Here is a 72,089-nt window from a genome sequence, read left to right on the forward strand (position 1 = left end):
TTATACCCGTGCAAAAAAAATGCACGGGTTGAGGTACATATTTAATGATACTCCCGTACGATATATAGTACGATAATGTAGTGATGCAACTTATTTGTTTTTAGAATTTTACCCGATTAAATAACTACATAATTGTTTAAAGCTTAAGAAACTTTGAATATGAGCAATTAAAAAGTGATTTTATTTGTAATACCCCATTTGTTAACACAAATTAATATCACAAATTCTCACTTTAGACGGACACTCTCCGTCTAAAGTTGTAGATGGATAGAGCGGATAGTGCAAGTGGGTGGAAATAGATACCCCACTTACCCTATCACTTGTATTTTGTAAGAGGGCCACTATTCGTCTACAGCTTTAGACGGATAGTGTCACTGTTTATAATGAGACGGATTGAATAAATATTACCTGAAATGATAACCCAATGATACTGAATTATTTTCACTTAAGACGGAGTTATACGTCTTAACATTTGAGTATATAAGTCAAAGTTATTATTTTTCCTATACACTATGCTTTTGTATTATCTCTACTACATACCCTATTTTTATGGTTAAGAGGACGACATTCGTTTTAATTGAGAATTTGGGAATACTATCGATTTGTATCTTCAAGTGGCCTTCTAAAACAATTAAAAACAATAGCCCAATTATATAGATAAACCCATAACAATAATTGGCTAATAAACCCACTTTAAATACTTGGAAGAGATAATGAGATTAGTTTTCCAATGCAAAATATTAACCCTAGACACCACACTAAATCACCTCTCCATCTCTCAGAGTCTCACCGCCACTCTCATTCACACCCTCCTTTATTTTTATTTTTTTCATTTTACATATTCAAAATTCCTTCTTCCTAGATCTTTCAAGCTTAATCCCTTGTTAAATTCTTGTACATAGTCATTGATTTTCAAAACCTTGCAAACAAAAAATATCAAGTTTAATGATATTAATTTTTTTTGGTTTTGATCAACCCATCAATTAGTAAAGTACATGCATGTGGTTACCTCGTTCGCTCAAACTCGGTAGCACCGTTCACTTGCAGATCAATTTTCCCATTTAATTTTTTCTTTAATGTTTTTTTATTAATAATTATTTTAAATATGTTGTAGATATATGATTAAGGATCCTATGAGAACCCTTTTCCCGTGAGAACCATGAGAACACTCCAGGTTCAAAACCTTTGTACCAAACATACAACAATATTATATTAATGGTTTAGAACTTTTGTACTAAAAATATATGGACATCTGCTAAAAAAAGACCAAACAATGAGTAGTATAAAAATTAATGTGTCATAAATCATATCATAATGTAACATAGAAGAGTGTGGAGCAACAATAACGAGAGATATTATTTTGACATGCGCATTGTATATGTACACATTCATTGCACATTACAATTGGATACCCAAATAATACCAGCCACTTATCATAAGTTTCGTACTTATACCCTTTTAATTTGGTCAAACATTACTCGAAACCAAAATATGTTTCGATCAAAGTATATAGTTTGGTCAATGGAGTTTGACCCACATACTTCTACTAATTTATTGCTCCAAATTCATCTGATATATAAAGTCTTTATATTTGCGATTAGATTTTCCTGTTTGTTCCTTTCCAATCAATGAATTAAGTCATGCTACTCCCTATTAATAAGAATATTCGATTTGAGAGTATTTTTCGTAATTAAGTAAAAGAATCTACAAATAATAAGAGGAATGATTGATATTATTTTATCTGATTCTACCCGTACCTTTGGTACAAAGGTTATGAACCTTTGGTACACAGGTTCTGGACCTTTGGAACAAATGTTCTGAACTTGAGGTTCTCATGGTTCTCATAGGAAGAAGGTTCTCATAGGATCTCAACCCGTAGATATATATACTTTTTTTTTTGAGTTTTATAGATTTGATTTTATTAGGAAACAATTTTTTCAAATTTTATAACCTTGTATGAAGAGTCAAGTTGAGATTCAATCTGTTAATGGAGGATGATATTTCTAATGTTATATTCTTCATATATTAGTATTGTCATTTCTAATTTATTGCATTTGTTTCACCTTTTTAAGCATGATTTTATTTCGTTTTTTTTTTCAAATATTTGTTCATCACTTCATCCATAATAATTGGCTATTTTCTTAATAAAGATTTTCGACCAATTTTAAAGTATTTTTATTTCAAGAAATTTTCACTCTTTTTTAGCATATTTTGAAATATTCCGTATCTTTTTTTTTTTCATTTTAATTTTTTAAATGGCTATTATGAATTTATAAGCAATCACTTTTTGTCCTGGTAGTTTTTGTTCTTTTCTAATCAAATTTGGGGTTTTTATATGCAAATTCATAATTTTATAATAAGAAGTATATATTCTGTAAAACTTTATAATAAGAGGTGAAAAATAATCTGGTGGCATGCTCAATTAATGAAATGAAATGCATAAGGAATGCAATTAAATAACACAAAATAATGTGGGGTGAGAGAGAAATCAGTCCGTCTTGCTTCAGACCGCAAATTCCGTCTGAAACAATAAGACCTCTCACAAGTGTGAAGCACATGGGTGGTGGGACGCCCCATGTGCTTTACCACTCACTCCCCAAATGGGTTTTTAGTGAGAGAAAATGATATCCGTCTTACATTTCAGACGGATATTGCGGTCTAAAATAAGAATTTGTGGAGAGAAATTAATTAGGAAAGAGGAGAGAGAGTAATTAATTAAGAAAGATGAAAGTGGGGTTAATTTATTTTTTTATTTCCTTGAATTCAGCAACCAATGAGATTATAAAGTCTCCAACTTTGACGAACTACCTAAGATTATTTAAATTTTAATTAAGATAGAATTACAGTTTAAAACATCATCCTCTTATATATAAAATACATGAATTGTACGTTCCATCTAAAATTAGTTACAAATATGTACATGTATTTGAGTTATTCACAAATTAAAATTCTACTTATTTACAATAGTTGCATAAAGTGTTTGTGTAGGACATAATGTCTATTTGTATATATATATAAATGCATCTTATAAATACAACTTATAATTCCCCTTTCCCTCGACAACACAAATTGTCTTCGCTATTTAGCTTTCTAATATTATTTGCATCACTATTTAGCTTTCTAATACTATTTGCAGTATAATTGTTAATAGTTTGTTATTTTTTTTGCTTTATCTTTGTTGATTGTTGTGACATGATTTTTCATACGGATTGATTTGTATTTTTTTTCCTACAGATCATTTACGCCATGACTGAATAAGATAGCACAATAATGTGGCGCAATCAAAGACAACAGCCCTACAATGCTACAACAACCTGCTCATCGTAAGTATAAGTATATATATATATATATATATATATATATATATATATATATATATATATATATATATATATATATATATATATTATACATTATTTTTTAGATTTACGTGACCTATGTTTTAGTTGCTCACTTTTAAAAATTTAGCTTGCACCATGTATGTTCTTCAATGTAGCTTATTTACATGCTTATATTTTTTGAATGACAAGTTTCTTACACGTAATTTCTTGATTGCAGGTTATAACTATGTTGACTCGCTTCATGTCGGATGTAGGAATGTTGTATGTTGGAATTTCATAATTATCAATGTGTATTCAAAATTTTGATCTGAGCTTGCATATACCTAATATACATACCCATCATAATTCCTCCCTCGATGCTACTAAAAGAGTTTGAGCTAATGTCAAGATGTACCAATTTTCTCATGTTTGTCATCTAAAGCGAAATCGTGCCGGAATTGAGATGTTGAATAAATTTCTTCCGAGTATGAGGAATCTTAAGGATATCATGTTTACAAAAACATGAGAGAGCAGTCCTTCTAAATTGTTAAGAGAAAGACTCTAATAAGAGACGTAATAATAATAATTGGGTGCTAGAGCTAAGTTGATTATAATCATTATAATTATGATACTATTAATATAATCGTAAGAAATGGCAACGTAAATTCGAGGAGGAGATTATGAATAGTGAAATTCTAGGTCACCGATTATGGGCATTGTCAATCCTGCCCTTCTAACAAAAAAGGTATGGTTTTGTGCACAGACTCAACACTTTATGTTACATGTTTAATCCATGGTTACGGAAAGTCCAATTTTAAATTTGTAGAACTCTTTGGAGCGATATTACAGTTCAATTTTACGAAAACTGTAAAAAAAAACAAAAAAAAAAACTTCAAACGTAAAAAAAAACATACAAACAAATAATAAAAATGAAAAAAGGGGTGTACACAATTATAATAGAACTATAAAAGCAATTAGTATCCTACAAAACTTATACGAAATCAAAAATTATTTCCTATTAGAGATAATTTTACAAGGAATTCTATCTTTTCAAGGATCTATTCTTATAGTTTCTTTTTTTATTAATGTACAATCTCTATCTCTTTAAAAAAAATCACCAGGAAAACATTTGAATCACATACAAAAAGTTGCAAGGTTAAAGAAATGAGAGACCCTATAAAAATTTTAAAAACTTAAAAATATTCATGAAGTGAGAAGAATAATCAACTTTATAAGTTATAACAGAAAATAAAGAATATAAATACCTAAGAGTCTAAGACATCTAAATAAGAAAAACGTAAACAAACAACTGGTATCGAGGCTAATCGAGAGTATTTTGTACATTTAAGTTTGGAATATTGAGTGATATTATTGATAGTTAACAACTAAGGAGAATATATAAAACTTGAAATTAAATAATACTCCCTCCGTCCCGATCAATTGTTGTCCTTTGGTTTTGGCACAAAGACCAAGGAAAGAGGAGATGACCAATAACCAAATGACAAGTGGAACAAAGTGAATGAGAATGATCAAATTACTCATCAAGTCAAGTTCATTCTTAAAATAGAAAGGACAACAAATGACTGAGACACCCCAAAATGAAAAAGGACAACAAATGACCGGGACAGAGGGAGTACTAAAGTGTATTAGGAGAAAATAATTTAATATTTCTGTTTCTATTGAAAGAAATATAGTGTATAGATCAAAATTGATGAACTACAATTCATACCGTGTCAAGAATCCTCTTACCATAAATATGCCCTTTTTTAAGCATATTCCGTCTTCAAAATTTGTATAGAGCTTTAACAATTGCTCTTATACACGTAGAAATGAAGAAAAACGATAAGCTCATGCTCTATTAGAACTTGAGTTATTACAAACATCCCGTATTTTCATACACACCTATTACGTATTTGAGTATTATAATGATTTATATTTCTTAACAACTATCTAAAGTAAGTAATTTACATTTTAATTTGATTTTAAAAATATAAAGGATCATATCGAACACAAAGTATAATTATTTTTGATAAATCTCCCATCTAAATTATACAAGAATTATCATTAAATAATTTACTAACTATGAGCCTATGACTGATTTTGTACGATATCATCCAATTATAACCATCTTATTATTTAGAAGATTTTGCAGTCAAATCATTGATTATTAGTATAAATTAGTTTATTGAGAACATAATTTTACTCACCCGCATTTGGAAAAATTCTTAGTATTTGTAAATATAAGTCGTCTTTGCCGTAGAAACAATATTTGAAACAGTTATTTATTAAGAAAATCTCTCCTACACACACATGCCGCATGCATGAATGCGAAGAAACAATTGTTTTGTACCTTACATATGTAATCATCAGAATTTTGTTGGTCTATATTGTTCTTGGTTGATTCTGCTTTAATTTCAGCTCATTTCAATTCAGTTTAGTTTGGTTCAATTCAGCTTCATTCAGTTGAGTTTAGCTCATCACTTCACAAATCAACTCTTACTTCAACTCTATTCAGTTCAGTTCAATTCAACCACATTTAGTTCAATTAAATTCAGTTTAGCTCCTATCAGTAAAAAAAAAACAAGGCTTTCATGTTGTTTAAAATCATCCGGATATAAAATCATTGTTCATATATATGTCATTATTAGAATTTCCCTAAATTATTGCACTTATATGCTCAAAATCATATTACGAAAAAGCTCAGCCAATCGGTCCGTGCATCGCACGGGCATTAAATCTAGTATATATATAAAAGAGAGTTTTTTCGAGCGATCTGAGAGCGTCCACATCATCAAAAAATAAATTTAGGAAAGTATAATTTTTGATGTAAAAAATAAAGTGAAAAATATTTTAAGGGTTTTTCTACATGGTGACCCTGAACTTTTCGAATCACACATGGTAACCCTACAAAATAGAAAATTTTTTTGGTAACCTTGAAATCCCTTAAATGTAATTAACGTGACCCTGAACTTTAATTCCGTCAAAATGGGGCGTTAAGTGTCATATGTGGCGAATGACATGGCTAATGTTCGCTGATGTGGCTAATGACTAGGCTGTTTATGAATAAATTAAAGAAAAAAAAAACTAATTCATCACAATCATAGCCTCCGCCATAACCATCACTACAATCGCCGCCACCCCACCCTTCACCAACCTTCGTCGAACTACCGTCGGCGCCTCCCCACCCTTCACCGTCCGCAGCTGCCCGTCGAAACACCAATCCCACCGTCGCCCGTCGAAACCCGACACCCTTAATCTTCCCCCCCCCCCCTCCCCCTTGTAATCTCATCTCACTCCTCTAAAAACACTAGATCTGGGTTTTATGGAGAGGGGATGAACTCTGGGTTGCTTCTGGTGTCGCCATGGCGGAGGTCGGCGAGAGGGGGTGCTGACTTGGTGGCCTGAGGTGGTAGCCACGGTGGTGGTGCGAGGTGGTATAGAAGATGGTTTAACTTGCGTCGTTTTTGTTTGTTTACATTATTCCGTCTCGCAATCCCGCCTTGCAATCCCGTCTCACCTACATAATAAATTAATAAAATAATAATGATACTTATAATGTATTAAAAACCCGACTACTTATTAAATCTAACTAATACGACTAACTAATTAATCCCGTCTTGCAATCCATGCCACACGCCACATCAAGACCAAATAGCCACATCACCACTTAACGGTGCAAATTGACGGAATTTTAGTTAAGGGTTACGGAGATACATAATAATGAACTTCAGGGTTACCATTTTTGTTTTCTGATTTGCAGGGTTACCACGTGGGATCTGAAAAAGTTCAGGGTCACCACGTATAATAACCCATCTTTTAATTATTATAATATGTATATTTCCTAAATTATATTGAAGTGATATTTCCAATTTTTATATCAAACTTTTACATTTCATTTGGCAAAAAAATATCGTTAAAAAAATTATGAAAATAATATAATTAGCTTTGTGTTAAAAAATGTTATCATTAGAGTATAAATTTCATATTATTTGCACATATTAAAGATGATGTACTTTTTAATACGTAAAATTGTGTACTTTTTAGTATGTTTTGTCCCACATTGGAAAATAAGTAGGTGTGGTGAATATACTACATATAAATAGTAGAATTGTCCCACATCGAAAGATTAGTATAAAGTGATGTGATCCTATGATTATAAATAAGATGCATATTTGGAACTTATGTATCCACCCAAATTTTTTTGAGTCTCATAAATATTGTTTTAAAGAGCTCTTAAGATTTTCTATCATTATCTACGATATGATATAAAAAATAAAGTGGAAATCGTTGGGAATTACCCGGGAAAGTGTTAAGAACATGAACAAGAAAATCAAAAAATAACTAAACGTTTTATTAATGATAGTCTTCTGACACAATACAAAACTAGAGATTTTACTAATGGTTGTCTTCTGAATGAAGTAATAGAGCTTTAATGAGTCGTTATATGTACGATGTAGAGATCAATATCTAATGATCGAGACTAAGTGGTTTTACCTTCAAAGAAAAATAATATGTATACAATAGTGGTTTTTTAAGAAGAGACATGTATTTCTTGGTATGGTATATCTTTCACATTGAAAAATAATGTAGGCATTATGAACATACTACGTCAAAATAATTAAATTATGTATCTCACATTGAAATATAGTATACGGTAGGGTGATTCTATAAATCTAAATAGGAGGCATCCTTGAAACTTAAGTATTAATCCAAAATTTTTGATATAAAAGATATAGACTTTTTAGTATGTTATATGTCCCACATTGAAAAATAATGTAGGTGTTGTGAATATATTATGTATAAATAATAGAAATGTCCCATATATATACATTTTCTATATTATATTAAAGTGATGTTTATAATTTTGATATAAAAACTTTATATTTCATTTGAAAAAAAATTATATTATGAAAATTATATAATTAGATTGTGACAAAAAAATGCTATCATTAGAGTGTATGTTTTATTGTATTTTTTCATTATTAAATCAGGTTGATGTCAAAATAGGTGCAAAAAAAATGGTGTACTTAGTATGTTATTTGTCCTACATTGAAAAGTAACGTAAGTGTGGTGTATATACTATGTATAAATATTAGAATTGGCCCTCATCGGAAGATTACCATAAGGCATGGTGATCTTATGATTATAAATAGAAGTCATAACCCAAAATCTTTTGATTCCCTTAAGTATTGTCAGAGATAACTCTTAAAAGAGTTTGTATTACTGTCTCTACAATAATGACTTCTAACCTAAGTTAATGTTTGGAAAATCTTTCAGTTATTGTAATATATACTATGTATTTCTTATTTTATATTGAAGTGATGTTTTTAATTTTTATGTAAAAACTTTTAAATTTCATTTGACAAAATAATGTCGGTAAAAAAATTATGAAAATAATATTATTAGATTCATGCTAAGAAATGCTATCATTAGAGTATATATAGATTTCATATAATTTGCACATATTAAAGATGGTGTATTTCATAGTATGTTATATCTCCCACATTGAAAAATAATATAGATGTGATAAATATACTACATATAAAAAATAGAATTTTTCCACATCGAAATATAGCATAAGGTGGGTGATTCTATTAGCATCCTTGGAACTTAGGCATCAACCCAAAATCTTTTGAGTCGCTTAAGTATTGTCTTGGAGAGCTCTTAAAAGTTTATATCATTATATTTTCTACCTATAGATTTTATATGTCCCATATTGAAAAATAATGTAGGTGTGGTAAATATACTATGTTTAAATAATATAATTAGAGTTGTGTTAAAAAATATTCTATCATTAGAGTATAAGTTCTTATCATTTGTACATATTTTAATTATGATATAAAAAATAGAAATCAAACGTTCATGGTAGCATGTGTAATCTATCAAAGTTCAAGGTTACCATAAAAAATTTCCAATATTATAATGATATATTTAATTAAATTTGCATTTAAAAGAGAGATATCCGTACCAATAAAACAATAAAGGGGGTATTATTTTTTAATTGTTATTTTATTGTCACGCCATCAAACTTAACATTCATTTAACAGCCTTTACATTAAGGGGTACCATGGGCAAAAAAATGAAACTTTAAGGGTACCATAGGCAGATTTTTAAAAATAGGGGTAACATGGAAAATCTAACAAAATTAAGGGGTACCACGGGAAATTTCCGTATCTCAATTATGTTAATTTTTTTTTGAAGAAAAACAACGTACAAATATTAATGGAGAGTATTTGATCATATTATTAAATTTAAATATAACTATTAGATATAATGAGTAGCAATTGTCCGTATTCGGTATTCGAGATCTGGTTGGATGTCGAACTAAATGCAAAAAAGATGGTGTAATTCTGAGTATGTTATTTGACCCACATTGAAAAATAACGCAAGTTTGATAAATATATATTACGTATAAAAATTGGAATTGTCCCACATCAGAAAAAAAATCCAATTTTTGTGAATATATTACTTATAAATAGTAGAATTGTCCACATCGAAAGATTAGTATAAGGTGGGGTGATTATATGATTATAAATAAGAGTTAACCCACGTATATATTAATTTTTTTTTTTTAAAGAGATATTTTAGTAATATGTAAACAAATCATTAGACATACAATGTAAACATTAAACGCTTAAAAAGTTTTGTTTTGCATTATAAATAAGCTAATTACCCCGTTGCAACGCACGGGCATTCAAACTAGTATTCTAATAATGAAGCTTTATTTCGTCATGTATGACATTGAATATTTAATCACATTTATTTATATACTCATATATTCAAACATACAACGATACACCAATATTACGACGTTTAAAACTAATTTCTTGCTATATTACTCGTATATGTTTTATCGACCACAATGTGCACCTATGTTTCTATATATGGGCTTTTTCTATATAATAATAACAAAACAGTTATTCAGTAACTTCTTCTATTATCATAACTCTGTCAATCTTGTAACTCTTAGATACTCTAAAGTACACTTACACACATTCTCTGTCACTCTAGACGGTGGCGGACCCAGAGCTTTAAGAATGGGGGTGCACAAAAAAAAAATTAATATACAAAAAATGATTGATTAAAATATAAACTCATTATCGTCATGGGAGTAAACATTATAACAAAGTTTTTTTTTATTCCACAAATAGGGGTACTACAGATTTAAACTTAACCCACGATATTATGTTCTAGAATCTAAAGTCAAGTCTCTAAAATTCTAACTGAAATTTTCCAAATTAATGTTCGACGATAAACCTAAAATTGGGGATATTAATTGAACAATTATTCTTGTGTAAGACCGTGTCTCACATTGTGAGACAGTCCATCTATATAAAAAAACACTCATTTATCATCAATAGTAATAAATAAATGATTTTCTTATCGAAAAGATGGCTTTATTCTAGAATTTGTGTTGCTTGAATTACAGAATAGATATAATTCACAACACAAAATTTTAAATAGACCACAATAAATAAATACAAAAGGTAAAAAATGTTCACAAAACAATTTCATTTAAGAGAACTTAACAAAATGAGTAATCTAAAGCACAAAACAAAACAAAAAAAAAGTAGTTGGAAAAAGGAAAAGAAACCACAATAAATAAATACAAAAGGTAAAAAATGTTCACAAAACAATTTCATCTAAGAGAACTTAACAAAATTAGTAATCTAAAGTACAAAACTTTTAAAAAAAAAAAGTCGTTGGAAAAAGGGAAAGAAATACGTTAAGAAATATATAGTGCATAACTTAAAAAAACAAGGAAAAAAAAAACTAGAAACGGTGTTGAGAGGGATTGAACTAGAGATTTCTTAACCTAAAGATGGGATTTTATCCGCTCTGCCACTTATTTAATATTGACTCTAAGCGCGGGAATGATATATATCGTTTATTAGCTGTTCAGTTTTGAAAAATAAAAAAAAATCCACCAACCAAGGGTGCGCACGTGGGGTGCTGTGCACACCCCTGAGTCCGCCGCTGACTCTAGATACTCTAAAGTACACTTACACATATTCTCTGTCAGTAGAAATGTACATACAAATCATGTTCAGGTTCTTTTATCGTTTTGAGAGTACTATTCAGATTATATATACAAACAAATAATTACGCTTGTTAATTCTTAAAAACTTAAACTGATTCAAGTCTATCTTCTATCTCCTATCTATAAAAGCTAAAATATTTAGTTTTTTTTTCCTGTTGACTCCTGAAATTTAGGGATTGAGAAACAAAGTTGATGATGTAGGGCCCCCATGATCTTTAAACATATTAATTACTCTCTTTCTTCTTTCTTTCTTATTCTAGTATTTTAATTATGAAGCTTTGCTTCGTCAGTACGACATTCAATATTTAATCACATTTATTTATATACTCCTATATTCAAATATTCGACGATATCGCCAATATTACAACCCATACATTCTCTGCACGGGTTTAAAACTAGTTTTTGCTATACTACTCGCATATGTTTTATCAACTACAATGTGCACCCTATGTTTCTATATATGAGCTTTTTTCTATATAATAAACAGCAAAATAGTCGTTCAGTAACTTTTTCTATTGTGGTAACTCTGTCAATCTTGTAACTCTTAGATATCCAAAAGTACACTTACATTACTTCTATTGTGGTAACTCTGTCAATCGTGTAACTCTTAGAGGTTGTTTGGTTACCCATTAAATAACACAGGAATTCTAATTCATGTGAATTGCAAAATGGGTAACTTGTTTGGTTACCTCAATTCACATGAAATAGAATTGCCTAGGAACTCTAATTCCTCCATAATGGAGGAAGTTGCTTACCTAGGTCCCCCTAGGTAAGTGGGAATGCCTACATGAATTGCATTTCCTTTATGCAACCAAACAACTTTTCCTAATTCACATGAATTCTAAAATCATGTGATTTATCACTTCCTAGGCAATGCAACTTCCTACATGCAACCAAACGACCCCTTAAATATCCAAAACTACCTTACACGCATTCTCGGTCACTTTAGATACTCTAAAGTACACTTACACACATTTTCTATTAGTAGAAAAATACATACAAATCGGATTCATGTTCTTTTATCATTTTGAGATTACTATTCAGATTTTATATACAAATAAATAATTACGCAATGTTAATTCTTAAAATCCAAACTGACTCAAGTCTAGGAGTTAATAATGTAGAACTCAACTGTATGCACCATATGTTTTTCCCTACTCAACTACATACTGTGAAAAGGTGAAAAGTAGTGCAATGTATTTTATATCACAAATTCTCATTGATGGCAGCCATATTTGGTCTTCAGCTGAAGACGGGCCAAATGTCGCCATTTTAACTACAAAATGTTACCATTTTAATGACAAACTATTATAGCTTTAAAAATTATTTACCTTAAAATGGTTACATTTTCATCTTAAATGGGTGACATTTTGCCCGTCTTCAGCTGAAGACCAAATATGTCTGCCATCAGCAAGACTTGCTGATTTTATATTTATTCGCTAATTAATTCCGGAATTCAAAAGTCACTAACCAAGCGGAGTGGGAGAGCAACTGATATTTGGACCGCTTTATCGTATAATTTAGCAACCTAAACTTATAAATACGAGTTCAAGATCAGCTTAGATGAGCTCTAGCTTTAACTAAAGGCTAGTTGAGAGTAGACCTGGCAAACAGATCGGACCGTGTCGGGTTCGTGTTTGTGTCACAACTCACATGTAAACGGGTCACAATCCCTCCAACCCAAACCCGACCCAATTAAATCTCGTGTCGACCCACTTACATAAATGGGTCATAAGGTCTCAACCCTAACCCGTTAATTTCGTGTCGGGTTCGTGTCGTGTTTTCGTGTCACGTCCATATTTTGAAAGTTTAAGTATATTTATGTGATGGAGGATCAAGAAAAAATAGGATTAATTTAGTAAACAGGTCATTCGTGTCGGGTTCGTGTTTAGAGAGGTCAACCCTAACCCAACCCAATTAAATATCGTGTCGTGTTCGTGTTGACCCACTTACATAAATGGGTCATTAAGTCTCAACCCAAACCCGTTAATTTCGTGTCGGGTTCGTGTCTTGTTTTCGTGTCGTGTCATTGTTTGTCCGTTGAGAGTTGAGCGCGGTCCGGAAAAGACACAAATTCCCATTTCGATACAGAACAACTTATCCCCCAAATTAATTGGTGGATGTTAAATTATTAACAGGTACTACATAAATAAAAACATTAAATAACAGGAACATAACTAAATTCCTGGCTTGGGACCAGTTCATGCTCGATAGCACTCACATGTAAATGTAATGGACTCAGGATAGTAATTCTAAGAGAGAATCCCGAGGAAGGATGCTCATAGAGAGCTCTATGTAAAACGTTTTGGCCTTTAACTGCTTCTGACGTTGGTCGCGTGTGAGTTCCACGCTGCCTTTCAATAATGTTTGGGGAACATTGCCATCAAAAACTGGCTGCGAAGCCACAGCTAAGTCAACTTCAATGATAAGGTTGGAAGCATTGGGCAAAGAGACTATAGATTTCAACAACGGCAGATCTGCGCCACATTCTACCGCTTCTGGCTGCAATCCATCATCTTCTGAATGGCTATCAAACAGTGTATTCTGAAAGTATTTCTTCTCATATGCAGCTGAATACTCATATGTGCTATAGCGAGCAACAATCTTCCCGTAAACATATCCTGGCAATTCTTCACCATAAAGTTTAACATTCACTAGAGCTGAGTGAGCATGACTGAAGGCACTGTAGTGGACTGCAGCAAAACCTACATCACCTCGAATAACTGAACACAACCGTCTATTATTCCAGGACGAGATCAAGTGAGCGTCCCATGCCGCCTGACCGTCACTAATCTCACCCCCGGTTGTACCGTCCTTAAGATGCACATTTAACGAAAAATAGTCCCCTGTCCTGATACTGCGGGAATGAGGGCCTTTTAAAAGTGCAAGTGCGCCCGCTTGGGGGCAAACTTGGGGGCAGCTCTCATCTTTGCTGTACATGCAAAATTCATTCAGGTCGTTTGCATCAACTGTTCCATAGAAACTGAAATCCCTGGATTCTTTGCTATGAACAGCTACCGAAAACAAATCAATTTTGTGACATTCACCGCTCAACCTTACATGTTTTTGATATCCCACTTTCTTTTCATGGTAAAGCTGTTGATCATATGCATGATTCCAGGTCACTCGCACTCGGACACGCCCATGTTTTCCATAAAGGTCCTTCTTAAAAGTCCACTCGCATTCAGGGTGGAACTCTAACATGCCCGAAGCCAATGGTTCCTCGATGTTCCCAAGTGACAGATTCACTTCAACAGCAAGAGAAGATGAGTAAGCAGGTACAATGACAAGCGATCTTGACAGCGGAATGAAATCACCTGACTTAACACGCACAGCTTTTTCAAGAGACTTCGAAAACAGTGAAACCGAGGGGTTTCTCTCTTCGTTAGTGATATTGCAAAAAGCGGAAACACTTCCAAAAACATCGGCAACAACGCCATCTTCACACTCTCGTCTGTCGTAATGGATCAGATCAAACTTATCAAACTCCTTCAAACGACGATACTCCATTTCTTGCTCATCCTCCTCAGTTAAGAGATCAAACTCATCATCTTTGTTGAAGAATAAGACATCGACAGTTGCTGAAACAGCATACTGTAAAACGGAATATTCAATGCTAGCTAACGTCCACTTCTTGGGCCCGGAAATTTCTGCCTGGTGATTTTCCGCGCATTCGTCATTTTTTTTATCCAAAACAATCTGTCCTTCGGCAACAACCATTTTGTTAGCATTCTTGTCGAAGAGCCGCACATCCAGCACTGTGTAATTTGATGGAAAAATAGGTGAGGAGGGACTCAGCGGTGGACTGTGGGGTTTATTCTCATCTCGGTGGAACAAACTAAATGCCTCAGCATCAACACCAAGTCGGGTATTGATAACCCGGATGTGGCCATAGATCACTAACCTGGGAGACCTTTTGGATTGGTTAGCTCTGTTTATGCTGACGGAGAGCTCGTCAACAAGAGGAGTGGTTAGAATATGACGGTGCCTCGGATATCTTTTCCAATCCATGTCGAAAAACCCTAAAACAGAAGCAACAACAGGAACATCAAGATAAGATAATCAGGCGAGACTGACTCGCTACGACACTAGATACTCTAATTATACATACTCTGTTGCGTAATTGAAGGAATTAAAAGGTTCTGATGTAGAATTCTGATTACAATGTAAGAAAATCCCAAAAAAAAATACAGAAAGATCAGAACTTTAATCGAGAACCACCAATTTTAAGTATATAAAAACGATTGAGATGACAAAGGTAATGAATCAAAACCGTAATTAGTAACACAAGATCAATTCATAAAAAAAGGATAAGAGTAATTGAATAAGTAGAGTACAAGGAGATGATTTAATTTAAGTTTGAAATTAGGGTTTTCAAAAAGTTACCTGAGGAGCTTTACCGATTCAAATAAGTAGAGTACAAGGAGATGATACTTCAATATAAATTCTCACTTGTGACCATCACGGGTTATGTTATTTAACCGATTCAAATAAGGTTAAAAAAAAGGAAAGGAGTTGTGAGACCTCACAAGTTCGTAAATCGTGACCGTGCAAATGATTACCATAATAAGAAGAAATGCAAGAAGTGTCCAAAAAATGTTAATTCAGATTAACCTAAAATAACATCAGGAGAATAATGTTACATCATTATACTAATTATGTACTTCATATAAGTTCCTCTTGCCTAAACAGGAAAAATACTACTTCCTCCACTCCAATCATTTGTTTATCATTGATTAAAATACGTCTCACAAAGACTTAAAAGGGTAAACAACTGATTGAGATGGAGGGAATAATTTTCTGATGGATTAAGACTCAATGCTTTTACTGGAGGCTTGATGTTGAAGTAGGGCTCTTCCTGATTGTTGGGTGTTTATGGTCAGTACATGCCCTTGAAAACGGGATTTGTACGGCATATGCTTGCCCCATATTCTTCATACTCGGCTTTGGTATGGCAAGCCTGCATAGATGAGAAACCACAGTTATGATAAGGTTTCATTTACAATAACCGACAAATAACTATGAAATTGACCTTAAGGAACCGCAAACATGACTACATCTACATGTTATGGTGTTAAAATGACTAATAAACCTGACAAACGGGTCATTTGGATCGAGTCTGCCATTAGCGGGTCATTTAGGGTACCGTTAAGTTCCGGACATCGGTTAAGGTCTGGGAAATGAGGTCATTTTCGAATCATTTTGGATTGGGTCTTTTTCTGACAATGTTATGAATCAGTCATTTAGGGTTGGCTACACACAGGGGGCTGAGCATGTACCTGAATTTATTATACTTTCACATCCTAAACGATGATGTTAATAAAACAAACTGTATATCAAAAGGAAAGATACATACGGGGTAAAACTCCGGAGTTGAAGCAAGGACGGATCCCCCAAACCATACTGCATATCTTTGAATGGGATGGCTGACTACATTGACTTCCACTGGTTGTGACTGCCAGAAAAATAACCCAATTAGCCTCCAAATATCAACTCAAGGATAAAAGTAAAGCTGGCTGTAACAAAACTAAAACTAATCAAATAATTACCTTCACATCTCCACCAAGTCGAGTTTCGGATGCAAGAACTCGAGCATCAACAATCTTTTTTAAATCCCGTTGCAACCTTCGGTGGAAATCCTTGAACATAGTTGAGCCTCCAGACAACACTATATTCTGGTACAAAGCAACAAAATCAATCATGAGCAAAGATCAAAAGTGTAGCAAATAAGAACTGAACTGCCTGAACCTAGCTTACAGTCCCGTGTGAGAGCTCTAGGTTGCCGAAGTTATACAGCAGATTAGACTCATATATCAACATATTGTTTTCTGAAGATCAGAGTACTAGAGTACTACAAGCAACTGGAACCTAAAAATATTTTTTTAAGGAATAGTTATTTGTTTCAAGCAAACTAGCAAAGGCAAGGTTTTCATTTTTAGCTTAAATCAAAGTAAATAGAAATGTCTCACTCTTCCTAACAAAACAATTCTTTACCTTGTATAGTGCTCGTCTCGTGTCAATTGGAGCTGATTGGATGCACTTGTCAATAACAGCAGGTAAAGGAGTCGTAAAATCACTGTTGTATATCTCTGGATTAAAGAAAACCTGCACAAGGCAAATCGTTGATACCTATAGTGTACAGGGGCATAGGCATACAATTGTACACGGAGACAATCAAACTACACACAGTGAAGGTAAAAAATCGGACAAAACAAACTAAACTTTGGAAATAAAGCAAGGATCAGAATAATAGACTGTAGTATATCACAGTGGTGTCAATGTCTGCTTCTGACATTCACTACAAACCAATTAATGGTAGACATTCATCACTATATTTCAGCACAAAAGAACAACGAAAATGGAACAAGACCTTAAATAAGTGCATCAAAAGCTCCCACCTTTTCCCCCGATTCCCGGTCAACAAAAGCCCTCAACAACTGAGCGCCAAATGAAGTTGCGGCATGAGAATAGGAATTGAAAACAGTGGCATTGTAGTGATCAAAACCATCAGATAAATCACATATGCAAGAACACAGATAACATACTCGCATATTATGCTTATCATAAGGATACCAAAAATGCGAAAGAATTGTGATAAGTGATAGGGAACGAGAAGATCTTTAAGTTCAACTATTTTGGATTGCTTTTAAACTCCACAACAATACCGTATATCAATCAGTACAACAATTGGGCTGAATGAACAAGTCCAAAAACAGTGGTGCAAACCATGTTGGACAGCAGATGAAGTTGGCGAAGCAGGCTTAACTCAAAAAAGAAAATCAATCTTGTTAAAGTCAGACTGTCAAAGTTTGATTTGACTGCGAGCAGTATTTAGCGACCTTGTTAAAGAAAGTGAATCTTGGGGACCAAACAGAAACTTAGGAGTTGAAAACATCAGTTGACCAATAAGTAATTCTTAAGTCTCGACAGCAAAAAAAAAAAAAAAAAAAAAAATCAAGCAACAAAAATGGGAAACTTTCTTATAGGTATTAAAATTCATTGCAGATGCAAGTTTTCTGTTGATTGCTGTACAGAACCAAGTTACCAAGTACCAACCATGCATAACAAAAGTGAACAGCGATGTTTAATAAACTCAATGTCTTTTTGCATGTTCACAATGAGACCACACAAAGTCTGAAGATAACTCAACTAGCAAAAGCGACTGCATGTAGCAATCAGACATTATTTGAAAAAACAAATATAACACGTGATGTGAAAATCCTATATGTAAGCCCAACATAGTAAGAGAAGCTATAATAATTAGACAATTGCAAGTAAAAGGCATTGTATAAAACCAAACCTCAGGACCAAGGAACCGTTCATAGCCTATATCACAGGAGTATGGTGCTCCAGTCTTCGGTTTTGTTCCTTTCCATTGCTTGATATACTTAGATGGCTCTTTGTCATGTTTGTTGAATTCCTATATAAGCGACAAAATAATGTATACCGAGTACTATCAGTAATAACTTAATGGATAGTAACTGTACAGAAATTTATTTTCTGTGGATGAACATAAATGGACTAACTTCCTTCTATAATTACATATGAATATTTCCATATTTGTGCATCGTTATAGTAGATGGATATAAGACAGGTAAAGACTAAAGACACAATTTTTTCATAATTCTTCATGGAATCTATACTACAAGTCTATAACAGCATAACCCTATCTTGCCCAGTATTTGGGTATTATTTGGTCACTTTTTCAAGCAATGGAATTGTACAATATTTGATAGTGTGTACTATCGATTGTTAACCAAAAGAGTATACAAGAGTAATGAGGTCTACTGGGCAATTATTAGAAATTACATTTTAGTATTTTATTCTAATCATTTTTGCCAAAGGAATAAATTCAGGCTAATCTTGAACTTCACAACTGTTACATCCTTGGAGTGAAGAAAACCAGAACTGTATACTAAGCGCCTTTTTCGTAAACAGAGTTTACCTTAACAATGTCTGAACCAGTGTAGCAATACATTTCCTTCACTTGTCGAGCTACCTCAAAGGAGTCTTCCGGCGGCACATTCTCACCTCTTTCCTAAAATAGAATTGTTAAGAGGGAAAGGCAGAAATATGGTTACTAAGAAGTACTGTGGAAGTATTAATGTATACAATTAGTCCTCCGGTCATTAGGTAATGGCCAATACCCATAAAGATGCCAACAAATATAGGCACAAATTACAAAGTATGTTCATAAAACGCAACAAAGGTATAATACCCGCATGAGTTGCTGAACAAAAAGGGTGACATCTCTACCGGAGATGGGAATTGACTTGATACTGCTCCCAATGACATAACCCTCTGCAACAGGTACTATATGTGTTGCTCCATCTCCAACATCTACGACAACCCCTGTCATCTCACACTAAAAGAAGCTACCATCAATAAAATCAAAAACTATATAAATCGGAGAAATTTAACGATGACTAGATAAAAATTTAACTGGATCCAAAGCTGCTAATTCAGCATTCAAATATAGTAGAGTGGCTTGAAGATCCCAACCTTGGATGTCGTGTAACCAGCGGCCAGGGCCAGCACAGGCTGCACAGCAATGTAAAGCCCTGGAACGTTAAAAGTCTCAAACATAATTTCACCGGTATACTCACGACTCTCAGGGGGAGTGAGTGGACTTTCTGTCAATAAGAAGTAGTGGTCCTCAGGGTCGCAGCGCAAATAATTAAATATACATTGTTGCCAAAACCTTTCCATAGCATCCCAATTCTCGATCTGCCCATTCTTAATCGGATAATTCAGACTGTAAGAACTACTAGACCTAGATCTTGCCAATGCCTCATCTCCAATGAAAAAGTCCAAATCGGCCATAACACCAGCACTGTATTGAGTTAACCAATTACTTTTATTTGATGTTCTTGGTTGGTTTACAAACGAATCATTAACTGCAACAGCTGTCGGAACTATAAAGCAAGGCTCCACATTCCCAGCAAAACCCATTTTAGTGTACCTGCAGTCATTGATGAAGAGGAGGGCATAAATTCACACAGCCGTAACCTCACTATCGTTGAAGCATTTCTAAGTATTTAAGCAGTCCAAGACAGCCCGAAATTGAAATGCTAATCTTTAATATGCCAGTAATTTAAGCCTCGTAGGCAATGAAGCGTTTCATCAAATAACCTGCAAATATAGCTAAAAATCTAAAAATCTAACGCACTGCCCATATCCTACTCAATGCTACATTGAATTGGCATAACTCGAGTTGAACATTCCAGTCTATTAAAAATCAAAACCTCATCCATTTAGCCAGCATACCTGGGGCTCAACAATTCCAATTCACCCACACAAAAACTAGCATAAAACTACAGTTGACGGCGAGCAATGCATCAAAACTCATTTTCCAGTGAAACATATCGTTGAGCATTAAGCCGGTATACCTAGACTCAACAATTCCTAATCACCCACACATTATATTCCAATTCTAGCATCCACCCAGATCATTATTTCACACAATTCCGCTAAAGAATTACAATTACAGAAAATAATCACAGTTACAGCCGGAACAAGACAACATACACATACCTAGAGCTCAACATTTCAAAATCATCCACATTATTATATCCGAATTCTAACACAAACCCAGATCATAATCATAATTTCATACTATTCAGCTAAAATAATCACTCCCTCCGACCCAATCATTTGTTTATCTTCAATTAAAATACTCCTCTCAAAGAATATAAAACGTAAACAAATGATCAAGGCGGAAGGAGTACAATTACAGATAATAAATGACAATTAAACAGAGATTAAGATAACAGATAACATACCCAGTACCATTGTCGATTACGACGGCGGGTCGAGACAAAGCTGAATCCATGATGAAGAATAAAAAATTAAATCAAAATAAAAAGATAAACAAGAGTAATTATAATTATAGTGATCGATCTATAATGGTAGTTGTTAATTGAAGTAAGTGATCATGGTTGTTCAATGCGTTAACGGCGGTTTGCGATGATGATGATGAAGGGTGAAAAGAGAAAACGGTGTCGTTCTAGGGAAGAAGTGGAAGTTGGTGGTGACCAGAATTAAGAGGTTCGTCTGTTATTGTTTGTTGCTTCTTAGTTAATCAATCATGTTAGTTACTATTGGTGATTTCTTTTCTCGTTGGTGGACGAGGGTACCGTAACCGCTATCGATCACTAAAATTTAAATTCTAAGCATAAGCGACTAGTTAAATGATCCCTTTCAACGGGGTGATAGACCATAAATAACACTCACGAGTTATAAGATTGTTTTTAACAAAACAGAGTTATTTTGTAAATGTCGGTTAGCATAACCAGTAAAGTAATGAGAGACGATACACATAACATGATTCAAATCTTGTCAGCCATATATTTTTCCTTTGCGGCTCCCTGTTAAAGGTGGATTTTAGGCCGAGTTGCTGCGAGTCAAGATAGGTTTTTGAGTGGGCCGAGCTCGCAACACGAGTTGAAGTGTGTCGGGCCAGGGTAGGGTCTAGGTGGAAGCGGGATCGATCCGTGATGGGTACGGGTTATAGCACGATCAGTCGGGATGTGCTATTTTTTTTCTCGTTTTTTCACGGGTCAAGCGGGCTGATTTCTCAAAATTGAAGTCCGGACCCAACAATAGTGTTAAGATGGATCGGGTTGGGATAGGGGTGTGAGCTGGCCAAAATTCAGCCCAAGTGCTAACTGTAAACTGGGCCCAATCACTTGCCGTTCAATTGTTGGGCTCCTCATTAACTTGTTGGTCCTATTGATTTGTAAGCCATATTTGTAAGAAGGGCCCTATTTACTTGTAATAATAAAACCGTTTTATACGATACGTTAAAAATGATATTGTAACTAATTAACAAGAAAAATAACATTTTTTTTATATATGCTAGTTTTTGTGTGGGTGAATTGGAATAATAACATTTTTTTATATATGCTAGTTTTTGTGTGGGTGAATGCTATAGGAAATAGATCAACTTCTAGGTGTGGATTGCGTTTCAGATACACAAAATTCATGCGATTTTGTATGAATATTAATGATCAGAAGTTTTTGCTAATCATCCAAATATCCGTGCGCAACAATTGTTATGTGAATATTATATGCAAGTTTGATATTTTCATATTAGACGGAGTGGTCCTTGAGACTTTGCGCCCAACGATTGTTATGTGAATATGCGATTATCAGTTTATTCGTAATCTAAGATTTAAGCTAAATGTTTTAAGAAAAGATGGAGATGGTGTTGCGCGCGGAGAACCTACTAGTAAAAATTAAAAAGTCCAATGACTTAAAATACAAGCTAGAACATGGCAATGGAAAGAATATAGCAACCCTTACTTTATTACCAGCTTTGTTCCAAAACATATTTGAGAACTTTATTACAAGAATTTGCGACAACTATATGTTGTGCTTGACATCAATCAATTACCCATTATATGCAGTCAATGATTAGTGATTATATGCCGTCAGTCAATGAATTCCTGACTATATAGATTCAATTAGGGGTCGTTTGGTTCGCTGCTTAGGAATGGAATGGATTGGAATGAGAAACCATAGAAGTATGGGGTTCCAACTCCATACCTTTCTAAACTTGTTTGGTTCATTGAAAAAATAAACATGAAGGTATGGAGTTTGAATCCATAGGAAAGAGGTGGGTATGGGATTCCAAGGGGTTGGAATGGAGTTAGAATCCATTGGGTATCTAACTCCATTCCAAAATGCTCCAACCAAACATTGGAATGGATCAAATCCATTCCAATCCATTCCAATGATGCCAACCAAACACCCCCTTAATTTCTGAGACGGTTCATTGGTAGGAAAATACCAGGATCCAGGAAACAAATATTTGATATTACCGTTGGCACCAAGTTAATCTGAACCAACACTGAACTTACACAATTATACTCAAAGAGGGCAAGATTGACATTATAGAGATGAGGCTGATGACCCGCAACAAACAAGGATTCTTGAACAGCTTGCGAGAAGCATAAAGTCGCCATGTAATACAAGTCCAACACAGTATAAGGATCAACCCGGTTACCCCGTGGATTAATAGTGCAACTTCGATTAGTATCGACGATAATTGTGACATTATCTTCAATGCTTTGAAGATTCAGAGAATCAATCCTCTCACAAAGAGAACAGAATTGATCAGATTGAATAATGACCCTTGTGTCTTTAATCACGGAGCATTCAAGTATTCGAGAGAAATGTTATATTGATAGCAGTTCTCAAAGTCTGGATTACTCGTGGTAACAGTTATAAAAAAAAGCCCTAATAACAACAACAATAACAATAATCGTGGTATAATATTAATAACTAACAGTATTTGTGACAAATACTACACAAAATCTCATTGAAGACGGGCACTATCCGTCACAAGCTGAAGACGGATAGTGCTCCTCTCACAAGATGCAAGTGGCAATATGAATGGGTGCTCCATTTTCCCTCCCACTTGCCAACCCACTTGCTTTATTGTGAGAGGTCTTCAGCTTGTGACGGATATTGTCCGTCACAAGCAAGACGCTTTGCAAATACTAAGAAAATCGTGGCAAATTCTAATAAATTGTGGTAATATACAAAATATAAATATATTTTAGCTATATAATTGTGACAAAATACGTACTACACAAATTCTTATTTAAGACCGTCATTATCCGTCTTAAGTTTAAGACGGGTTAAATACATACCAAATCACCCCACTAGTTGCCTAGAAAATGCTAAAACTTTTGTCTTTTACTACCCCACTTGATTGTATTTGACCCGTCTTAACCTTAAGACGGATATATCCGTCTTAAGCAAGACTTGTTGGTCTATTTGTTGTTGTAATACCCCTAATATTAATAAAACCACTAGGAAATTCAATTTCATTCATGGCATGATCCAAAATAAGACCACAAATACTATTATATCTCCAATTGTATAATGAGCATTGTACAACCACTATATATTTTCCGAGCTTATGAGTAATTTTTCCGAGCTTTCTAAAAGTTTTTTATGGTTAAGTGTGTGAGCTCAAAAACTTTACAGCATCGCTCGAGTACTTTAAAATAAAATTCGAAAACTTTATTATATAACTCGAATTTTAAACCATACAACTGGTGGTATAGTTTATTAATTAAAATAATACATAACGTGAATTTAACAAGACAAACAAAAATTGGAAGTATAATTGAAGTGTTAAATGATCAGAATTATATCAAAGAGAGTTCACCCAAATAACACAACCCCTAAAATGACTGATATGGGTCAAAATTTTGACTGATAAAATAAACACAATTAAACCAACTGGAAACGCCCACCCATTAGAAAATCAAATTCAAACCCAATCGAGACCCAATTATAATGTGTAAGACATTGACCATAACTCGTCTAACTTATCTCCGATATTAAACCAAAGTAATTTGGACTTAAACCAACCAAAGTTGATAACTGAGAACAATGACAATCAAAACTAAAACTGTAAATGAAACAAATTGACATACCAGGAACTGAATGGAATGGAAACCTTGAATAAAAGTTACAGAGAATAGTCGTCTCTTCCATATCGTTGTTTCACCTTTGTTACTACTATTTCCTTATCTCAAGTTGGAAGAAGAGGCGCCAATACATCTCTATTTCTTCCTTTACTGCTAAACAAATTAGGATGTTGGTTCGAAAATTCAAAACAATAATCAGCATGACACGGCGCATGGCGAAACCCCCATGATAACAACTCTTAAAAAACATAGTCATTTACTTAATGTTTTAACCCTCCCGTCACATTTGAGAGTTAGATCGCTCTTAAGCAAAATATCAATTCATCTACCAACTAACAACCATCATCAACCTCCCACAAGCATATGTCTATGAGCATCAAACCGACAACTGCAGATACAACCTAACCGATTGACTGCCAACATTTTTCTTAACCAAACCTGCCAACATTCTTCTTAACCAAACCATTTCACAAGCAGCCTATGTAGCTGCTGCATACTCAGCTTCTGTAGATTATAATATTACATTTTGCTGCGTCTTTGAACTTCATGAAATAACTTTCGAACCTAAGCACATTACATATGTTAAAGTGCTTTTCCGGTCGTCTAGTGAATTTACCCAATCACTATCAGTATAGTCAACTAGAATATGATTTTCTTCCTTAGTATACTTGATGCCATGTGATATGGTGCCTTTCAAGTATCTAAATACTCATTTTGCTGCCGCAAAATGAAGCTTACTAGGATTATTCAAGAACTTGGACAGTGGGCACCATACTAACAACTGTTGTTAGGTCTGGCCTTGTATGAGTAAGGTACAATAGGGACCCAACAAGGCTTCGATAAATGCTTGAATCAACCTTATCTCCATCGTGTTTTCTTGCTTTAACTTCTCATTTGCTGCCACTAGTGGTGTTATTGGTTTGGAGTCCTTCATGTTAAACTTTTTCAACAAGTCTTGGGCATATTTTTCTTGAGAGATAAATACCCCCCCCCCCCCCCTTTTATTTGTCTGACTTGAATGCCCACAAAATACTTCATAAGTCCCAAATCTATCATCTCAAATTCCTTTCTCATGCTTTTCTTGAATTCGGCTATAAGAGAGAGATTATTTCTAGTGAATATCAAGCCATCTACATAGAGGCAAGCAATGAGGAACTTCTGCCCATTTTTCTTCATGTAAAATGAGGGCTCATTTGGAGTTTTAGTAAAGCCATTATTTAAGAACTAGTTATCAATGTTACTATTTCATGCTCTTGGAGCTTGTTTAAGTCCATATAGAGCTTTCTTCAATTTGTACACTTTATCCTCTTTTCCCTTTACCTCATAGCCTCGTGGTTGCTCCACGTACACCTCTTCTTCTAGCTTGCCATTAAGAAAAGCTGACTTTACATCAAGTTGAAATACTTCTAACTCCAATTGAGCCGCCAAGACCAATATCAATCTGATTGTTTCTATACGAGCGACCGGAGCGAAGATTTCATTAAAATCAATTCCAAGTTGTTGGGCATACACTTTGACAACTAATCTTGCTTTGAGTTTTTGAATGCTTCCATCTTCATTATACTTTATTTTGTACACCCACTTCAAACCAATTACTTCTTCTTCACGCTCTCGTCTGTCGTAATGGTCAAACCTCAAATGATCAAACTTATCATACCCCATCTTACGACGATAACGTTTCATTTTATGCCCCTCCTTAGTTAAGAGATCAAACTCATCGTCTTTGTTGAAGAATAAGACATCAACAATTGCTGCAACAACATGCTGTAAAACAGAATATCCAATGCGAGCAAAGGTGAGCTTCTCGTGCCCGAAAACAACTGAGCGCCAAATGAGGTGTGGCGGGTCAGGCCAGGGTCTAGGTGGAACCTGGATCGACCCGTGATGGGTACGGGTTATAGCGCGATCAGTCGGGATGTGCTATTTTTTTCACGGGTCAAGCGGGCCGATTTCTCAAAATTGAAGTTCGGACCCGACACTAGTGCTAAGATGGGTCGGGTTGGGATAGGGGTGTGAGCTGGCCAAAATTCAGCCCAAGTGCTAACTGTAAACTGGGCCCAATCACTTGCCGTTCAATTGTTGGGCTCCTCATTAACTTGCTGGTCTTATTGATTTGTAAGCCATATTTGTAAGAAGGGCCCTATTTACTTGTAATAATAAAACCGTTTTATACGATACGTTAAAAATGATATTGTAATTAATTAACAAGAAAAATAACATTTTTTTTATATATATATATATTCTCTATGTTTTAATTATTTATTTATTTTGATTAAATAAGCCTCATAAAGAAATTAAAAAGTAAACAAATGATTAAAACAGACGGAGTAGAACACTGCCGAGTATAAATTTTCATCTATTTGTTTAAGATTTTTGAAATTAATGTACTAAATATATGTAGACTATAGAGTATAGATTCACCATCACTAAAAGCAGGAGCAAGCCTATAAATGAAATTTTGAGGTAGCGAATTTTTCGCATGTTATTTTATACTTAATTTGAGCTCTCTTATTTAAGAATTTTTTGGTAGCAAAATCGATAATCTTAACTAATTTTTGTAAATTTGGGATAACGAGTGTTACACTTTGCTACTAGTTAAATTCCCCCGACTAAAAGTGCATACATTTATTACATCACAAATTCATATAAAAATCACATTATTATTTAAAAAAAAAAAAAACACCCTCAATCTTTAGGCTTTTAAAATTGGCATCCCAAACAAAAGGAATAAAACCCACTAAGCATAAACACCATAGGTCCATACATGCAACTTTTGGTTAAGAACGATGCAATAGAAGATGATAATGAACAACAAGTCTCTTTTCTTAATTAAGACGACACTATCCGTCTTAAGTATAAAACGGATCAAGGACATATCAATTGTCTATATAAAAATACATAGGAAAAAAGTAATGTATTTGTCTTATATATACAAATGGTATGTTACTGTGTTATTTGACACGTCTTCAATTTAAGACGGATAGTACCGTCTTAAATGAAAATTTGTAGATAAAGAAATATTGATGTCACATGTCGGTCACGCAATGAGAGAATAATAGAGAACATGATCGTACTTTCTTAGTATTATTATACTGTATTAGATTCGATTTTTGTAATGCAAATCTACACCTGCATGTCCCTTCACGTATGCTAACGGATCGTTTTATACATATTCATGCAAATCCGAAACAAATGGTCTCTTATAAAACGGATATTTAATTGGTTTTAAGTTAAAACGAGTTGAGTAACACCTAACTTAGGTCCGTTGTTTAATTTGTAATGCAAATCTACAATTGCATGTCCCTTCACGTATGTTAACTGTAGCCATGTAAATGTTGAATTACATACCATGTAAAGCTTTTTAAAACGATTTTACAATAAAAATATTAGTTTGTAGAAGTGACAGTTTATTGAAGTTATTTTAATTAATGGGATTATTTATGTAAAATATCACTTAATTTTACAATAACACTTCTGTAAAACGCTTTTATACAAGAATTATTGATTACTATAGACTACAGAGTATATAATCATTTGATTTATATTATACATTTTTTAAATTTCATAAAAAATAAGAAAGTAACAACATAAACTGATGACAAAAATGTTGTGTATGGAAGGTGATAAAATATGAAGGATGTTTTCAAAAGTATGCATGTCAAAAAACTAATAAGAAAAATACAAAAATAAAACTGTAAAAAAAATGCAGCGTATGATAGAGAACAAGATATGAATGATATTTTCAAATATTGTGGAGCCTTGAAGAAATCATTATTGTACACAAAAAAAAAACTAAATTATTTCACAAGGTGAGTAAACTATTGGTTGACATGTCACTAGCGGAAATAAGTCTAAACAAACAAATACGAAGTACTTTTGTTTTTCGTACATCCCGACAAGTCTTTAATATTAGCAATAAACTCTTAAATTAAAATTCACTTTTTTTTCTTTAATTTATAGATATAGTTGTTATGAAAACCTAATCTTCTTCTGAACTATTTTATTTTCACGTATAACTAGTTTTAAATCCGTGCAAAATTACACGGGTATGTATTTGGGCCAGAATGAATATTTTTTAATGTATATTTGTTTTTGCATTTCTATTGTACGTATCTAATTGGTCTAAATCAACGATGTTCACAATTAATGTTTAAATTTGTTACAAACATCTGTTCACATGCACTGGTTTATAAGGAAATAACATAATCTACTATTGTAAACAAAAAATGCATACATAAAAAACTTTACATTCGGATAAAAGAAATATAATCTAATAATCAACTTTAACATATGCAAGTTATTCTAAAAATTGAAAAATTTCATGATACACTATATTAGTAGTCGTAGTAGAAGTACGCATATCTGAGTCACAAATTAAAATTTTCAAGCCTTCTTTTCGGGTGACCCTGGAAAGTGCGACATAAAGCTGGCCATGACTAAACACTGGTCTTGGAAGATAGATCTTTGACACTGAGATAAAGACTGTCCTTGACTCTTGTTTATCGTCATTGCAAAACAAACAGAGATGGGGAATTGTCTTCTACTGAAACGTACCGGAAATCTACTGGTGTCCGATGGAGTAAGTGTTAGTCGAGCAATATGCACTTGTAATTTAAATGAAAATTTTTCTGTTTATTATTTACAAAATATTTGTTATAACAATTGTGAATTATTTAAAAAAATTTTATTAAAAAAATTTAATTATAATTTAAATCACTTGTAATTTAAATGAAAATTTATTTGTTTATTTTGTAGAGTAAAAAAAAAATTAAAAATAGATTTCACTGCTTGCTGAAGTCTATATTAACTCGGTTTGCTATCATTGTCACCTACCAGTTTCGGTGTGCGCGACTGGTAGTTCAGATGCCGAGTTTTATATTCCAAGTACATTTCTCGTCATTATTGATATTTTTAAAAAAAATTCTCGTACACTGTATTTTTAAAAAATTATGTTTTCATTAGATTTACTGTGCAAGGTAAAATTATTCATAACAAAAATACTTGTTATTCATTTTGTAATTCATTCTCGATGTATTTTCGATCCGTATATAAGTGTAATTCTTTCCTGGAATTATGTAATTTTATTGTGTAATTTTGATTTAGTAATTATGTAATTCAATTACGGTAACTCGCTTTTGTAATTAATTCTGCGTAATGTTATTCATTTTATTAACACGGAATGTATAAAATTTTATCATAAAATTAATTTGAAGAAGTATTCCGTAAGATGATTTTATATAATTTGTTGCGAGACGGATTTAAGCGCATGTTTTGAAAGACGGATATCTTAGTAATTAAATACGTTGCACACACATGGGTCCCACCATAACCAGGATTTTCGAAAAAAAAAAATGTATTAATGACGTGGCGCTCTCTCTGATGAGTATTGTCTTCTGAATTTATATAGATAAAATTACATTACTCTTCTTAAATTATTTGTATCACATTATACGTATTACACTATATAACAGTCTACAAAAACCATATCGTATAATCGTATATTATTGAAAACCTTAAAATTGGCTTTCCCACACAAGACCCACCCACAAAAACCCAAAGTTACTATTTGGGTTAAGGGGCCAAACCCAAAAGTTGGTCCCCAAAAAACCCCAAAAGATCTCATGTTACTTGTCTCCCTTCTCACAATCATTACCTGCTCCCTCCACCTCCTCCTCCCTTCTCCGCTCTTTTAAACTCATATTTTTTCCGTCTCGATCATTTATTTATGTATTCATATTTTTCTCTTTTTTTTACTCATTTCCTTATTATTATTCTCCTCATCCCGATAATTTGTTTACTTATGAAGTACTCCCTCCAATTCGCTATAATGTTCCCTATTTCCCAAAACGGATTATTCAAGTAATGTTCCCCTTTCCTTTTTTGGTAACTTTTTCTCTTATTTTATTCATTTCTCTCTCCTATAATCAAACCCCACACAACTCTTTTACTCATATTTTATTACTTTTCTTAATATTTTGGCCCCACAACTCCTTATTTAACTCCTATTAATTCATCTCTCTCTCCTAACACCAACCCCACATTTGTCCTTTATTATTTTATAATCATCTTTCTTAAGTATTGTGCCATATTGATATGGGAACATTATGATGAATTGGAGGGAGTATTTCCCACTCCTTTCACTATTTATCATTATCTGCATTTCAATCATTTATTTACGTATTTGCGTTTAAAAACGGTATTTTAATTGAAGTTAAACAAATAAATAAGACGGGGGAGATTATTCATTTCGTCTCCTTTTTATTTCCCCGAAATAATTCAATTCTCTTCAATTAATTCTCAACTTCCCCCCCTTTTTCTCTTTCATCACTGCAAAAAATTCAATTCAATTGCTTCAATTCTAGGGTTCTTCACTACTTCTATCTACTTGATCAGTCGCATTCCACTTCAATTAACTATACTTGTACTACCATTTGATTGCTTACAGCTTTAATCGATCGATCGATTAATTAATTTCTCAAATGTAGCATCACCAATTAATTTCATTTACGAATCGAAAAAATGAATCCTTTATGCTGCATTGCGCCAGTTTCCGTCGATCGCGACGCTACGCCGCCGACGGCGGCACCAGGAGCCAATGTCGTCGGAAAATCGGCGGAGTTAGGGTTTCCGACGAACAATGTAGGAGTTAATTTAAGCTATTCTAGACATAGTTACTCAGCACAAGTGTCCTCGATTAGTTCGTCATCGATTGATCAGCTTAATCACCACCACGAAGCAGAGGATGTGATCGCGGCGACGACGGCGTCAGCGGCGGCGATGAGTCTTAGTAAGAAGCGTAGTAATAGTAATGGATCAAATGCGGCGACAGCAGAGGCGGCGGCGGTGGCGGGGATAGTTTATAAGTGGGTGAATTACGGAAAAGGGTGGAAATCGAGGTGGTTTGTGTTGGAAGATGGAGTGTTGTCGTATTATAAATTACATGGACCGGATAAAATTGTGATTAGTAACGGAGGCGGCGAAAGTGTTAATGGTGTTGTTAAGATTATTGGGGATGATTCTGTTAAGTATATTAGGAAATATATTTGGGGGAAAAATAGTAGTAATTTTAATAATTTTAATTATAATTATAATAGTAATGGTAGTAATAATGGTAGTTTTAGTAAGTATAATTATGGTTATAATAGTAATAATAATGTTAATGGGAGGATTAGTAGTACTAATTTGTCGGCGAAACAGCAATGGAAGCCTTTTGGTGAAGTTCATTTGAAGGTTTGACCTTTGTTGTTGTTGTTTTTGTTGTTGCAGTTAATCTTGTGTAAGGCTGAACAGGTCCAATTCATAAGAACATCATGCCCATATTATCGCGAAAGTAGTTATTAAAGAGCCCGTTTTTACAATATACTTGTGTAAGGCGGTTAGATGTCCAAGTCACAAGAAAATCATGCCCATATTAGTGTAAAAGTAGTTATCAAAGAACCCGTTACACAAGTATTTTGTTGTTAATGCTGTGTTTTTTTATTTAATTATTGGGAGTTTTTAGAGTTGAATAGTTGATTCTGAGTAGGTAGGATGGGAGTGTGGGTTTGATTGGTGGATTTTATATGATGATTATTTGATTTTGATTGTGTTTAGAGTTGAATGCTTAATTATGGGAAGGGGTCATACTAGAAATGAGCTGGTTTTGTATATGAAATTAGCAAGTTCTTTGATAGTGTGGGAGACTGGTCTTCTTGTTCCTTTTGTGTATTTTCAGTTAAGAAGGTGGTGTTGCATCGACGTGTGGTATTTAATTTTGGTGACCTATTCTTGTGTGATTGCTAGGATGCAACCTATAGAGAAACAGATGCTGGATTCTTTAACCTCATTTTTGGTACTTTGAAATTGGGAACTGTAAAATCATATTCTAGGTTAGCATTCTAGAGCGAACAAGTAAATGGCTGTTAGTTGGGGCACTTGATCGATTAAACTTGTAAGTGGAATTGTAGTGGCTTATGTAGCTTCGTTCAGATCTTCTTGATCTTTATCGCCTATAGGATTGGGGAGAAATAGGTGTATTATGCCATCTTATTTCTAATCATTTGAGATCAGTCCATTTAATATTTGTCGTACACTCGTACTTAGATGAAAATATCGAACAATTTATCTGATTGTTGTGCAATGACATGTTCCAACTTTACATCGATTCCATTATATGTCCAGTGTGCTAAATTTTTATTAAATTCCAATGAAATGTCAACATGAATTAGTGTCAGTATTGATTATAATTAATTTTAAGAGTTGTCTGCTTGAACAAGATGTAAATTCTAGGCATTGTATAACAATTATTCATCACATTTTGAAATAAGAGGAGGAAAATGATTTGGTTTTTGTGGAGATGGTTTGGACTTTGAGATTGTTATTATGCTTCCTAAAGAGGCTTAGTTTTGTATATCATGCATTGCAGGTTTCTTCTGTTCGTGCTAGCAAATCAGACGATAAAAGGCTGAGCATCTTTACTGGGACAAAGACTCTTCACTTGCGTTGCGTCTCCAAAGAAGATAGGGCAGCGTGGATTGAAGCATTGTTAGCAGCCAAAGATCTCTTTCCAAGGGCATTGTCGAACAATGAATTCGCTCCTAAAGACATTGTTGTCTCAACAGAGCAATTACGCCGAAGAATGTTGCAGGAAGGCATTGCTGAGCCAATCATTAAAGACTGCGAGTCTATTATGCTCTCAGAAGTCTCGGAGCTTCAGGTTCAGCTAAATGCTCTCCAGTACAAACACGTGGCTCTCATGGATACTTTGAGACGTCTAGAGGTATCTTTCTTAGCCTCGATCACTGCTGGTTGGATGACTAGATCCATTTTATCTTACTGTACTTTCTGAAAGTGGAAGTAGGATGGTCATATCCTGCTTCTATTTTTAAAAAAACTGTATTTCTGTGGGAGTGAAGACAACACAACTTCAAGTATAATTTTACAAGTGTTCTGCATTTAGCCTCCAAGTTACCAATGAAGCAGCGACAATACAGTTCAAAATAGAAAATGAAGAGCATCATACCCTGATTGTGGCATCTTATCTGGTTCACAAATTATTTGAGATCTCTTCCGAGTCTCCTTAACTACTAGTATCTTTACTTGTAGACCACGTATGAATGTGATTATGATTCACTTAGGCCTGATTGCATTAAACAGTAAATTGGATATTAAAGGTTTTTACAGCAATTCTCATTATGTTGGTTTTTTACGAGGTTAATTCACTTTTCAAATGTCATTTAATTGTGAAATGTCTTGAAAACTGGTTTTAGATTTACCATGAATTCATAAATCATAATCCTGCATCACCACTAACGTCATTTTCTCACCTTTTCTGGATTTCAGAGCGAGAAGATAGAGTTGGAGACAACTGTTGTAGATGAAACAAAGAGAAGGGATTCGTGTTGCGGACAAGCAAACAGAAGATTCAGTGGTCAGTGGCACTTATGTGTATTACGTATACATTATTCAATATGGGTGTTAGGACCAGCAACAATAAACAAGAAAAATGTTGTAGAAGATGTAATTTAATTGCTTAAACATGCCTCTTGGTAATGACATTTTAGTTTCTCATGAAACCGATACTTAAGTACCCTTTTTAATTGGCAGACTTCTATTCCATCATGTCTGAAGGTAGTGGAAGTGATTTTGAACCGGAGAATGAAAGTCGGGATGGTGGGGACGCTGAAACAGATGAAGATGATGGAGCATATTTTGATACAAACGATTACTTATCTTCTGAATTTTTGAGAAGTGCTTCTTGTCGTGGAAGAGAATCCTTTGCAGATGCTTGTAGTTCACTGGGACAGGATTGCTCACAGGAGCTTCAGATGGGTTTTAGACTAGTGGAGTACCCATATATCAAAAGAAGGGATAGTTTACCTGAGCCGAAAGAAAAAGAAAAGCCTATTGGCTTGTGGTCAATCATCAAAGATAATATTGGCAAGGACCTCTCTGGGGTTTGCCTACCTGTTTACTTCAACGAGCCTTTATCTTCGCTGCAGAAATGCTTTGAGGACTTGGAATATTCACACTTGGTTGATAGAGCACTCGAATGGGGAAAGTTGGTAAGATTCTGTGTAAACTTTTATAATTTTTTTCTTTTTCGTTTGTGAGCGTTATTGGGAAACATCTTAGCTAATTGATTAGTTGCTATCCAACCCCTGAAAATTCAAGCCTGTAAAAGACTTTATTTTGCAACTTCAAAAATGCTCATATTTCAATCTAGTAAATTAATGATACCATATTGCCAGCGCTTAGTGAATTTTGCTACCCCAAAATATATCCCCTAGCACCCTTCGTGGATACTGCAACAGTTTTTCATTGTTGCACAGAGGAAGGAAGGAGATGATATTGTCTTTAGTTATCTAGTATGTTTCTGTGTAATGGCTTGAGCTCTAAACTAAGCCAACGGTTTTACCAATTGCAGGGGAATAATTTGATGAGAATTTTACACGTAGCAGCCTTTGCAGTATCCGGCTATGCTTCAACGGAAGGTCGACAATGTAAGCCTTTTAATCCCCTGCTTGGGGAAACCTATGAAGCTGACTACCCTGATAAAGGCCTCCGTTTTTTCTCTGAAAAGGTATGTATCAAGTTATCTCTCCTTCTCTCTCCTATTTACAGAATTGTACAGTTTAGTGCATTTTACAGCTTATTTTCATGTAATATTTGACATGTAAGACTAGCCATTTACCCATAAACCCTATAATTAAATAAAAAATACATAATGATGTAGGTGGTGTCACATGTTAGACCGTCTCTTATAAAACTTTGTGACCATTTATTTATTTTGTGTTCAATGATTTCAGTCCTTTACTTCTTGTGACATAGGTTTTGTGCTCTTATGCTCTAAACTAGTATTACTGAGAATCAACTACTCTATAGCTTGAATACTAACTAGAAACCCGCAAACTTTAGGTCAGTCACCATCCGATGGTAGTTGCTTGTCACTGTGAGGGCAGGGGATGGAAATTCTGGGCTGATTCTAATCTCAAGGGCAAATTTTGGGGACGCTCCATCCAGCTAGATCCCGTTGGTGCTCTTACTCTTCAGTTTGAAGATGGTGAATCATTTCAGTGGAGCAAGGTGACCACTTCCTTATACAACATCATTATTGGTAAAATCTACTGTGATCATTATGGCACCATGCGCATCAAAGGAAGTGGCAACTATTCCTGCAAGCTGAAATTCAAAGAGCAGTCCATTATAGAACAGAACCCACATCAGGTGATCTTTCTGTTTTAGCTTTGAAGTTTTACTGTAATTCTCCCGACATTGTTTTAATTTTTTTTTCTTATGTGTTGTAGTAAATAGTTCCTTGAAATCTGTGTCTGATAGAAACCCAGCTTGAGGGCTTCATAAGAGCATTTTTATTCAAAACTCTCCTTTAATAGCACTCTTTTGTGCTCGATAATTGAACTTCTGGCAATTAATACGAGGAAAGAATCTTTTTGACCAGAAATGGGAAATAGTTTCAAAAGATTGCCGCGACGAGAGACCATCTCTCAAAGAAACTCTGTTTTTTTTTTTTTTCAATGGTTGCTTGACAGTTGAAACCTGTAATCATGACCTCTTTGGAGTTGATCTAGATCTCTTCTTGGATGTTTTGGATTTTTTTTTTTCTTCTAAGAGCTTGTTATTTAGTTTACTCAGTTGAACAATTAGTATGGTGTGTCACCCACCAGATGCTAAAAATATATTCCAATTGATGCTTGTAGGTTCATGGTTTTGTAGAAGACAACAGGACTGGTGAAAAAGTTGCCATGTTAATAGGAAAGTGGGATGAGGCAATGTATTATGTGCTAGGTGACCCGACCACCAAGCCAAAGGGGTACGATCCAATGACAGAAGCCGTTTTGTTGTGGGAGAGAGATAAATCTGCCACCAAGACTCGATACAACCTCACCCCTTTTGCAATATCTTTGAATGAACTGACTCCGGGATTGAATGAGAAGCTTCCACCAACAGACTCAAGGCTTAGGCCGGATCAAAGACACTTGGAAAATGGCGAATATGAACTAGCAAATGCAGAGAAACTCAGGCTTGAACAGCGACAAAGACAGGTACGAATTCAATATTAGAACACCAAGCAATGTCCTTATAGTCAGTGAACTAAGAAGGCTGATTGCTCTGTGTAATGTGAATATGTGAATGCTTGGGGATGCGTTCGCAAAATATAACTCTGCAAAGTCATGTCTTGGTTCACTTATTTTGTGATCTAAATATAGATGTGCTTTGGGAGGCCGCTCGTATTAGACATTTAGTATGATTTGAATTGTCTTTAAACCTTATTTATCAACTATTTATTTTACTTTAAACTAAATATTTTAAGTTTCGGACATGTCCGCAAGTTTATAACTATATTTTGTTTTTGTGACATGTCCGCATCCCTTTCCTCAGTTTAGGACTCTTGAATAGTACGTGTCTGACACCTGTAACTGAGCCTGGGTAACATTAAGTCATGCCCTCCATCAGCTATGAACTTCTATATCCACGTTTTTTTTTTGGCGAGTTTAACCCAAGGGAAAGTAACATTGCTATTTTCTGCTAGCCTAGAGATGCTGAGTAACTTGGTAATGTTTAATGACTGGAGATCCTGAGCAAACTAGTAATTGTTTGATACCCTGCAGGCCAGGAGAATACAAGAGAGTGGATGGAAACCACAATGGTTCCAAAAAGACGAGGATGATTGTTATCGTTATATTGGCGGTTACTGGGAAGCGAGAGAAAAGGGGAATTGGAGAGGAATTAATGATATATTTGGACAAAGGAGTGATAATATATCCAGTATACCAGAAGAATGACAGAATGACTTATTTCTCCAGCATGAACTGATCATACATACTCCTTTCAGAAAACTCCATTTCCGTGTACCATTGTATTATTGTGCAGGCTGTGGGTTATCGAGGAATATTTCAGCCCACATGTAACGGGTCTTTATTAGACACAGTAAGTTACTTCATGTATTTTCCAGTAAAACACCGTTATTTAAGTTCTCGATTCCTGGCTGTGATCAGTATCATTCTGGATGTTAAGCTTGTCATTATTGGTTATGTCCGCTTTGTTAAGACTACTTAGAGTTAAAACAGCTCGACCAAATCCATGCATATCTCTAATTTTCAAATGGTCTTGAACAATGGAGACCAGTTCGGAAGCTATCTAAGGTGGGATGAATATCGCAGTCGAAGAAGTAAACCCAAGATGGATTAACAACGGATTTTGCTCCATGTAATAAACAAAAAATGCTCAGGAATTCATGATTAATTCGAAACTAGTTTGAAAACAACGGGATTTGAGTTTGAAAGTGATCCCAGTAAGTCGCGAGTGTCTTGACTTTTACTAGCCTCCTCGTTCCATCACTGCGTGGTTGTGCTTGCCGCCTAAGTTCAATGTTATGACAAACGGATTAAATTAATTCATTCATATTTTCCAATAGATATCGAGAAGTCTAATACTCCGTATTGTAGTCATAGAACAGTGAACACATTATAATCACACAAGTCCGAACACATTATAATCACACATGAAGATTTAATATTCACAAATTCTCATTTAAAACGGATACTATCCGTCTTAAGACAGGTCAAATAAATACCAAATCATATGGCAATTTGCCTACAAAATGCCAAAATTTTTGTTTTACTTAGAAATGATGCCCAAATTGGGTATAACTATCTATTACAAAAACACTACTTCACGACCTCAACAGTTAGGGATGGGTTACATTATCCCGAGTCATATGACTTGATTATTGATACCCATATGTCTTTTGCATGGAACCGGTCATTATATTATGAATATTAATTTGTACAATATATATTTTCCTGTAAATATCAGTTGTTTCAGCTGATAAAGTCATAAAAAGAGGTATTTATGACGTGGATTTAAATTCCGTCGCGTCACATTTGTCTTCCTAGCTCCCTTCACACGAACAAAAAACATTTTCCTCATTTTAGTAGAACAAAAAAAAAAACATTTTCCTCATTTCAATACTCATTTTACTATTTCGACGGATTTGGAAATCAGTCCGTCTCATTGAAGACGGCCACTATCCGTCACAAGCTGAAGACGGATAGTGACTCTCTCATAAAATACAAGTGGATAGTGCAAGTGGAGATATTCAGCTTGTGACGGATAGTGTCCGTCTTCAATGAAATTTTGTTTGGAAATTACATACATAACTAACATAACCCAAGTCCATCAAAGATTACAAAATGTCACACTTATTCAAGCCCATATTAAGTCGATATATGGGCCCAAATTATCTCCTTTCAGTCTTCACATTCTCAATCACACGACCAAAATTAACCACTGTAGTCTGTAGTGCAGTAAAATTGACTCCAAAAATCAGTTCTTTCACCCTCAAAGGTAAACTTTTTTCCCATATCTTCCTTAATTTTACATCTAATTAATGTCTATGGGACTGAGGTGTTGCTTGTGTCAGTGTGTGTTCGTATTTTAATCAAAGTTAAACAAATGATTGAAACGATTATATATATTTGTAGAATCATGTAATCCTATATAATTGTGCTTGTAATTTGAAATACAATGGTTGAAATTGTTTTTACAGTTACAAATTAATCCAACAAGGAATGTTAATCAATGCTTTAGCAATACTATGAGGTTACATCATTGCCCAAAAGCTACAATTTTTGGAGCTTCTAAACATGAGTTTCTTTCTAGAGGTTTTATGAATGCTACCCAGGTTTTGTTCTTCCTCAATTTGCTTATGATGAATTTTGTTAGTTGGGAATATTTCATTATCTGAATTTCTTGTGAAATTATCGTTCGTCCCAGTCAATTGTTTACATTTTTGATAATGTAAACATGAGTTTCTTTCTAACCAAAGGACAACAATTGACCGGGACGGAGGGAGTATCTGATTTGAGGTCTGGCTGATATCGATGATGAAATGATTTGGGCTCCGTTGATTTATGTTTTAAGCATAAATGCCATGATAATATGATTTGAGGTCTTGCTAATGTCGATGTTGAAATGATTTGGGGTCAGTTGATAAATGGAATGTTGATTTTACTTCTATATTTCTAATTGTAGTGGAAACATGTTTGGTTTAGGAAGTATTCTGTACATATGTCAGTATGTCTAAATGAATATTTTTTTTGCTCTTTCTACTAGTTTTTTGCTTGGTGAAAAAATCGGTGTGAGAATTATGGACTGTGATTGTGAGTTACTTGTATTATTTTGTGAAATCTTAGGATGTTTCACAACGGAAGCAATGCAGTGAGGATTTAATATCAAAACTGTTAGACAGAAGATGGGCATTAGAAAAGCCAGATACCAAAGTTCACCAAGTCATGTATCCAATGAAGCAGTCTCAGATGAAGAGCGGGGTTTTCAGTGATGTGAATTTCTCAATTAATGCACATCCAAAGTTGGGTGAAGCTTGTATGGATGAAAGCTACAAATGTCCTTCATTTTACGTAGTGAGGGATGATCTGCTACATCCATTGGCAAATGGAAATAAAGCTCGGAAATTAGATGCTCTACTTCCTATGATTGAAGATTTCTCAGGAACTGATGTGGTGAGGTCACTGCTTTCCATGTTAAGTTTAAATCGCTAGTGAAACTTATTTCGAAAGCCATGAGCAATTTAGCTTCCATGTGCTACTGTCCTACTGATCTCATTACCCCGTCCATAGCTCTATGTGAAATGAAATCTTAGAGGTTGCGAGATCTCTTATGGCTATTATAGCTATATATTTTACTTGGATTCATCATATCACGCACATTACATACTGTTATTCAAGATTATTTTAGTTGCATACATGCCACCCCCTCGCAATCTGTGCGATCCCTTGAGGCATTGTGGCAATGTTGTTGTTGTTGTTAACTGTGATAGTGTTCCGACTTCACAAACGTATGAAACGCGACAAAGTTTTCATGTCGCTGATTTCTGGGTTTCAATCTTCCAAAATTTTGTCTGCTGTCAAGGTCATTTACTCTATGTGGTGATAAGAATTCAACTGGGTTATTTCTAGGTCACTTGTGGAGGTGTTCAAAGTGCACATGCTGCAGCTGTGGGTAGGTTACTTTCATCAGTAACTTTTCGCACATTACAAAGATTCAGCAGAGAAAATTGAACGAATTTCAAGATTGCATTTTGTTTCTAAGTGATTGATACAGCACCGAGCTTCATTTATGCTGATTTGTTTGTTGTAGCCGTCTCATGTGCGGAAAGAGGCATCAGGTCCCATCTACTTCTTCGGGGAGAACAGCCAGAAACTTTGACTGGATACAACCTGATATCATCCATGTATGGAAATTCTGTATATGTTCCGCGATCAATTTATGCCAAGAGAGAAGAAATGCTACTTACTCATGCAAAAGCCATTGCAGGTCCCAGTGGCTCTGTTGTGTGGTTCACTGACATTCTTGATAGTTTCGCGGACTTATCTGATGAACTACACTGCATGGGAACAAGTGACTATAGAAATCTGGAGGACGGAACAAAAAAGGTTGTGATTGTTAAAGAAGGTGCAGGGGATGCAGTTGCTCTTTTGGGTGAGAACTATATTCCTTTATTCATCAATATCATTGGGTTTTCATGTCATTGGTAATGCAGTTTATCATAGCGTGTCTTATTTACGGATTGCATGGATTGGGGATGATTGTTACGGGCGTAATGTAGGTCAAAACAAAGGAAAAAAAATTAGAACAATGGTGGTAAGATGAGGGGGTGGTGAAGAGAGGATGAAGAGGTGGTGGCAGAATTATAGCCCTATACGGGGGGTAATGATTTACCTTAGAGGTAGGTGTGTAATATTATGTCAAGCTCGACGAGCTATGAGCCGAGCTCAAGCTCGAGCTCAGCTCAAATTACCATCGTGTCAAAAATTCAAAATACATTTTTGCTTGGACTCAAATGCCTTGGAAGACATTACCGTTGGTGGGATGTCTTTGTTCATATTAATCGATCTTGTCTCACGCAGGGATCCTTCGCTTGGTGCAGTACTTGTCTCAGAGTCATATACTTGGGAACAAGAGACCATATAACTTTGTTATTGATTCTGGAACTGGGACAACCACCATAGGCTTCGCTCTTGGGGCTCGAATTCTTGGGTATTAATCCACATCTCAATCTGCCTCTCTATTATATTGAAATCTTGTATCCTTCATGAGTACCCGGTAATCATTTTGACGGATAAAAAAAACTAGGTTGCCATGGAAGATAACTGCTGTGATGCTGGCTGATACAGTTGATGGATACAAGAAACAGGAAAGTCGTTTAATTTCAGATTTCAGAAAATATTATGCATCTGATCTTACCTGCAACACTTCAGAGAATGAACTCATCAACTGGGTTGACCGCGAGACCCCTAGAAAGTAAGTTGACAAATATTCTCATTGTGATTTGTTTTGTCTTTGTTTCACACTCCGAAATTATAGTCACTCTTCATATGTTAGTTAGCTTAGCGGTTCCCGGTTCAAGTAACTGGAAAGTGATACCCATGACTTAGTTTCTGAACGGCAGGTCTGTTATTATCTGAGTTTCATGCCTAGCTTACATTTTTCCGACCTCTCCATGATTTAAATGGTCAAGTTACGACACCCTAGCTTTTGTTCTATTGATTGATGACTTTTGTCAGATTTGGCAATGTACTGGAAGGAGAAATCAATGCATGCCAGCAAATTGCTAACCAAACTGGAATTCTTGTTGACCCGATATACACCTTATCAGCTTGGGAGCTAGCTGTTCAGTTAAGCCAGAGAGAGCACGAACATGGTTCGAAAGTGGTCATGCTTCATACCGGTGGCACACTCGGTATGTTCGGATTAGCACAAAGATACAAGTCTTATTTCAGTACACTTAAAGGACTACAGTAATTTTCTATCCTAGACTTTGAACAATCATGAAAACTAACTATTTTACATAAGAGTGCTTCAATCATTGCTTCAGTACAGCACTCATCATTTATATCATCTATTTGCATCAGTATGCATGGGCCATCTTAAATTTTTAGTGCATTTTCCCTATTTTCTTGCTAAAACTAATTCAAATTCTGTTAATTTGTATGATATAATATTTAAAAGGAACCCATAGAATATACACATCCTGAATCCGCCACTGATGTATTCTACGTATCTTATGGTGGACTGTAATTTGTCCGACAATGTTCAATTTCCCTGGAAACTGTTTCCAATTCATTGTTACAAAACCTGTCTGAGTGTTTTGACTCGGTTATTTTTATGAAAAATATGCATGAGCAAACTGTTTTCAATCCTAGTGTCGGACTCTATCGCTTTTATGAAAAATAGCATATTTTGACTTAAAATGAGGTGTCGATGTGTCAACCCTTGAGGGAATCGAAAGAGTCGGAGCAACATAAGCTGAGGAGCAATTCTTAGGCACAGGAAGATCGGTTTTTACCATCGATCCATACCATCCCGTGACTGAATGGTTCTCAATACTCCTCTAATGAGGCGGAGTTAAAAATCGACCAACCGGGATTGTAAAAACCGTCTCCCGGCTTATAATCATATCACCAACAGTCGAGAAACAGCTGTTATAATAAGACCTAAAATTCAGAGATGCATTAAGAAAGAAAAAAATAGATCCCTTTAATGGTAGGGCATAACATAAAAGGTCAAAAATAATAAGAGCAAGGACAAAATAGTCAGAAACCAAATACTAAAGAAATCTTTGAATGGTCAGACTAGTTTTTGGGTGGATGAAGTTGGATGGAGATGGGCTTTTTGGTGGATCACCAGAAATTTATGGGTCAGACTTTTAACAGAGGGATTGTCAGGGTTTCAAGGGTATTTTAGGAATAAAAATTATTTATGGTGGAAGACATTCATTTACCACCAAAAAATTACTACTGTGTATAAATGACTTTCAGAAAAGACTTGTCATCTCTGATGAATTTCCCAGAAATGGGGTCTATACTCTACTTGTTTAAGTCCTACTCCTACTCCTCCTCCTATATTGTGAATGGCCTCATGGGTGCTTTACAAGCTTTTTTTTTTCTTTGGCAACGGTTTGTAAAGGTCGTAAAGATTCTTGTTTAAGACGGGAATATCCGTCTTAAATTTAACACGGTTAACTGGTTAGGTATGACATATGAGATAAAAGGAGAGCATGCCTATAAGAAGTAGTGAATAGGCAGGTGAAAGCATATTTGACCCGTTTTCATCTTAAGACTAGTGTTATAGTCTGGAAATTGCTCGAAAATAACCCGAACCCAAAATGACATGACCGGCCCGCTAATAACCCTCACATTTGAAACGGGTTGAGATGGAATTCAATAACGTCCCAAACAATTCTCTACCAGCGCGACAATACATTTAGAAACGATTTAAACGAGGCGACCGATCCAGCTAACCATCGGTCACACACTCCGTTACTCCGTATTACGAGCTCTTATCTTATCCTATGCCTATAGAGGGGTGCTATAGTCTCCTAGTAAGTATACTTTTTCTTGACAAGGATTTGTAAGAGCACCAGAAGACTGATACAATGCAGTTTGCCAGTTATTTATCAGTAGGAATTGGTAGGGTTTGCCAAGTTTTGTGGGACATTCATGTTAATAGTAGATGATTTGGGCTTATTGCTTTTGTTTTCAAGGGTAATGTTTGCTCTTGGTGAGTAAACTAGTACAAGTTTTTTGTTATGTTCCCACTCGTGAAACATGCTTAATTGTTCTTGTGTTTTATGAGGTGGTGGTAATGTAGGACCATTTACTACTTTGACCTCTTTTCTGTGATGTGATCGTCGTCGATCGCATCGTGACTAACCGCTCTTGTCAGCCTCGTTTGATTTTCAAAATCGTGTTCACTTTAGTATACTCCGAAACTAGGTAAAAGGTTTAATAAATCTTTTATCTTGGACTTTCACTTTTAATAAGATTCGGTTACTGAGTATACTCTAGCGTCATTTTGATACTCTGATAAGAACCCTCCTATTTCTACATCAGATCGTATCTTGCCGATACTAGTACATAGTGGCTTATAGTAAAAGGAAATTGCTCTAATTTCACTTCCAATTAGTAACTCACAGTGCATGTCCTCTCAAAAATAAAAGTTTGGGCAAACTTTTCAAAAGTAAAAAGTTCAATTAAAAAAAAATAATAAAAAAAAAAAGAACACGCTCGGTGGGACTCGAACCCACAATCCTTTGATTAGAAGTCAAATGCCTTATCCATTAGGCCACGAGCGCTTTTTGCTTGATAAATGTCCAGCAGTAGTATATATCCATTAGTCTTAGACTTGGTAAATTTGGTAAATATCCATTTTATTTACACAAAACTATTTATGGAGTAGTTATACATAATGAACACAAAAACAAATTAAGTAAAGTTTGTTTTTTATAACAAAATGGGCAAAAACAAATTCACATTTTACACAATTTTATTTCTAAATTTGTTCCCGTCTAGAGACATTTCGATTCTATCAACGTTGATAGACCAAGACTGTTTCACCGAATAAAATAATAAAGACGTAATAAAACAAGTACCATGAGATACGATTTAAGTCATTAAACTATAGTACTGATTAAGAAAATTAAACATTTGATTTGTGATTGACAATTGTAGTAAGCATTAGCATGGCGTTATAACATAAAAATGATTTGCCCATCATTGTCTACCATAAATATACAGAAGTAAGCATGCTCGATCTGTTCAGGAGTTACATATTGAGAGTGGAGAATATGTGGGAATTAGAATGACAATTCTTCTAACACTACATTGGGTTTAATAACTCTAAATTATTTTATAACATCCACATTCTTGATCGTTGTGTTTTCGTACTATACCCTCTACACTACTATATATCTCGCATATAATTGTAGCATTTCCTGCCTTTAAATCGAGTAATATATACAAAGTTTTATATTACCCATGAGACCATGAGCAATTAGATTAGCTGGTAAGAGATTCTTCTAACTAGCTTAATCAGAGTTGTCGAGTTCAAACTCCGATAAATCGATAATGTAACGGTGTTAAAATTAATGAAAGAGAGTTTTAATGCTCTAGGGGTCCTACCCGGCTTCAATCCGGACTAAACCGGCTTTGTGTTTCATCCCATAGTAGAGATTGGAAAGACAGCTAAAGATATTAGCATGACAACTAACTAATATTGTGAATTTAATAAAGGTTTTTCTAAACTATGTCCACTAGACATAGGATAAGAAAACAAAAAAAATGAAAGAATTAATTGATATTTTTATAGTTAATTGATATTTTTATAGCAAAATTGGAAGATCTTGCTACTTTTACTTTTCTTTACAATAAATACATTTATTTCTTTCTTTTTTTATTTTCTGGTTAGAAAAAAACGATCTAATAATTCAAATTAAGAAATCGACATTATCTGAAAATATCACAGAATTACAACCCTAGTTAAAGTAAATACTCCGTATTAGAATGCCATTGAGTGAGTCCTAAGCTTTAATCACGAGAGCGTTTTACTGAAATTCGATACCACAAAAAAGGGTCATCTCCTCATCCATTTGACCTGATTTTTATCACATTGTATGTCCAAGTTATTGGACAGATGTAAATCCACATAGGACCAGAAGAGAAGGGAAAGGATTAATTTACCACATTAATGGGAGGGACACAAAGATGGTCCATATACCACTAATAACACAGTCTTTATGTAGTTTATGTGACATATAGTGTGAGTGAACATAGAGTTTAAAAATATATGTAGTGCCTTTTATCAACTCCATCCTGCACACAGTTTGATATAGGCCAGGGGTCCAAGCATGAGAAATTTTAGAGATGTTTTTACAACATTATTCCTCATAACAAGGAGGAAACAATGAAGCATGGTCCCCCGTTTCCAATTGTTTTGTCTCAATAACTATGTTAATATGTTAATAATGTTAATTAGCCCACCATTTCTTGTTAGTTAATCTATGATAATGGGATGTGATTAGACTAATATGATCTTTTTTTTTTGATTAAAAAAGGGGGGATTAACCCGGAGACCTACAGCGAGTAGAGTCCCAAAAAGAAACAAAAAAAACAAAGTACAGCTACAGCGAGTAGACTAATATGATCTTCAATAATACAAAACTCCAAATGGTCTATTTGTATCTACTAAATCTAGCTTGATTGGCATGCAATATGTGGTACCGTAGCTCGCATATCAGCTAGTTTAATTAGTAAAGTCATGATTCGCGAGGGCTGACAGTACTTGTAATTTGAATTCAAACCGTGTTAACATTATATTCGCTTATTTTTGTGACTTCCTTTACAGCAAAATAAAGGCAATTAGGCACAATGTAAGTTATCCATGCAAGGTCTTTTTTTACAAATGATGCTCGATTGGTAGGATTAGGCCAGGTCACTTTACATCGGGTCATTTTCAAGCTCATAGTTATAACGACATTTTGGGTATTGGTTTGTTCGAGTGTGAACTTTAATATGTATTTTTTAGGGCTGGTTTGTTTTAGTAGGTCAAATATAGAACATCCCATTTTACACATTTTGTATTGAAATACTTTATTTTGAGAAATAACAACCCATAATCAGGGTTTCGATACTTCTACAAAATAAAAGAAATGAATTTAAGGGGTTATTTAGAACAATTGGGATATTTGTCTTAAAAATCTTAAATAAACGTAATACATGCATCCAACTGTTAGTAAAAAAAAATATCAATAATGGATAAATAAAATAAAAAATAATTTAAACTAGCTAACATATACTCTTTTCTTTATTCCCAAAAGGATTCAATAACCAAAGAGGAAACATATACCATTGTTAATGTTAGGATTGTTAGCTAACCAAGAACAAGGCAAGTCTTTTTATTAATGTATTGTTACCACTAACCCTAGTTTGAGAAAGTGTTTCCCCAAAAGTGAGATACTTAGCTTGTTAATTAATTATAGAAATAAACACATTTTCCAAGCTAAAACATTTTTTGCTTTCTTTGTTGCATGCACTTCATTCATCGTACATACTTGTTCCAAAACTTATTACCCGCAATTTATATAATGTGATCAATGCATATCAATACACTCAAAGAATCCTATGACAATACCTTCTTTTGAAATGTTCTTGAAACTTGATCAAAGTTCATGCATTGATTTTACAAGGACGAAATATATATGTTGCTTTCCTCCCCCATGCTATTTATATATTTGTGGATGAGAGCGAAATTAAATTAGTAAATGTAGTAGAGTAAACTACAATAACCACGCTTAAATTTTAACCAAAATTAATTTTTTTATTTCGGCTCAATTTTATTCAGTTCAGTTCAACTCAATTTTATCTTCATTTAGTTAAACTCAGTTACTCAACTCAGTTTCATTCAGTTCAATTATGTTCAGCCGGCTCCATTCAGTTCATATTAATTCAATTCAGCTCTTTTCAAATTGGAAAAAAAAAGCCTTACTAATATAAAGTATTGCCTAAAAATCTAAAATACTCATTACAATTAATGTAAAATATTATCTGTTCAAATTAATTCCATATGTTTTATTAAAATATTTCTCTTATGTATGGAATTGGATTCAACGATTGAAGCACTACATTTGAATTTTATTTAGTCAAAAAAATTCCTTACATGACCTTGGATACATTTTAGAATTTAGATGTTCATAGTGATTTACCCAAACTACCCTTAGCTTGGTAAAATCTTGAAGAATCACAAGTTGGTAATAGGTTGATTTTGGCCTGTGGGGCTAAAATCACTAGCTAACATATGTAGAATGTTTCTGATGTTATGGAAACCAACCTCATACAGTAAAATTTAAGCATATTTGTATAAATGGAATAGAGGAAACATCCTTTTCATTTACTTTTTTCCATGATTTCCTTGAAAAGGTTATACTAATTCAAAAAATACAGGAACAATATTGAGAGTGAAAGAGGGACAAAGAGAATAACTTGTTGTGTAACTTGTGTATAAGTCATGGCCAAGAATTATGGGGTAGAAGTGGTGGAGCACTAGATAATGCAATAGTAACTTAAATCAATTACTCCATATTGCACCATACCATGTACGAAATCATAAATCCAAATAAAATATAAAATATAAAAATAAAACGAACTTATTAAGTGTTTTTGAAATTCAATATGTATACCGGTACCACCCTCTCGTATATAATGGAGGACCTTAGTTATGTTGGGATAAGGGCTGATCAATGTTGGTTTTCATAATACAATATCAAATTATCAGTCAACTCCCCTTGACTCAGTGATTGTCTCTTAAATATTCGCCTACAAGATCATCGTTTAAACATCGATCTCCCTTATTATTTACTCTAAGATCCACCGCTCTTACATATCATCATGTATATTTGGTTGTCCATCATAATACGGATTATATACATGTTATATATGAGAGGGTGTCATTCGATAATCGATACTGCTTGATAGTGTCCGAATATCATATTAATAGGTACCACCTTCTCACATACTCCCTCCCAGTCGTTATAATGTTCCCCTTTGATATGGGCACGATACTTAAGGAAAAGTATTAAAATATTAGTAAAAGAGTTGTGTGGAGTTGGTGGTAGGAGAGAGGGATGAATTATTAGTAGTTAAATAAAGAATTGTGGGGCCAAAACATAAAAGAAAGTAATAAAATAGGAGTAAAAGAGTTGGGTGGGGTTTGGTGATAGGAGAGAGAAATGAATAAAATAAGAGTAAAAGTTTCTAAAAATAGAAAGGGGAACATTACTTGAATAATCCGTTTTGGGAAAAAAGGAACATTATAGTGACTGGGAGGGAGTACATGTCATTGTGTATATTATTGGGCTGTCCATTATTTTATTGATTATATACGTGTCATATATGAGAGGGTAACAAACTAATAATCGATAATCGGTATCCCGTACTACCTAATAGCGTCCTAAACTCCTAGTCATAAAAATATTTGCGTTCTTATTCATAAAGTAGGTATGTTTTATTTATTTCAGTATAAATTTTTTTAAATCTTGGTACATGCATTGTTTTGATAATCTAATTCCTTGGACACCTAAATTGGTGGGTTATAAATTATAATATGGTGTACTTAGACCATCCCCAAGCAGAAGGTCACACTAACTGGGTCACCAAAATTTTTCCTCTTAATCACACCTTATTAATCTTGACCCACTTTCACCCTCCCAAGCAGAAGGTCACGACCTAGGTCACCAACCCAATCATTTTTCTACTTTCCAACATTTACAATCATTTACCACATTCACTACCCTACCAAAACCTCTCTATTACTTTTACAATTATTTTTCCATTTACTTTTACAATTATTTTTTACTATAATTAAGTTATTTTTGTCATTTTAATAAAATAAAAACTACTCAAATATGTTAAGTAAATTAATTTTGGAAAGTGTAAATTTAAAAAAAAAAATCGAATTAAAATTGACGGTTTTATTTGAAATATTAAATCTAAATGTTACGATATATCGATTCTATTAACGAACATATTTGAAATATTATTACATATTTGACGATATACTAAATAGACGATATACAAATATACCAAATATATTAACGAACGTATTTGACGATATACTAAATAGACGATTGTTGTAAGCCAATAGAAATGCGACATGTTGAAGGTCACCAACCTTCAACCTCTTCTCAACTCAAGGTCACCAATTGACCTTGAATAACTCAAGGTCACCAATAACAACATCGATTTACTCGCTAATTACGTCATTAGCATGACCCAACAAGGTCACGACCCGGTTGGTGACCTTGCTTGGGCATGGTCTTATGAAACAAGTACGTTAGTATCCTTAACCAAGTTTAAATTTTGGATTAATATATTTTTTGAAAGAAAGAGTTTTGGATTAATATATTAGAAACACACGTGTGTCCTAATGTAGAACCTCCTATCCCACCGAATAAAACTGGATTTCTAAAGCGGTGAGGATGGTATTAGGGTTTCTATGTATTTTTTTTTATAATATAAAAAAATTAGGTTGATCCTTTAGAATAAGAGCAACCTATCTCATCCTTTCAAATGAGTGAGGTGAGTTGAAGCCAGCGGCTTTCAAACCACCTCGAAAGAGTTAGACATTCATGTCCAATAGAAGTCATGAAGTCAGCAACCTTGTTGGCTTCACGAAAGCAATGTTTAATTATCAGTTCATCAAATAAATGAAGATATAATTTCACATCCTTGATAATGCGGGTTTCTATGTACTTGAATCTTAAATTTGCATCTACGATTACTTTTGCATAGGCTACTACACCCCGTTTCACTCATTCGTTTCACTCATTTATTTACTTATTTTATTTAGAATATCTCATTTATTTATTTACATTTTTATATTATAAAGTCTTTTTATGAGTTATTTGATCATACTTCTATTATAAATTATAATCTACTTATCATTCAGTGACAACCCGGCATAGATAGTCCTTCCTATTTTCTTTCATCTTTGTGTCAAAACCAAAATTAAACAAATAACCGTGACAAGGGAGTAAACTAAATAAATATTATGAGCATGACGACGTAAATGTGAGGAATATATTTAAACTATGGTTTAAAAATTATCATGTGAAACAAATACACATTTATGTCAAGCTAAATTATAGTAGAAATTTATAAAGTCCCGGTATATTTTATTAAACGAAATTATTTTTCTTACTTTCTAATATATCGTGGTGATGATTTTTTGGATACATAACACATCCCGAAAAATTCTTAGCCTAGTAGTTAAGACGTAGGTATCGTGATAATAAGTTACACTTTCGAATCTGTTTTCAAGCATATTGTATTGATCTTGTGTCTCACTTAAACCAAAAAATAATACATACCTCACACAATAATGGACTAAAAGTTGTATGCATGTGAAAGATCTAACTAGAGTGGTAGTTAATTAGACCATGTTCTTCCTAACTTAATTTTAACTTATTTTAGTTCTATTGTTCATTTCAACTTAAATCTTCACAAATTAACTTGTATTTCAGTTATGTCCAGTTCTATTCAATTTAGTTCGGATTTATTTAGTACGATTCAATTCAATTATCCTTTCAACCGAAAAAAAAAAACAAGACTTTAAACTTAGTAACATTTGGTGGCGGGAACTCATTTTCTTAAAACTTCTTTGGTACATTTTGGATTTGTGGTGATTATTGGAAATTAATTACTATACTTTTTTCCTTATTCAGTGACTTCTTTTGTAATCATGTAAAAGGCCCCATGTTATAAAAATACAAGCTCAATAATAAGGAGTACCATATAGCTTCCATAAAAATATAAGATGAATAAATTATTTGGAAATAAAAAAACAAATATAGCAAAAAAGAAGAGACAAGAAATTAATTTACGCAAGTTAGACTTTTGAAATTGCAACATAAATAAGGAAAAAAATATTAATTGAAGAAAAGCGAAGAGAGATGTGTATCTTAAATGTCAGAGGATTGGGACATAGAAAGTAGAAACTACAAAGGCCGGGACAAATTAGACATACGAGTAGTCAAATATCTCTATACTGATTTATACTATGACTACCTCTTTTTGTGGTCCTTTTATTTTTGTGTATTTTCCATTCACCACCTTTTCTTAACTTCTCTATACTTGTACGTATAATATCCCCATCAAAACTACTATTCACCTTCTTGACTTTTAGACTAGGGACTAGAGATGAAAGTGAGTCATGTTTCGTGTCGCTGTATCATGCCTGAAAGAGAAAATGATACGGACCAAATACGGAATAGTGGCCTTTGTGCCATCTCGTGCTGTGATGAAATGAAAATGGCGGCCAACTGACTAGGGCACGACTCATGAGTCATGACACATGACGTGTTTTGCCATGCGTTGCTTGGGGCGTGCGTGCCTAAAGAGTTTTTCCACTTTATCCTTATTTCTTTATATTTTGAACGTGCCCATATTGGTTGTACCGTGTATGTGTTAAACGCAATCTTCTTTCTCAAACTTCGAGTCTTCGACCAAGGCACAATCCACGACTCATGACGTTGTAACGCGTTGAACCATGCTAAAAATGGTCCATAAGCCATGTTGTGGCGTGTCAGCTCAACATCCCGTGTACCCGCTTCCATCTTTATTAATATTGAACTCCATTACTAACTTACTCCCTTCATCTCAGTCATTTATTTTAAGTGTGGTCAACATTCGGGCCAGGCTGACCTGAAGACGGGTCGAGCTTGCGTAGGCGAAACCAAAACCCTATCGATATAGGGGCTGGGTCGAGTCGGGCCTAGTGGAGGCGGGCTCGTAACCAACACGGGGTAGGGTCAAGGGGAGGGCCTATGATGGGTCAGGGTTGAGGGCGTGTCTTGTGCAAACTACACACAGCCCTGGCAGATCGGGTAAAAAGTGATCCGAGGGGCGGGTCCGGTCGGGTCATTGTTTACCATTTCCCTTTGCTTATTGATCATTCTTGTTTACCATTTTCCTTTTATAATTTAAAATCCGTCTTAAAAAGCACTAACTAAGTAAGCGAGGAAAAGTAACACCCAAAAAATCAGACCAACATTCACCCAATCCCCACATCCACGTGTACGACCCTTATCCACTCCCACAAAACAACCACCAGTCACCACAGTAAAAAGTTAAAAACCACTCACTCACTCACCTAGTCATCTTTCCTCCAAATCTTACCACTTCATCTATAATGTGAACACAACATCCATCCATCGCCTCCATTTTTAACCAAAACTCTAGTAATTACTTCACCATTCCATAACCTTAACCCCTTCCTCTTCCTCTATAACCCCCACACCTCCTCACCTCCCCCATACAAAAACCATAACATATACACACACACACACAAAACACACTAAACTCTTAACAAAAATGTCCACTCATCAAAACGCCGTCGTTCCATTCCTCAACCCAACCGCCCAAGAATTCTACCCCACTCCCCAAACCACCTTCCTTCCCTTCCCTTCCTTCCCCTACCTCCCTCCACCTCCTCCTCCTCCACCACCACCACCTTTCTTCCTCCACGCGCCACCGCTCTCCCCACCACACCTACCACCACACCCACCATCACCAACCTACCTCCCACCATCAATCCCACCACCATCAAGCGCACCCACGCGCGCACTCCTCCTCTCCGCGGTCCCACCACAAACAAGCGAATCAACTCTCCGACGCGACCTAGAACCGTTCGGTGATGTACGCGCCGTACAAATGGAACGTGTACGTGAAGGTATCGTAACCGTACATTTCTACGATCTACGGTCTGCCCATGCAGCTCTTGATTCTATACGGAATCAACATATGCAACATCAACATCGTCTTCGTGTTTTCTTTTCTTCTCCTTTCAACGTCGTTGACCCCACTCCGGTTCCCCCTCCTGGACCGGGGATTGTTTCCGGTCGGGTTGTTTGGGCTCATTTTACTATTCCCGTTACCAATGCTTTCCCTGATGGTCTTAATCAGGGTACTATCGTCATTTTCAACTTAGACCCTAATGTCTCCGCTCCGTCGCTTAAGACTATCTTCAAAGTCTTCGGTACGTACGTGCGTCGTGTTTTTATTCTCCTGCTTTTCGTATAAGAGCGTTAAAAGTAACACAGTTAATTTTAACGCTCTCATACAAAAAGACGGTCTTATTGTTAATTTGTTCATACAATAAGACCGTCTTTTAGTCTTACAATTGAATTGTTTATTTTATGACATCAGTCGAGTAGTTAAATAAAATGAACAATTCAATTATATAAGACCGTCTTATGGTTGAATTGTTTTGGGCAATTTAAGTGTAAGAAGGTTTTCGGTAGAATTGTTTGGTTTTGTTACGTATTTTTGAATTAATTGATGTTATGTCTGTATGTAGGAGCTGTGAAGGAGTTGAGAGAGACGCCAATGAAGCGAACACAAAGATTTGTGGAGTTTTTCGACGTAAGAGACGCATCACGTGCGTTAATGGAGATGAATGGTAAAGAGATTAATGGGAGAAGTGTGGTGATTGAGTATAGTAGACCTGGAGGACATTTCAACAACAAATTTCATAATTATCATCGTAATAATAATTACCATAATCATAATATTAATCACAATAATAATAATTATAATAATAATAATCATTATGTTAAGCCAATGTTCAATTCTTCGCCACCGCCTCCACCAACACCACCTCCACAACCGTCACAGAATCGTGTTTTTCCGTTTCGGAACAGGAAGCATTGTTCTCCACGGCGGAATAATCAGGTAGCGAGACGGAGGCGGGTTTCGCCGAGTAGTGAGGAGTCGGTTGAGGTGCAATTGGGGAGATTGAGTATTCGGGGTGGGGAGAAGAAAGGGAATGTAGATGGGGATTGTAAGAGCTCGGGCTCGGGTTCGGGTTTAGTGAAACAGAAGGTGGTTAGGCCGTGGAAAGGTCGACAAAAGAATTATGATCCGAGGTATTTGATTAAAGAGGAAGCGATTATTGTCGATGGTAATGGTGGTGAGAAGGATACTAGGACTACTGTTATGATCAAGAATATACCTAACAAATATAGGTAATTTTTAGTTTGTTTTAGTACTCACTTATTCGGTCCAATTCACTATATTTTTCAAATCTCGTCTCGTATTATTTACTTGTCAAATGTAGTGTATAATTGGTTGTATTAAGTATTCCATCCGTTTGGTCCAATTCACTACATTTTTCAAATCTCGTCTCGTATTACTTGGTGGTCAGTGTATTGTACCAAACTCGGATGGGTAGTAGTCCCTCATTCCGGTCCAATTCACTACATTTTTAAAATCTCATCTCGCATTATTTACTAGTCAAATGTAGTTTATTAGACCGAAAAGTATGGATATGTAATTTAGTTGAGTTTAATTGATTATATTAAGTATTGCATTATTTCCATCTGTTCGGTCCAATTCACTACATTTTTTCAAAACTCGTCTCGTATTATTTGGTGGTCAAATGTAGTGTATTGTACCGAACTCGGATGGGTACGTCATTTAGTCGAGTGTAATTGATTATGTTAAGTATTCCATCTGTTCGGGTCCAATTCACTACATTTTTCAAATCTCGTCTCGTATTATTTGGTGGTCAATGTAGTGTATTGTACCGAACTCGGATGGGTACGTCATTTAGTCGAGTGTAATTGATTATGGTAAGTTCTCCATCTGTTCGGGTCCAATTCACTACATTTTTCAAATTTCGCCTCGCATATTTTTTTTCAATTTCATGCAAGATTTTGTAATGTATGGGAATAAAAAATGATGAAAAGTGTGATTGGTGGCAGCCAGAAGTTGCTACTGAACATGTTGGACAATCACTGTATACACTGCAATGAACAGATTGCCGGGGATGATGAACAACAAAATCAACCAATGTCTTCCTATGATTTTGTTTACCTTCCTATTGATTTCAAGTATGATTTCTCTTTCCATTTTATCTTAATTCAATTCTCGACGCAATTTTAATATCGCTTTGGTCTGAAGGAGTTAGTTAAAGTTGTGTGCATTTGACCCCTTTTATCAACATCTAAAATGCAGCAACAAATGTAATGTGGGATATGGGTTTGTGAACATGACGTCCCCGGAGGCGACATTGAGGTTGTATAAGGCCTTTCATCATCAACATTGGGAAGTTTTCAATTCTCGGAAGATTTGCGAGGTCACTTATGCTCGTGTCCAGGTACTTCTTAAGTTCATACTCGTAATTTTTGGCTTTAGCCTCCGTAATATGAGTGACACGGTATTTATATTAAAACACGAATTTTTTACACAAATACCCTTGTAGGGGTGAACACTATTAGTGACATGTTAAGAGAACGTACTAATTCTTGTTTAAGACCGTCTTGCTTTTGAATGTCAGTCGATTTAACACTAATGTGGTGTTGTGATGCATAGCACAATCTTTTTGTCATTCTCTAAAATTATGTTTATTTAATAATATTACAACATTTTAAATTTATATTTATTGTTGTATTTATGGGTTTTCGAGTAATTTAATTGGCACACCCTCTCCCAACATCTCTTGTGTTTCGTGACCAAATTTTGGAAGAAAACGAGAGAAAGAAAATGGCAGCAGAAAAACATCTTTTTCCCTCTTGTTTCTCTTTGAAGACTGTAAATTATGTACGTCCAATAATGTTTTTAATAATACGATAATAAATTAATAACACTCCACTACTTTGTACTACGGAGTATGTGATTATTTATAATAAATTATTGTGTGACACGGTCTAGTAGTGTAAGTCGGTCTACTTGTAAAAATCACTCTTTTATTGATAGTAATAAATGGACGGTTTTTTTTCTAAAAAAAGACCGTTTTACTGTGGCCATCATACCGTCTTGTTCTAAAATTTGTGGATTATTTATTTATTAATTTTTGTCTTCAATTTTATTGGAAATGAAAAAAATGTAGGGATTGGAAGCGTTAAAAGAGCATTTCAAAAACTCAAAATTCGCGTGCGAGAACGACGAGTACATGCCGGTGGTTTTCACCCCACCTCGAGACGGCCGACACTTACCCGCCCCACTTCCCATTGTCTTCTCCAACGCTCTCGGTCACGATATTGGAGACCTAACCTCAAACAACTCCACCATCACAGTCCCGTCTTCTGACGACTTTGACCACGATCACCACATCAACGACCTAGGCACCCCATGCAACAACGACCACACAAGCAGGAGCTCATCGGACGACGGTGGAGACGTTATCAATGAGATTTGACGACGACATGATCAGTAAATGTGGTAGGTCAGTTAAAAAGTGGAAGAAAAGTATGGTGGGTAAATTAAAGTTACTAGAAAAGTGTCAAATCTGGAATTAAAATGTGATGTAGGTGAATCTCTATCATATCTTGGTGAGTTGACCGGGAAGGAGGGAATGGTCTGAAAAGTGTGAAATGCATGCAGCAGTAGCAACTAGCAGCACAGCGCCGCCTCCTACGCCCTAATGCACAGTAACCCACCCATATTACTCTAGCTTTAGTTTTTAGTTTTTTTTTTTAAAAAAATTAAATTAAATATGATAGGTTTTTAATTTGTGTTTAGAAAATTGTAGTTTTTGTTGTAAGTTGTAACAATTGTGCTAATTTGTTATGCAATGAAAAAGTAATTAAATCTTACTTTAGGGTCTTTTCTTTTACAAATTACAAATTCTCATTTGCATGGATATTTTTTGTCGAAGCTTGTAATCTCTCACAATATGCAAGTGGGTGGGCAAGCATAAGTGAGGGCTTGTGTAACATCACAAGCAAAACTTTTTGGTTTTTTTTAGGAACTGGAATTGGTTCTTACATTATTTCATCAATATGAAGTACTTTTCATTTCGGACGGGTGTTATTCATCTTAAGTTATGACCGAAAAAAAAAACTGACCATTTCAATATATAAAATGTGAAACTTATAATTTGAGTTATTATAACTTTTCATAATAATATTTTGGTATTTTTCTCGTTTTAAGTTAAAGTCGTCTGAAATGAGAATTTGTGATATTTCATTTTCTTATACTTCCTCCATTCAACTCCACTCTACCACTTTGCTTTTTCACGTTCGCCAACGCGTGTTTTACGCGGTAAATATCGTTAGCTACATATTTGCAAAAATTATAAAAGTTAGATATTTTTAATATACTTGTAAAGGCGAATCAAACAAGATCTCACATGAACATATTTCCACTTATGTATTGAGAGAAAATCGAGATTGAATGTGCATTTGTGAATAGTGTAAAAAATAGAAATAGGTAGAGTGGAGTTGAATGGAGGAAGTAACTGATTGCATATTTCATTTGGTTATAAATGAATAATGATCCCCAAGTAGGATTTTATGGGTGCTTAGTTGATTTGAAAATTTTCACACTTTTATAAAAGCTACTATAGGTTAGGCAATCTTTTTCGCTCGACAAAAAAAAATTGCATGAAATTGTCTATCAACATATCGTAATAATTTCTTTCCTAACTCAAAGATGGCGAGAGATTTCAGGGGAAGCAAATTATTAATTAAATAGGGAAAACGAAAATAAATAGAAAATTTTAGATTATTTATTTAATAGAGTGAACAAAATGGATGGATAAGAGTAAAGTACAAAATTGATGAGTCAAGATCCTCTCCATTTTCTAAAAAGAAATGGAGAGGCAAGTTCCTTTAAACGGTTCAGATTGCATCTTGACAATATCGAACGGTTACACATTTATGCTTAGAAATAAAGGGTTAATAGTGTGTAAAAGGGATATATTATTAAATGAATTTGTGAGGGAAAATGGAGAGAAAGAAATGGAGAGAATTTCAATTGAAAATTGATAGGGCAAATAATATATTACTCCCTCCATTATTTTATATATGACGTTTTCGTTTTACGAGGTAAGCCTTTGACTTTCAATTTTATAAAAATATACTCTAGAAAAAATTATGAAAATTATATCATTAGATTCGTCATAAAATTTGCTTTCAAAAGAGTATACATTTCATATTATTATCTTATATATTTTGAGAGATATTGAAGAGAGAAGTGGGTGTCTCGAAATGTGAGAATGACTTATATAAAATAATGGAGGGAGTAGTAAATTAAGTTAAGTATAAAAACATTGGGAAGAGAAGAAGAATCTGAAACAATCAAGGAAGAATGGAAAAGTAAAGAGTGTAATTATTTACGGGGTTGCTAAATAAATGGAACACAATTCCAGAAGAAGAAGAGTTGAACTTGAAACATTCGAAAAGACAGCCAAGACAGCAGGATGATGGTTTCTTAGATTTGATTTATATTTCAATAGCTTGTGTGAACCCGGATACTTAGCCTAACCCATCAATCATCATTACTTGAGATCTCTACATGCACTTTCTTTGTTATTAAGTTGTCTTTTCGCCATTAACCGTCTCACGTAATGATTACTGTACTCTCTTCTCGTTTTATAATAGTCATTCTATACTATGCCTATTTAGTGATATTATAAATAACGATGACTTTGTGTGAGTGACACGAATATAGATGACCTGCTTCGAATGTCTAAGAGACCGTGTAAAGTCAAATGGAAAATTATGTAATTACGAAAGAAGTATTAGGTCTTATGAGAATGAGATTATTTTGCAAATTAATTAGTCAACCAAGTGCATGAAATATGTCTAATGGCAACATGGCGCTCTATTGTCGATTCGATCATCTAAGTATGGTTAGTGGCGTAGGCATAACCGGATTAAGTTTATGGGAAGCAGCCATAGGAACGATATCAAAACTACTTAAGGCTCTGTTCTTTTGATTTGAAACTAATCGATCCGAATCGAATCGAACTTATAGGATCGAACTAAATCGAATCGAACTTATAGGATCGAATCGAACTTATAGAATCGAATCGAATCGAACTTATAGGATCTCGAATCGAATCGAATCGAACTTATAGGATCAAGTGAACTTAAATTAAGTGAGGTATAGGATCTCAAGCTGAACTTATAGGATCGAATCGAATCGAATCGAACTTATAGGATCGAATCGAATCGAATCGAACTTATAGGATCGAATCGAATCGAACTAAACTTATAGGATCTGAAGTGAACTTAAATTAAGTGACTTTAAGTCCAAAAGAACAGGGCCTTAGAACAATATCTATACTTCAAAATTCGGGAAGAGTAGTGAAAGAGAGATTATGAAACTTCCCCGATAATAGGAGACATAACTATTTTCTCTCCGACTAGCAGATTAATCAACGTAACTAACTTCTCTTTTTCACAGGTATAATTGTATATTTTCTCTACGACTAACAATCTTGTGAGCTATTTTTACTTAGTAGGCACCGAAGATAACAGGCTGCAGGTTTCCTCGTCACCTTATATACTCCGATGTTTGAATTTGAACCTCACCGGATTTGTGTAATCTTTATCATTTATTTGAATCTTTTTAGCTCAACCAGTCCTACACAATACTATAAGCCCTAGCTTTCCAAATTTGAATCCATAATAAATTTTCATCATTATGAACAATAATACATAACGTGACGAACCAACTCATCAAACAAGAAATATTACAAAAAAAAATCTGCAAAATTAAAAGAGGTCTCACTAAAAATACATGGTGCATGCAGGAGCAGCAGTGTCAAAAGTGGCTTAAGCAAGAAGTCGTCTTCTGCCATAAAAAAAGGACCCAAAAAAGGATAACCTAAAAGATAAGCCAATGACTAGGCTAAATGTCAAATATGGTTACTATATTATAGTAAAAATTATTGATATTTACTGTAACTCTACAATGTTACGGAGTACATACGAAGTACTGAGATCTTCATTACATACAGTGATAGAGACGATATAGGCATATAGCCATTACTCCATGCGACTATTGTATGGGGCATCTGACAAAAAATGACTATGTTAAGATAACGGTGACCATTTTATGTTTAAAAGTAGCCGAATAAAAAAGTGATTATTTTTAACATAAAATAGTCACTTTTTAATGGTTGTACGTATATACCTAACAAAACTGTCTCGCCCCGGATGATCCGGCCGAACACGGTGCGGCCTGAATCTGGCCCAAAACCCGGATTGACCTGCCCTATTCAACTTGACCCGAATGTTTATTATCGCTTATTGACCGTTATCTCCAAATAACTTGATAACAACGCGCCTGAAAATAATCCGACTCAAAATGACCTGACCTTGTCCGAATTCTAGCATGCACAAGCAACCCAAGCCTAAATTAACGCGACCCAAACCCAACTCAATTGATCCGTTTACATAGTGTCTTTATTTTTTCACAAATTCTCATTGAAGACGGATATTATCCGTCACAAGCTGAAGACGGATAGTGTCCCTCTCACAAAATGTAAATGGATAGTGAAAGTGGGGGAAAATGGATACCCCACTTGCTCATCCACTTGCATTTTGTGAGAAGGCCATTATCCGTCTTCAGCTTATGACGAATAGTGTCCGTCTTCAACGACACGGCCTTTATTTTTTACTCGTCTTTCACATGTCTCCCTCTCATATTAACGTCAAAAAGAAGAACTGTTGTTTGGCGATGCCTTATTATTTGTTACTCTTCTTTATCCTTTGGTCTAAATCATGGAGTACTAAGGATTTTGTCTTATTACAAGGTTTTTAGCATTGTACTATGGTTTTTTGTTCAATTTTTTTTGGTGTAATTTAAATCTAAGCATGGAAAAGAAAGTAATGTAAAAAGCTTCTTTTACTCTTTGCTAGATTAAAATTTTGTTTCATTCTTATATCAACATACATTTTGTTTGATTTGTATGGCTTCCACCAAAAAGGTCCAACATGGAGATAATGTACTCCTTTAGTCATCTTCTTTGGAATTGGTGATGTTAATTTTTCGATGTACCTTTGGGTCGGGAAACTACAGCCAGGTAGACAAGGTAAACCGATTAATTGTGTCGGGTACGGGTTATTAGGTTAGCTTTATTTTGGATTTACAAGAATTTAGGTTGGCTTGAGTTACTTTGCTTCAGATCAGTTTTGAGTCAATTATTATCAAGATATTTAAGGATAATGATCAATGTGCAATAATAAACATTTGGCCAACGTCATATAGAGTCAAGTCAATTCGGATTCGGGTTTAATTTTAGTCTTTAGTTCGGATTTCAGGTCGGATACAAGTCGAGTCAATTTTTCCAGGTCTATAGCTATTAAATAGCCGACCCGACCAAGTCCATTCCACCTAGCGAGGTGGCCCTTCGCCCTCCTCAAGTTTTCCGCCCCCTAAATTCAAATTCTGGCCCATCCCTAAATTGGAAGACTACTCCGTAAGTACGTATTTGCCATTCACAAGACTATGTAAATAGACCTTTGTAGTTTGTACACAACTTGTATAATACCTTTAAATACTTGTTTAAACCAGAATTTGCATTTTTTTCTACCACTACTATTGCTATATTACTCGTAAGAAGCTACGAGTATAATTTTTACCAAGTTTTAACAACTTGATCTGATCTATTTTCAGGGTTAAAACTTGTAAATCTAGACCATGTCCCTTATTTGCAATGACCCGTAAGGGTTAAGACATGACCTAACCCGTGTTCTTATCCAATTCATATAATCTGACCCAAAACTCGACTCGTCCCCACCTGTTTGACCTATATGATAACCCTAACCCAAGACTCATAAGACTCGACCCATACCTGACCCAGCTAGGGGTGAACAAAAAGTGGTTCGGACCGGCAAACCGGACCGACCCGGACCGACCGGTCCGATCCAGACCGGTCCGGTCCGGTCCAGACCGGATACTTACCGGTCCGGTCTCCGGGTCCCAAAAAATATGGTGACCGGTCTCCGGTCCGGTCCGGTCCACATAAAAAAATAAAACTAAATTGCCTTATAAATTAGTACTGGTCCGGTCCAAACCCGGAAAAAACCGGACCTAAAGGGTTCCGGTCCGGGTCCCTTTTTAACCGGTCCGGTCCGCGGTCTTGGGATATGTGGTTATCCGGTCCGGTCCGGTTTTGGACCGGTGAGCACCCCTAGACCCAGCCCATATAACCCGGAACTCAACCCATCCACCGACCCGTTTGACGGGACTACTCTATATCTAAATAAAGGGTGAGGTGGCAGAAAATATTAAAGTGGTCCTGTATAAGTTGGGACTTTGACTTTGATCCGTACATGAGAAATGGCAGAAAGCAAGCATTAGCCAGCCACAGCAAGTGATATAGAAAGAAAGATGCTCCTTTTACACCTTTGTCATGCATTTGTGCTCTCTATTATTTGTCCCTTTGTTCACATATTAACATTACATACTCTTCCATTATGTAACTTCTCCAATGAACTTGTAGGACCAATGCAAATGCAATGCCCCAGCTCTAACTCCTGCCAATTTACTGTTACATGTTACCTACAGACTACACCCCTGTCTTTAGCTCCATGATAATAAAACGATCACAAGTTTTTGTTTAAGTCGGTAATATTCGTCTTAAACTTAAAATGACTCAAGTTAGATAGATAAGTTAAAAAAAAGGATGTTTAAATATGATGATATTTAACTTGTTTTAATTTTAAAATAGGTACCTTCGTCTTAAGGGAGATTAGCTTTATTTCGTAAAATGTTCTCCATGCTCTTCAATGAATACGTTTCTCTTTTATTTCAGCCCTTTTTTGTCAGCTTAGTACACAAATAATACGATCCAAAATACATGATTTTTTATTTTTTGGGCCCCACGTCTGATTTAATGGGGAATTGCCATGTGGCCATGTGGGTACTTCTTAGATGTCTATCGTGATCTCTAGGGGTATTTTAGTCATTTTAAATTCAATATCTATCTTTTGTGTAGGCTCCTTTGAACCTCGTATTGTTGGTGTCAATCTGTTTAGTTAGCAGCTCTTTGTTTGACCAAATAACTAATTTCTTGACATGAACAGAATACAAGATCTTTTATGTTTAAATTACTTCCTTTGCATGAATGTGTGTTGGAAACAAATGGTTAAAACTCAATCAATGACGTAGCCAAAACGGAATTCTAGATGGGGCTGAAATAATATAAATTAATGTAAATTGCTAAAATTTGTATATGAAAATTGCTAAAATTAGTATTTTGCGTAATTTAAATTAGTGTATGAAAGTTTTAACCCTCGTCATTTGAAATGAAAGTTGTAGAGGTTAACTAATGAATCAGCTTTCCTTGTTCCATCAATATCCGTTAACCTTTACAACTTTCATTTTAAATGATGCGGTGTTCCGGGTATGAATTCCGAAGCAGGTTTGTTTACCACGCTAGCTTTGTCGAATAATGCCTCTTCTAGCCTTGACTGCTCTCCTCGGCGTCTCCTGCAACAATGAGCGGCGGCGAGGGCTTGGCTTTGTGCCAAGCGTACTCACTCCGACGCTCAAGTCAGTGAACTTATTGTGACTAAGTAGTATGTAGCTTGATGACGTGTATTGTAGAGAGATGAGAGAGATAATACCAATTTAAGTGGTTCTTAGGTTAGATTCTGGATCCCTTCCTCAATGAGGATTGAGGAGTATTTATAGACTTTCACCTTTTGTCACGTAGTGGCCAAGTGGGCCAAGTGGCGTAGCGGTGGAAAAGCGATCTACCCTCGGCCGAGGGACCTATGGCAGCGGGGCGAGCTGGTTGACTCCATGCCGAGGGTTCTTGGATATGAGTACGCGGGTATGTGCCCGGCCGGTAGGTTGCCATGCCGAGACCAGTGGCAGCCGAAAGGCCGCATGTACCGGGATGTCTAAGTCATTGGTTTTTGTGGATATCTTTGACCTCGTTCAATATGTTGACTTGGTCGGCGGGCACTGAGAATATGCCCCATCAATTTGCCCCAGCGTAGTCTATGCCGTGGTATGGGCTCCGATGTATCTTGAGTGTATATTACGTGCAAGTGAAAATTTTCCGCCCGGCTTTTTCTCCCTCGGCTTACTTACGTACAGGCCGTACCATATCCCCCTCCACATGGATGTGTAATGGACATCAAAATGTGGAAAGAAGGTGCCGCCGCCTGGCAGTCGCCAAGGTTGAGAGTCTTAGGTGTATTTTTGATTGCCCCCCCGTGCCGCCTAGCTTGGTTAGTCGTGTTCACGGCGGAGAATAGATACTTTTAGGAATTTTTCTTGAGGAAGATGAATAGGCAAAGGGATATGAAGGGCGTGTTGAAGACGCTTGGTTCGTTGCTTTGAGTGACATTTAAGCTGTTGCGTCGATTGACATTCCGTGTACGCATGCCACGACATGTGTCTCTTCGTTGATTGGATGACGCTTCATGGGCTGCGTTTTGATTGGTCCTCCTTTATGGGCCTTTGCCTATAAATACGGATCTACGAAGTGAAATTGGTTACTAATTTCACTCATTCTAAAAAATTTTCTTCTTTCCAAAAATTCAAGTCTTTCCCTCTCTTCCGATCTTCACAATTTTTACGTCGGCGTCGCACTTTTCTTCAAGGTAAACCGAAAAACCTTTTCAACTTTTTGTTTTGTTTAAGTAATTGTTGTGAACCATGTCTTCTACCGATGCCGGTCCCAAGATGCCGTGCGCCGGGGTTCCCCGTCGCGTTTTGATGAGGAGGAGGTGGTAGCCGCAATTCCGTTAAGGTCGAGGGGCCCTAGGTCTCCTTCCCCGGAAGTTGACCGCGAGTTCGGAGCAGTGGGAAGATGATGTTGATGATGAGGAAAGGAATCCTTCCGGTGCGGAGAGGGCGACAGTCTTGCATCATTACGATGCCTGTACCATCGGCCCCAATCGTGCTTGGACCGATGGGCTCGCCCGCTGCTCTGGCTCTGAATTTTTCGAAGAGCACTTCTTTTTTGGCAAGGGGTACAACATTGTCATCCCTGGAGAGGGTCAGGCCGTCTGTTGCCCTCCCCCGGGTCACATCGGCGTATATATGAGGCACTTGGAGTATGGTCTCCGGTTTCCTCTCAATATGTACGTCTCTTCCATAATTCAGGCGATGAACGTCGCAGCGGCGCAGCTTCACCCTTTGGCCGTTAGGACTATAGTCGGCTTCGTGTGGCTGTGTCGCTTCAGGGGGGTGATCCCAACGGTAAACTTATTCCGCCGAATTCATTTTCTTCGAATGAATGTTCAAGGTGGCCGGGGATGGCTAAGCATGACCTCCTTGCCGCACAAGCGCGGGTCGAGGAAATCGAGAAGCTGCTGTCGGCCGAGAAGGCCAAGGTAGAGGCTGCTGATTCTGCCGCCGCCAAGCTGAAGGAGGAACGGGACAGGTACAAGGGCGGCTACGACGTTGTTGTCGCCCAAAGGGAGGAGTCGAAAAGGGCGTATCGGCTCCAAGCAGAGTCGCATAGGGAGACTAGTGCTATCCTTGCCCAAAGGGAGAAGGATATTGAGACACTTCAAAGCACGATTCTCCCTCGCATGTGTGCTCGATATAGGGACCCGACCGAAGAAGCTTTCGGGAGGTGATAGATGAGGTCTATCCAGGATGGCTCCTTTCTCGTGGACAAAATTCGACGAGCGTTCGATGATAGGCTCGAAGCTAAAGAGAAGGCTGCGGCGGATAAGGCTGCCGAGGATGCGAGGGCCAAGAAGGAGGAGGAGGCGACCGCTGCAAAGGCGGCCCTTGCAGAGAAGACGAGGGCGGCCAGTGAGGAGTCCGCCGATCAAGCATTTGAGGATCCGAGGTCGCTAAGAAAGCTGCGGCGGATAAGGCGGTGAGGATGCTAAGGCGCCAAGAAAGCCGAGGATGCTAAGGCTCGCCCAGATTGCATCTAAGTCGCTCACCGAGGGTAACGCTGCTGATGGCGGTAAGGGCAAAAGAATGGCATAGGGAGACGGGCGGTCGTCACCAGGCTCACCCGGCGTCTCGGATAGCTTCAGCTATTCGGGGGCCAACTATTAAGCCTTTTCTCCCTGCCATCCTTTTGGCGCTTCAAAGAACCAGTCCGAAACCTTTTGCTTTACTTTTCCTTGTATTTTTGTAAGACCTTGGTAGGTAGAGTCTTGGCTTATCCCAAAGGGGACGGCCGTCATCTGTGTTTCTCCTTCTTGTAACTCGTTTATCTTTTTCTTAATGAGAATTTTGCTTGCTTTGCCTCTGGCTGGGCCGAGGCATTTGGTCTATCCCTTCACTTGTCTTTTGGCGTTAATTAATTGAGCGCTTTTCGTTTTTACCTTTGGCTTCGGCCGAGGCAGTTTAGAATGCGTATCTCAACTGTGTTTAACGTCTTTAAACTCGGTCTTAATTTGCCGAGGGCAGTTGCGTTAATTAATTGAGCGCTTTTTCGTTTTTACCTTTGGCTTTAGCCGAGGCAGTTAGAATGCGTATCTCAACTGTGTTTAACGTCTTTAAACTCGGTCTTAATTTGCCGAGGGCAGTTGCGTTAATTAATTGAGCGCTTTTTCGTTTTTACCTTTGGCTTTAGCCGAGGCAGTTAGAATGCGTATCTCAACTGTGTTTAACGTCTTTAAACTCGGTCTTAATTTGCCGAGGGCAGTTGCGTTAATTAATTGAGCGCTTTTTCGTTTTTACCTTTGGCTTTAGCCGAGGCAGTTAGAATGCGTATCTCAACTGTGTTTAACGTCTTTAAACTCGGTCTTAATTTGCCGAGGGCTGTCGCGTTTCACTCGTCTCTTCCCGGTCAGTTACCGGGGCAACGGAGTTTACGTTTTGACCGCCGTTGAACATATGTTAGCATATCGGCTCGTCCCCCCGTCACCCCCGTTAAAGGCCGGGATGACCGAGGTTTTGGCTCTGTCTGCTGTGTACATATGTCAGTATGCCTTCTGATTGGGGTGGATTAACACTTTGATGAAAAACTTGGATGACTCCTCATTAGATATGAATATGCATTGGGGTGCCAACAATTGTTTTGGGCAACTCCGCTGTTATACAAAGTATTTTCTGAGATTGTCGGTGTTCCAATGGCTCATCAAAGGTACATCTCCCATGTCCGTCAGCCGGTATGTACCCGGCCTCATTTCTTCAACTACCTTGTAGGGACCCTCCCAGTTGGCCGTCAACTTGCCATGGATGTTTCCTTTGTTGGTGGCAGCCGACTTCCTTAGGACCAGATCACCTACTTTTAAGTCCCTTTTGTGGACTCTTCGGTTGTAAGCCCTTTTCATTCGGCTCTGATATACTGCTAAGTTGAGGCGTGCCGTATCTCGGCTTTCTTCGACCAGGTCCAGGGAGGTTCTTAGGCCTTCCTTGTTTTCATCTGGGTTAAAAGTGGCCGTTCTGAATGTTGGCACCGTTGCTTCAATCGGCAGAATCGCCGGACCGTAGACTAGGTGAAAAGGACTGTACCCCGTTGCTTCTTTCTCCGTGGTCCGGAGGGACCATAGAACGCCGGGCAGCTCATCGGCCCATCTTCCCTTGAAGTCTTCAACTGTCTTCTTCAAGCCGTTGAGGATCGTTTTATTGGCTGCCTCCGCCTGTCCGTTGCTCTGGGGGTGGCAGACGGAGGAGTATGCAAATTTGATGCCGAGTTCTTCCAACCAGCTCATTATTGTGTCACTCCAAAACTCTCGGCCATGGTCGAACACCATGACTTGGGGTAACCCAAAGCGAGTTATGACATTTTCCCAGATCACCTTTCTTACGGCCGCCGCATCTTCGCGCAGAACGCTACGGCCTCAACCCATTTGGTGAAGTAGTCGACGGCGACGATTAGGAACTTTCTTCCTCCAGATGCCGTTGGAAATGGCCCTAGTAGATCCATTCCCCACTGTGCAAAGGGAAAGGGATTAAGCACCGGTTGCGAGGTCTCGGGAAGGTGCGTGTATCACCGGAGCGTGCATCCGACGGTTGTTGCATTTTCTCGGTTTTGTTTCGGAATCTTCAAGCATGGTGGGCCGAAGTAGCCGGCTCGGAGAGCTTTGTGGGCTAGTGTTCTTGCCCCCATGTGATGACCACAGATGCCTTCGTGTATTTTCACAAGATTAGCTCGCATCGGCCGGACCGACACACTTCGGGGAGTGGCCTTGTCACGGACCTCGTATAACTCTCCTTCGAATACCAAGTACCTTGCTGCGATCCTCTTTATCTTTTGTGAGAGGTTGCGGTCCTCTGGTAATTTATTCGACAGTTTATACCCCTTTATCGGAGTCATCCATGTCGTCTCGGTTTCCACGTCGCACACCATGCCGATGGCTTCGTCAATGCTTTTAGCGTTCCGATGTCCACCAAAGCACGGTTCGGCTGATATTCTTTATGGTTGAACTGGCCAGCTTTGAGAGAGCGTCGGCCCGGTTGTTCTCAGACCTGGGGATGTGTCGCATTTTGAATGACTTCAATTTTGAGGTCTCGGCTTTTACCTTTTCCAGGTATCTTACCATCCCATCGTCCCGAGCTTCGTACTCTCCTTCGTATTGGTTAGTCACCAAGAGAGAGTCCGTTTTCAAAATGATGTGTTACGCCGCGGCTCGGCTAACTCAACTCCGGTTATCACTGCCTCATATTCGGATTCGTTGTTTGAGGTCGAGAAGGTAAACTTCAAAGCGTACTCGAACTCGTCCCCGTTTGGGCTGATGATAAGGATGCCGGCTCCCGAGCCGTTCGTTGTGGAGGATCCATCGGTATATACCTCCCACATGCCGGGACACGATTCTTCCTTATACGTGCACTCGGCCAAGAAGCCAGCGCCGCCCCTTTATCGAAGGCCTCGGTTTGTATTGAATGCCTAAGCCGGATAGCTCCACCGCCCATTTGATAAGTCCGCTCTTTGACTGTTCGAATTTTTCCAATGCTTTTTCCAACGGCTGGTCGGTTAAGACCGTCATGGGATGCGCGTCGAAGTAGGGTTTCAACTTCCTTGCGGCAACAACCACGGCAAAGGCTGTTTTTTCAATTAGCGGGTAGTTTCTCTCGGCGGGCAACAGTGTATGGCTGATAAAATAGATTGGTCTTCTTTGCTTGTTTTCTTCTCTCGACGATCACAAGATCGACCGTGGCCGAGGTTACCGCTAAGTATAGATATAGCGTTTCCCCGTCGTCGGTCCGGACGGGGGTCGGGAGAGTTTGCGAGATGGGCTTTCGGTTGTTTGAAAGGCGTGCTCTGTTCCTCCCCCAGCAAAAGTCTTTATTCCCCTTCAACACTTTGAAGAAAGGGGTGCTCTTGTCGGCCGACCGAGAGATAAAACGGGCAAGGGCCGCCATCCTTCCGGTCAAGATCATAACCTCTTTGCGGTTCCTCGGCTCCGCAGTCGAGAATTGCTTGGACTTTTCTACGGATTGGCATCAATTCCCCGGCGCTAACAAGCACGCCGAGGAATTTGCCGGCCGGACACCGAAGTTACACTTTGTCGGGTTAAGCTTCATCTTGTATTTCCTTAGTGAACAAAATGTCTCGTGTAAATCGGCTAAGTGCTCGCCGTCAGACTTGCTCTTGACAATAGCATCGTCGACGTAGGCCTCAATGTTTCGCCCTTTTTGATTTTGGAATATTTTGTCCACCAGTCTTGTGTAAGTCGCGCCGGCATTTTTCAAACCAAACGGCATCATTTTGTACATGTAGGTGCCGTGTATGGTGATGAATGCGCATTTAGGCATGTCTTCCTCTCGCCATGAACACCGATGGTATCCCGAAAAGGCGTCGAGCGAGGCTCAAAGCATTGTGTAGCCTGCCGTTGCGTCTATTAGGCTATCTATCCGAGGCAAGGGGTAGCAATCTTTCGGGCACGCTTTATTAAGTTGCGTAAAATCAACACACATCCTCCACCCCCCTGATGACTTTTTAACCATTACAACATTAGCTAGCCATTCAGGGTATGTACAAGGGATGATAAAGCCTGCATCTAACAACTTATCAACCTCGGCCTTGATGGCATCTTCCTTTTCGGCCGAGGAGTTTCTCACCCTCGCTTCACGGGGGCGGGCGCTGGGAGTACGTTCACTTGTGAACGATGACCTCCCGCTTACACTGGCATCTCGGCGGCCGAGTACGCAAAGACATCTTTGTTCCTTCTCAGCAGGTCTAGGAGATCGGCTCTGAATTTTGGTTCCAGGCCGACACCGACAGTCACGGTGCGTCCTGGATCAATCTCTATCTGTTCGGTCTGAGCCCCTTCGACCATGGCGACGTGGTTGGTGCTCATCGGTTCGTCCTCCTGTCTTAAGGATGGGTTCTTCCCTTTTTCCTCTTTCTTTGCCACTTTGAAGGATTGCATGTTGCATCCTCTGGCCGATATTTGGACGTTGACCACCTCGTCTTTTTCGTTCTTTGAGACGAGTTTATGAACCTCCCTGCGGTCCGAGACATACATCGGTGTCGGGCCCGGATGGACATTACAAAGATCGACCTCACTCAGGGTGACACGACCGATGAGAACGTTGTATGCGGATGAGCCGTCGATGACCACGAACTCGGACATCACATTCTTGGCCGCGTCGGACTGGCCGAACATCACCGGTAACTTGATAGACCCGGGGGGACCAAGCCCGCCGGAGAAGCTGTACAATGGGTTGGTGCATGGGCTAAGGTCCGCAATTTTCAGGCCGAGCCCCAGAAAGCACTCCCTGAACATGATGTTCGTGTAAGCACCCGTGTCAATCAGGCACTTATTAGCTTCTTATTATCAAGTTAAGGTTTGAAATGTATCTTCTAGTGTTAGTTTACCTAAGCCGCACCATTACTACTCTAGCGTAGGGCTCGGCCTTCGAACCATACATGGGAAATGTATCTTTTGTTTACCTCTAATTAAGATTGACACCTCTCATAAAAATATAAAGGTATACTAATAAAATAGATGGAGGATTATTTACGGACTGTAAGTTTTATTGTATGTGTTTTCCATTCACTTTTTTTTTCCAATCGTAATTAACTATTATGATAATAATAATGCACACGTACGTAAATTAATGTAATAAAATTAAGACAGACAGAAGAAAGGTTAGTATAATGAGATCATGTGAATTAGCAGAAGAAGAGTAAAAGATGGTCAAAGATTATGGTGGTGGCGTGCATCCCTAATTACCATTTCAAGACCGCACGGTTGGCCACTTTCTTTTCTTTACTTTTTGTCCTCATATTATTTCCATGCAATGATATTATATTTTAATT

At 36.4% G+C, this 72,089-nt stretch overlaps 5 protein-coding genes and 1 non-coding gene across 9 annotated transcripts; 3 read left to right on the plus strand and 3 right to left on the minus strand.

The window, feature by feature from the left end:
* Window positions 1–13,426: 13,426 nt before the first annotated feature.
* On the minus strand, window positions 13,427–15,356 carry LOC141644363 (uncharacterized). The gene is made up of 2 exons (XM_074453868.1): window positions 15,266–15,356; window positions 13,427–15,119 (listed from the first exon to the last, which is right to left on the minus strand). The coding sequence occupies exon 2, from the start codon at window positions 15,079–15,081 to the stop codon at window positions 13,600–13,602; it is 1,482 nt and encodes a 493-aa protein (XP_074309969.1). The 5' UTR covers window positions 15,082–15,119; window positions 15,266–15,356; the 3' UTR covers window positions 13,427–13,599.
* Window positions 15,357–15,945: 589 nt separating this feature from the next.
* On the minus strand, window positions 15,946–21,495 carry LOC141644364 (actin-related protein 3). Its single transcript, XM_074453869.1, has 9 exons — window positions 21,144–21,495; window positions 19,864–20,323; window positions 19,580–19,726; window positions 19,307–19,399; window positions 18,662–18,781; window positions 17,356–17,466; window positions 16,911–17,036; window positions 16,718–16,816; window positions 15,946–16,321 (listed from the first exon to the last, which is right to left on the minus strand). Exons 1-9 carry the CDS (start codon window positions 21,191–21,193, stop codon window positions 16,241–16,243), a joined length of 1,287 nt encoding a protein of 428 aa, XP_074309970.1. The 5' UTR covers window positions 21,194–21,495; the 3' UTR covers window positions 15,946–16,240.
* Window positions 21,496–31,042: 9,547 nt separating this feature from the next.
* Window positions 31,043–37,806, plus strand: LOC141644366 (oxysterol-binding protein-related protein 1D). Of its 3 annotated transcripts, none has more exons than XM_074453870.1 (8): window positions 31,043–32,036; window positions 33,211–33,564; window positions 34,128–34,215; window positions 34,392–34,849; window positions 35,212–35,367; window positions 35,703–36,011; window positions 36,503–36,847; window positions 37,415–37,806. In XM_074453870.1, exons 1-8 carry the CDS (start codon window positions 31,326–31,328, stop codon window positions 37,586–37,588), a joined length of 2,595 nt encoding a protein of 864 aa, XP_074309971.1. In that variant the 5' UTR covers window positions 31,043–31,325; the 3' UTR covers window positions 37,589–37,806. The 3 variants fall into 3 exon arrangements, with proteins under 3 accessions (XP_074309971.1, XP_074309972.1, XP_074309973.1); XM_074453871.1 differs by having other exon boundaries at window positions 31,205–32,036; window positions 34,416–34,849; XM_074453872.1 differs by lacking the exon at window positions 31,043–32,036 and adding an exon at window positions 32,254–32,736.
* Window positions 37,807–39,039: 1,233 nt separating this feature from the next.
* LOC141644367 (D-cysteine desulfhydrase 2, mitochondrial) lies at window positions 39,040–42,854 on the plus strand. Of its 2 annotated transcripts, XM_074453874.1 has the most exons (8): window positions 39,040–39,152; window positions 39,355–39,489; window positions 40,001–40,327; window positions 40,784–40,826; window positions 40,965–41,306; window positions 41,735–41,864; window positions 41,961–42,128; window positions 42,392–42,854. In XM_074453874.1, exons 2-8 carry the CDS (start codon window positions 39,403–39,405, stop codon window positions 42,627–42,629), a joined length of 1,335 nt encoding a protein of 444 aa, XP_074309975.1. In that variant the 5' UTR covers window positions 39,040–39,152; window positions 39,355–39,402; the 3' UTR covers window positions 42,630–42,854. The 2 variants fall into 2 exon arrangements, with proteins under 2 accessions (XP_074309975.1, XP_074309976.1); XM_074453875.1 differs by lacking the exon at window positions 39,355–39,489 and having other exon boundaries at window positions 39,042–39,152.
* A 2,034-nt stretch (window positions 42,855–44,888) lies between these two features.
* Window positions 44,889–44,961, minus strand: TRNAR-UCU (transfer RNA arginine (anticodon UCU)). Its single transcript has one exon. It is a non-coding gene; the product is annotated as a tRNA-Arg (tRNA).
* Window positions 44,962–53,309: 8,348 nt separating this feature from the next.
* LOC141644368 (protein terminal ear1 homolog) lies at window positions 53,310–57,753 on the plus strand. Its single transcript, XM_074453876.1, has 5 exons — window positions 53,310–54,194; window positions 54,516–55,182; window positions 55,921–56,049; window positions 56,174–56,315; window positions 57,048–57,753. Exons 1-5 carry the CDS (start codon window positions 53,531–53,533, stop codon window positions 57,354–57,356), a joined length of 1,911 nt encoding a protein of 636 aa, XP_074309977.1. The 5' UTR covers window positions 53,310–53,530; the 3' UTR covers window positions 57,357–57,753.
* The last annotated feature ends 14,336 nt before the right edge of the window (window positions 57,754–72,089 follow it).

The sequence above is a fragment of the Silene latifolia genome, chromosome 2, assembly GCF_048544455.1.
Source record: "Silene latifolia isolate original U9 population chromosome 2, ASM4854445v1, whole genome shotgun sequence".
Lineage (NCBI taxonomy): Eukaryota > Viridiplantae > Streptophyta > Magnoliopsida > Caryophyllales > Caryophyllaceae > Silene > Silene latifolia.

What these genes read in the sequence shown, in the direction of transcription:
- LOC141644363 (XM_074453868.1), bottom strand. Translation starts at nt 15,081, where the DNA reads ATGGTTGTTGCCGAAGGACAGATTGTTTTGGATAAAAAAAATGACGAA.
- LOC141644368 (XM_074453876.1), top strand. Translation starts at nt 53,531, where the DNA reads ATGTCCACTCATCAAAACGCCGTCGTTCCATTCCTCAACCCAACCGCC. An exon ending in AATATACCTAACAAATATAG is followed by an intron (nt 55,183 to 55,920) that starts GTAATTTTTAGT and finishes GATTGGTGGCAG; the next exon opens with CCAGAAGTTGCTACTGAACA. An exon ending in TACCTTCCTATTGATTTCAA is followed by an intron (nt 56,050 to 56,173) that starts GTATGATTTCTC and finishes TCTAAAATGCAG; the next exon opens with CAACAAATGTAATGTGGGAT.
- LOC141644364 (XM_074453869.1), bottom strand. Translation starts at nt 21,193, where the DNA reads ATGGATTCAGCTTTGTCTCGACCCGCCGTCGTAATCGACAATGGTACT. An exon ending in AACGGTTCCTTGGTCCTGAG is followed by an intron (nt 17,467 to 18,661) that starts GTTTGGTTTTAT and finishes TGCCTTGTGCAG; the next exon opens with GTTTTCTTTAATCCAGAGAT. An exon ending in CAACTCCGGAGTTTTACCCC is followed by an intron (nt 16,322 to 16,717) that starts GTATGTATCTTT and finishes TCATCTATGCAG; the next exon opens with GCTTGCCATACCAAAGCCGA.
- LOC141644366 (XM_074453870.1), top strand. Translation starts at nt 31,326, where the DNA reads ATGAATCCTTTATGCTGCATTGCGCCAGTTTCCGTCGATCGCGACGCT. An exon ending in AGCAAACAGAAGATTCAGTG is followed by an intron (nt 34,216 to 34,391) that starts GTCAGTGGCACT and finishes TTTAATTGGCAG; the next exon opens with ACTTCTATTCCATCATGTCT. An exon ending in TCCGTTTTTTCTCTGAAAAG is followed by an intron (nt 35,368 to 35,702) that starts GTATGTATCAAG and finishes CGCAAACTTTAG; the next exon opens with GTCAGTCACCATCCGATGGT.
- LOC141644367 (XM_074453874.1), top strand. Translation starts at nt 39,403, where the DNA reads ATGAGGTTACATCATTGCCCAAAAGCTACAATTTTTGGAGCTTCTAAA. An exon ending in GGATGCAGTTGCTCTTTTGG is followed by an intron (nt 41,307 to 41,734) that starts GTGAGAACTATA and finishes TGTCTCACGCAG; the next exon opens with GGATCCTTCGCTTGGTGCAG. An exon ending in CTTGGGGCTCGAATTCTTGG is followed by an intron (nt 41,865 to 41,960) that starts GTATTAATCCAC and finishes AAAAAAAACTAG; the next exon opens with GTTGCCATGGAAGATAACTG.